The following is a 72,089-nucleotide window of genomic DNA, read 5'->3' on the forward strand; positions in this document are numbered from 1 at the left end:
ATGTAAATTTTATAAATATGTAAAAACAAATATTAAAAAATATAATAATTAATTTAAATATTTATATTAATATTAAATAAATATGATTATATTAATATTAAATAAAATAAAAATCCTCTCTCCCACTACTATCCTCGTCCCCCACCCTCACCCCCACCATCTTCCCTTCCCAAACAGGGTAGGATGTTTCTTCTACTTTAATTGCTATTGCTGATCCCTCAAAAATGTCAAATTCATTTTTTCCAAGGGTGTCATATATGATCTTTTTTAGAAGAGTTCAATAAGGGGAAAAAATCTAAATCAACACAATTATGAAAGAATTTATGTATATCCTTAACAGTAGAGGAGTTATAGTATATATAACCTACAACACATGAAGCTTTACAAGGAAAGAGTTGAAGAATCCCTATAATCAAAGATTGACTCAATCCTAAAGAAAGAAAGAAATAAAATCTCATCAAATTTGTCTCAATCAACACCTTGATTTCTATCACTCCCCCTCAAGTTGGTGCATGGATATCACACATGCCTAACTTGCATAAAGCTTTATCAAAAGTTTTGCTAGAAACAACCTTGGTAAGTATGTCAACGAGTTTATCTTCAGACTTTACAAAAGACAATGAAATGGTTCCAGCTTCAAGTTTTTCTTTTATAAAGTATCTATCAACTTCTAAGTGCATTGTAAGATCATACTGAACTAGGTTGCGAGTAATCTCAATCACTGAAGTATTATCACAATATAGGTTCATTGAACGTTGAGGATCAATGTATAATTCTTCAAGCAATTTCTTCAACGAAAACAATTCACATACTTCAAAAACATACCTTTATATTCTGCGTCTGCACTTAACCTTGCAACGACTGGTTGTTTCTTACTTCTCCAAGTTACAAGTTTTCCTCCAACGAAAGTGAAATAACCTAAAGTTGACCTTCTATCATCAGTTGATCCTGTCCAATCTGCATCACTATAACCCTCTATTCTCAATTGATCACATTTTTTAAAAAATTAACCCTTTCCTAAAGCATCTTTTAAATAATTCAATATGCGTTAAACAAACTCCATATGTGACTTTAAAGGATCATGCATAAATTGACTCACCACACTTACTGCATAAGCAATATCAAGTCTAATGTGAGACAAATAAATCAATTTTCCTACAAGATTTTGATATCTTGCTTTGTCAGTTAGAGATTCACCTAAACAGTAATATAACTTATGATTTTGTTCAATGGGAGTAGTCACAAGTTTACAACTAAGCATTCTTGTCTCAACTAACAAATCAAGAATATATTTTCGTTGAGTAAGTAACATACCATTTTTTTTCTAGCTACTTTAATAACAATGAAGTACTTTAGATTACCCAGCCTTTTCATTTCAAACTTAGAGGTTAAATAGTTTTGGAAATTTTCTATGTCATCGGAATCAACACCTATTAGCACCATATCATCCACGTAGATAATCAATGCGGTCACCTTTCCGTGTTGAAGTTTCAAAAAAAATGTGTGATCAGTATTATTTTACTTGTACCCTAAAAAATTCATGGATTTTGTAAATGTACCAAACCATGTCCTTGGAGATTGCTTCAATCTATACAATGCCTTTTCTTAGTTTGCACACCATTGTAGTCTCTGAGTACTTTTCAATCCCAAGAGGAGGATCTATATAAACTTCTTCAACAAGATTTCTGTGAAGGAATGCATTTTTGACATCAAATTGAAGGAGAGGCCAATCTTGAATAGCAACCAAGGATAGTAATACTCTTACTATATCAAGCTTGGTAACAAGCACAAAAGTTTCTTGATAATCGACTCTATAAGACTATGTATATCCTTTTGCAACTAACTGTGCTTTGATCTATTCAACCGCTCCATCTACTTTATGTTTAACAGTAAATATCCATCTACATCACACTGTTCTTTTTCCATCGAGAAGAGGCACCAGGTCCCAAGCAACATTTTTTTCAAGTGATGCCATTTCTTTTACCATAGCTTGGGTCCACCTTGTGTCTCCTAAGGCTTCCTGTAATTTACTAGGAATAGAGATGGATGATAATTGCAACACATAAGATACATATGGCTTTGATAAATGATTATAAGACACATGATTAGTAATGGGATATTTTTTTTTAGCTTTAATATCATGCTCATATCTAGCAGGAGGTATACCATAGTTAGCACGAGTTAGAATATGGTATTCAGAAGTTACCTCAAGTGGAGATTGACATGGTCGATTTGGTGGTGTAGGAGGATCAATATGATCTAGGAGAAGATCATCTTGTAATTCATCACATCTAACCAGCTCGGTGTTTTCATTTTCATCACCTCTCTTTTCAGTTTCTAGATCAGTATTTTCATCACCTCTTTCTGCAATTTATGGAATATGTGGTTGCGCTTTCAGTGCAATATTTTTATTAGTACATTTTTCATGTAATGAGAGAAATTCCTACACTACATCATCAAGATTAATGACTTCATTATGTCTCTCCCCCTAAAGTGAAGAATCTGCAGAGTAAAAAAACTCATTTTCATGGAAGACAACATCCATAGTGACATGAAGCCTCTTAGGGGAAGGATCATAGCAGTTATACCCTTTTTGATAATTGTATATCCCAAAAAAATGTATTTTACAATTCGAGATACAAACTTATTTATCTGATGGAGATACAAATGAACATAAACAATACATCTAAAAATTTTGAGAGGTAGATGAACAACAAGTGGAAGACTGTAATGGTCAGACAACACATCTAGTGGTCATTGATAATCAATAGTACTTGAAGGAGTACAATTAAATACATAAATTATAGAACTTCAGGCTTCACCTTATAAGTAAGATGGAACATGCCCTTCAATTAAAAAGGATTGAGTGACCTCCAAGATCTATCTATTTTTCTGTTCTACAATGCTGTTTTGCTGCGGTGAGTAAGGGCATGTCATTTGATGAATCATGCCAACAGAGCCCATGAATTCTTTTAGTTCTTGGTTCAAATATTCCCCTCTATTATCTAATTTAGAAATCTTTATTGATATACCAAATTAAGTTAAAATCATCTAATGTAAAAGATGAAAAATAGAACTTACATCACTTTTCTTTTTCATTAGATAAATCTAAGTCATCTTAATGGAATCATCAATAAAGGAAATATACCATTTCATTCCTTTAAGAGTTGAAATGGGTGACTGCCTACAAACATCAGAGTGAACCAAGGAAAATGGCATGCTTGTTTTATTTTCATTAAAGGAAAGTGAGCACGATGACCTTTTGCAAGGGCACAAGTTTTACAAGCAAAATCTGAAATACTAAAATCAACAAATAATGAAGGAAATAATCTTTTCAAATAAAAGAAAGATGGATGTCCCGAACATTTATGCCAAAACCAAATCTGCTCTTTTTTCTTGTCAATTGAACTCTACTGTACCACATAAGCTTACCTTTTGTAAAATATTGAAAACCATCTTCCAAATAATACAATCCTCCTATTTCTCTACCACTGCCAATCTTCACCTTGGTGTGTAGGTCTTAAAAAATACACTGAGTGGGAAAAAAAAAACAAGAAAGATTATAAGATTTGGTTAATTTTTGTACTAAAAGAAGGTTACAATTTAATGATGGCACAAATAAAACAATTTTTATATCAAAAGAATGAGATAATTAGACAGTACCAATACCAACAATTGGAGAATAAACTTCATTAGCATTAGTGACAATAGTCATAGAATAATTAGATAATTGACTAAATTTTTGTTTATCACAAGTCATATGATCTGTTGTACTTGAATCAATTATCCAATCACTATTACTAGTAAGGGGTATACTTGATTGAGCAATAAAAACAGAACTTGTGGTTAGATTAACCTTTGGATTGATGTTCTCCTCTTGGTTATTAGAGGATGCTTGAGGTGCCTTCTTGCTTTTAGGGTGCAAATTCAGATATCCATGTAACCAAAAACATTTATCCGTTGTGTGACCTATGCCATTACAATGGGTACATTTACGATGCCTTTTTGAAGATGCATTTTTGGTGATCATTGCAACTCCTCCAATTGTCCTTCCAAGCATGGCTCTGTAATACCCCGAAAATTACTACTGTAATACCCCAAAAATTACTACAGTAAGAAGGTAGGTATCCTTGATAGTAAAATAAGGAAATAAAGTGACAAAAAGGGAAATTTTGAGTTATGGCAACATTGGGAATTATATTATGACATATTAATTCAAGAAAAGATTAAATCGTAAAAGTGAGAAAAGTTTTGTTGCCCAAGAGTAAATACTCGAAATCTGAAGGATTAAAGTGTAAATACGAAAAATTTAAAGGACCACTAGTGTAAATATTTTAAGGGTGGAATAATCTAGAAACTAAGGAAAATAGATGAATTAGGACCAAATTGAAAAGGTGAAGAATTTTAATGGACTAAATCACAATATTACCAAATTAAGTGATGACTCAAGGATGGAATTTTTAAAGATTATAACGGGTAAAATGATCAATTAGAAAAGAGAGAAATCTAGAAGGCAATGATGATGTTGGTGATATTTTAGATTAATTAATGAAATAAATATTAGTTTATTAATATTTTAATTTTATTTTTAAATGATATTTTATTATTTTATTATTATTCTATTTAGTATATATATGAAAGGAAAGATGAAGAATCTTCATCTTCTTCCCATGCATCCAACGTATGAAGAGAAAAGAAAGAAAGAAACTTTTTTTTCTTTACAATTTGGTCCTTTCACCAAAAATTCACCATTTTCACTTAGAAATCAAAAGAATTTTCATATCCATGAAGAGAGAAAGATAACAAGGAGACAATGGGGAGCTTGAATATCAAGTTAGATTCAAGAAATAGAAGCTGGAGGAGAGAGAAAATCAAGTTAAAGATTGAAATCAATAGAAAAGGTAAGAACATTAAGATTTCAATATATTTTTAAGTTTGTTATTATTCAAAAGCATGGAAATGATGTTATAGTAGAGTTTTCTTAAATAAATTCTTATGTTCTTGATATATTAGTGAAGGAAAATAAGAGAAAGTGATGGAAAATATTATAGAGAAAATGAATAAGGAAGTTATAAACTTAGTAATCAACATTTGCACTAAAACGGTTTTGGACAGCAAGAGAGGTTAACTTCAAAAATCACCATAAATTATAGAAACTGAATTAGATGATGAAAAAATATGGAATTAAATATTATTAAGTCTAGTTTATCATAGAAGAAATGGTGTACATAATGAAATTGTAAATCATGAGATATAATAAATTATGTGACACAATGGCAGAATGAATTCAGGTTCCCCTGTTTTGACTTTCGAAAATTACCAAAAACTGGAGAAAAATAATTATGGGCTTAAATTTATATGTTTAAAATCCTGAATGAGCCTATTTTCAAGAGAAACAAATGGGAAATCATCCAAATCCTGTACGAGGAGATAATTAATTTTTAGTGAAGAAATGTCAGAACTGTCAGAAAACAGAACAGAGATGATTTTAAAGAATAAATTGTACCTATTGGTTAAACCAAAAATTTTGAAAATTTTATAGTAAGAATATATGTGAGTATAGTTTCAGATTAAATTAACGGATCTCAATTCGGAGTTACATAGCTCAAGATATAAATAATTTTGAGACAATGACTCAAGTGGACAGCTTTGAATGAACAAAAAAATAAATAGTGAAATTATAGATAATGTTACATATAAGCATGTTATATACACTAAGGATGTGGAATGGAGAGGAGGAGGAGGAAAATATATGATTATTCAACTAGCATGAGTTTTCATTAAAAATGGCTAATTTGCATGTTTTAGGTTCGTGGACTAAATTGAATAAATGTAATATTTTAAGGGTAAATTTGTAAAATGTCAAAAAGTGACCAAATTGCATGAAATGAATTGTTTTATTATTTAAATTAATAAATTGAATGAAATATTAGGTTATATCAAGATTGGGTGGAAATTTGAGAAAATTATAAAATTACCAAAATGTCCCTGAATTTTGGTATTTCTGCAATTTAGCCTGGTAAGTTCGTGTAACTTAAATTATATTATTAGATGATTGAAATATATATATTGGATTGAGAAATTGATTTGAATTGTGAACATGAGAAATTTTGAATTGAATGAAATGGAGATGGAGCTTTGAATTACATGAGTAAATATTGGGTCTCGTAGGCCCTATTTGTTATGAATATAATATTTCAAGGATATGTTGTAAAGAGTTATAAAAGCACGTTAATAATTTGAAAGTTTTAATTTGGATGAAATTTTGTAACTCGGTTTAATATGTATGCAAATGTATGTCTTCTAGTAATGCCTCGTACCCTATTCCGGCATCGAATACAGGTAAGGGGTGTTACAATGTGACTTCGTCAGATTCGGTCATAACGTTTAGGTTGGGTTTGGGGTGTTACATTTAGTGGTATCAGAACTATGGTTTAGTCGGTTCTCAAACTAACATAACGTGTGTGAGTTTAGCTATACATGCAATATTATTACTCGTGATAATGTAATATCTTCCGACTCCAATGAAATTGTTTTGTAAGACAGAGATGACTTCTAACCGAGTTGTTTCCAATAATGCTAAAAAAAATTTATGTTGAGGTGATTGAAATGTGTTTATGATGAAACGAAATTTAGAAAGGTATGAATAGAAAATTCATGATAAATATGTGTTAACGTATAAAGTAAGACAACCATGAGTTGAGAAATGTAGAAACATAGAATAAAATGAAAGTTTATATGGTGATATGCTCATCTGCGTTTGCTTGGTGCGCATATGATGTTATGTACTCAACATATTTGATTAAGTAATTATGGTAAGTAAATATACACAAATAGATGGAATGTATGTTTATGTACACTTGCTTGAATAAGTGTAATCAGTATGTTTTATATGATAGAATCTTATGTTTAATTGTTAAATTAGAAATAATATGATGTTTGTTTTATGTCTTTGCTATTGAACCATGAATATTATAATAGTATGAAAATTTAATTGAAAGATCAAATTGAGTAGAACACAGGAATGAGTACTTTCGTTCAATGATATGTGATGAATTGACGGAAAAGACCATGGTTGGACCACAACAACTTGTGATATGTGATTTCCATATAAGACCATATCTGAGATATGACATCGGCGTGCGATCCCGTATAAGACCATGTCTGGGACATGGCATTGGCATCATTGAGATTATGAGAGGTCCCATGTAAGACCATGTCTGGGACATGGCGTTGGCACCGAGATGAGAGGTCCCATGTAAGACCATGTCTGGGACATGGCGTTGGCACCGAGATGAGAGGTGTAAGACCATGTCTAGGACATGGCGTTGGCACCGAGATGAGAGGTCCTATGTAAGACCATGTCTGCGACATGATGTTGGCACTGAGATGAGAGGTCCCCCATAAGATCATGTCTAGGACATGGCATGGGCACCGATATAAGAAATCTCATGTAAGACCATATCTAGGATATGACATTGGTAGTACAGAAAACATCCCATCTAAGACTATGTCTGGGACATAGCTTTAGCATGTTATTATCAGATAGGAGACCCGAGTATCCTTAGTATTCCAAGTGATTCAACGAGCTAGTAAGGAAATTATGTTCATGAATGCTCAGGTAAAAGTACAATAAACAGATTCAGGTAAGTACAAGGATTAAGAATATTTAAGTTATCAGTTGAGAAAATAATTTCAGCAAGGAAGGAGTAAGTTATAATCATGAGTTGTTTAAGCAAGCAAGTAAGTAAACAATTAAGAGAGTAAATAAAGAAGAAGTTAAATTTGATGAGACAAAATATTCAGGTATGATACCTAAAAGAATGTATGTATTAACTGGAAGTTTTTTTTTTACTGAGTGGAATAAAGTGAGGTTTGTGATAACAAAATTAGTTAGAGAAAAGATAATTAAGTGGTAAAGATGTTTGTGTGTGAAGGTTACAGTCGAAATGAACATGATGATCTTTTCTGGATATTATATATATTCTTTTATCCTGAGAGATATGTATGTGTAATTGTTCAGTTCTGATAGAGTTCTTATGTTGTGAGAATGTTAGCTAATTATAATGTTAGACGAAATCCCTATTGGTCTGGTCGGTTTATGACTGGTTATTGTTCTGTTTTGCATGCATATTTAGAAAGTGTATTGTTTTGCTAAAAGAAATATTGTGCTGATAACTAAATTGCAAAACATGTAAACGTGATATGTGAAGTACATGATATGGATTATTAGTAAATTACGGATGAATAATGAATTTTGAAATATAATACATGTATTAAAGATAGAGAAGATATAAATATACGGATTATTGGTACAAGGATTAAATTGTACAGGATGTAAAAGCATTATGCGAAAAGTGTAGAAGTGATATGCATGCATGATATAATTTGCCCAAGTAGATGAGAATAGAACTACTAGGATATTAGTGGTATATCATTAAAGGACCCTAGCACACTCTTTGATTAATAGCACGCTAGTGCTTTCCAATTATTAGCACATTTATGTTCTCTATATAACACTTTAGTGCTTTCTGTTTAATAATGCACCTCCGTATCAATTTCGTATATCCTAAGTGTTCTATCTAATATACTGGGCCTCTTCTAAAAAAATATAAATAATTTTCGCTACAAGGTAAAGGTTTACCTCTGATTCATGTTTGAAATATTGAATTAAAAATAAATTGTGAAATGAAAGGATAGAGAATGAATACAAATACTAAGCTCAGTAAATATGTGCAGACGACACCTATAGAATTATAGAGATGATTTTAAGAAAATTAAATGAAGAAAGGACTTCTGGTTAAGTGGAAAGAGAGGAAATAAGAGCTCGATTAAGTAAAAAGAAGAATATTATTGAAAAGGAAGTACAAAATGATATAAAAACTAGAAATGTTAGTGATAAGAATGGATAGAAAAGGATAATTGAAAGAATATAGAAATGATGAAGTTCATGATCAAAACAAAACAAGGAAATTTCGAGGACGAAATTTATTTTAAGGGGGGAGAAATGTAATATCCCGAAAATTACTACTGTAATACCCCGAAAATTACTACAGTAAGAAAGTAGGTATCCTTGATAGTAAAATAAGGAAATAAAGTGACAAAAAGGGAAATTTTGAGTTATGGCAATATTGGGAATTATATTATGACATATTAATTCAAGAAAGGATTAAATCGCAAACGTGAGAAAAGTTTTGTTGCCCAAGAGTAAATACTCAAAATTTGAGGGATTAAAGTGTAAATACAAAAAAATTGAAGGACCAATAGTGTAAATATTTTAAGGGTGGAATAATCTAGAAACTAAGGAAAATGGATGAATTAGAACCAAATTGAAAAGGTGAATAATTTTGAGGGACTAAACCACAATTTCACCAAATTAAGTGATGACTCAAGGATGAAATTTTTAAAGATTATAAAGGGCAAAATGGTCAATTAGAAGAGAGAGAAATCTAGAAGATAATGATGATGTTGGTGATATTTTAGATTAATTAATGAAATAAATATTAGTTTATTAATATTTTAATTTTATTTTTAAATGATATTTTATTATTTTATTATTATTCTATTTAGTATATATATGGAAGGAAAGATGAAGAATCTTCATCTTCTTCCCATGCATCCAACGTATAAAGAGAAAAGAAAGAAAGAAACTTTCTTTTCTTTACAATTTGGTCCTTTCACCAAAAATTCACCATTTTCACTTAGAAATCAAAAGAATTTTCATATCCATCAAGAAAGAAAGATAACAAGGAGACAATGGGGAGCTTGAATATCAAGTTAGGTTCAAGAAATAGAAGTTGGAGGAGAGAGACAATCAAGTTAAAGATTGAAATCAATAGAAAAGGTAAGAACATTAAGATTTCAATATATTTTTAAGTTTGTTATTATTCAAAAAGCATGGAAATGATGTTATAGTAGAGTTTTCTTAAATAAAGTCTTATGTTCTTGATATATTAGTGAAGGGAAATAAGAGAAAGTGATGGAAAATATTATAGAGAAAATGAATAAGGATGTTATAAACTTAGTAATCAACATTTGCACTAAAACGGTTTTGGACAACAGCAGAGGCTAACTTCAAAAATCACCATAAATTATATAAATTTAATTAGATGATGAAAAAATATGGAATTAAATATTATTAAGTCTAGTTTACCATAGAAGAAATGATGTACATAATGGAATTGTAAATCATGAGATATAATAAATTATGTGAGACAAGGTCAGAATGAATTCGGGTTCCCCTGTTCTGACTTTGGAAAATTACCAAAAATTGGAGAAAAATAATTATGGTCTTAAATTTATATGTTTAAAATCTTGAATGAGATTATTTTAAATAGAAACAAATGAGAATATCATCCGAATCCTGTCTGAGGAGATAATTAATTTTTAGTGAAGAAGGGTCAGAACTGTTAGATAACAGAATAGGGATGATTTTAAATAATAAACTGTACTTATTGGCTAAACCAAAATTTTTTAAATTTTGTAGTAAGAATATATGTGAGTCTAATATCATATAAAATTAACAGATCTCAATTGAGTTGTATAGTTCAAGATATAAATAATTTTGTGACAATGACTCAAGTGGACAACTTTGAATGAACAAAAATTAAATAGTGAAATTATAGATAATGTTACATTTAAGCATGTTATATACATTAAGGATGTGGAATGGAGAGGAGGACGAGGAAAATATATGATTATTCAACTAGCATGAGCTTTCATTAAAATGGCTAATTTGCATGTTTTAGGTTCAGGGACTAAATTGAATAAAAGTAATATTTTAAGGGTAAATTTGTGAAAATGTCAAAAGTGACCAAATTGCATGAAATGAATTGTTTTATTATTTAAATTAATAAATTGAATGAAATATTAGTTTATATCAAGATTGGGTGGAAATTCAAGAAAAATAAAAATTACTAAAATGTCCTCAATTTTGGTATTTCTACAATTTAGCTCGGTAAGTTTGTGTAACTTGAATTATATTCTTAGATGATTGAAATATATATATTGGGTTGAGAAATTGATTTGAATTGTGAACATGAGAAATTGTGAATTGAATGAAATGGAAATGAAGCTTTGAATTACATGAGTAAATATCAGGTCTCGTAGGTCTTATTTGTTATGAATATATATTTCGAGGATATGTTGTAAAGAATTATAAAAGTACGTTAATAATTTGAAAGTGTTAATTTAGATGAAATTTTGTAACTCGGTTTAATATGTATGCAAATGTATGTCTTCTAGTAATGCCTCGTACCCTATTCCAGCGTCGAATACAGGTAAGGGGTGTTACAATGTGACATCGTCAGATTCGGTTATAACATTTAGACCGGGTTTGGGGTGTTACAGGCTCCCTGTCAATTAGCTTCTGCATAGACGACAACATACACACTTGGATATTTGGGAGTGGTTTAGTAGTAAGTACTCGACCTTTTACCCCATCCAATTACGAATCCAATCCAACCAAAAAAAATATACACACGTTGTGTTTTAACCTTTGCAGTTGCACACTCCATAGTACAATAATCAATATCATCAAGTTGTTTCCAAATCTTTTGTAGTTTTCCAAAATAAGAAATAATGGACTCACCATTTTGCTGAATAGACATCACCTCACATTGAAGTTGATATGCTTTTGAAGCACTTGCTTAATAGAATATGTTTGTTTTACGGCATCCCATATTTCTTTTTTCATACCCAAGAGAAGGAATAATAATTTGACTTCCTTTTTCATTGTATCAAGAAGCCATGATTTGACTAAGAAATTTTCTTCTTGCTAGGTTTCGTACCAATCTAAAAGTTCATCTTTCGATGGAACTTTTGTACCTGAAATAAAACCCCAACGCTTTCTTCAACGAATCTTATTTTGGGTATTTAGGGACCACTCAATATAATTGGTTCCATCAAGGCGTTGTGGGGTGATTAGAGAGTTTTCCTGTATTGGGAAAATAGTTGTAGGGTTCTTGTTTTTTCATGAGAACCACAATCACCCTTTTTAGAATCAGACATAAGGACCGTGGTACAAGGAAGAATCTTACAACGAAAGCGTTAAACAAAAATAATAATTATGTCTGTTTCAATTCCAAAAGAAATTGAAGGAGGCTTTGGCACCATCTAAATAACAATTATGAAAGAATTTATGTATATCTTCAACAATAAAAGAGTTACAGTATATATAACGTACAACACATGAAGCCTTACAGGGAAAGAGCTGAAGAATCCCTATAATCAAGGATTGATTCAATCCTAAAGAAAGAAAGAAATAAGATCTCATCAAATTTGTCTCAATCAACTCCTTGATTTTTATCAAAAACTCTAATTAGATTAGATGAGTAGAGTTAGATGAGAATCTGAAGGATTTGTTAACGCATACTGTTTTAAATTTAACTTTAGAATATGATATAAGATCAGATCCTCAACTTTTGGGATGTAAAGGGGTTGTAGCATCAACAGGGAGGGAAAGGGAGAGGGACAGTGGTGGGAGGTTCAATGAGGGTGAGGATCTTTTATTTAATATTGATATAATTATATTTATTTAATGTTTATATAAATATTAATATAAAATTTAAATTTATCATTATATTTTTTGAAAATATTTATTTTATATTTTTGAATATTTTAGAATTAGGATCAAATTGAGAACATTTGTAAATTTTGAGAGTTAATTTTTCAAAATTTTGACTAAATCGATATAATAGGTAAAAGTTGAAGGCTAAATTTCTTATTATACCCATTTTTTAATTGCCACGTCACTACCATTTATGATTTTAAGGAGTACCCAAAATGATCAAACTATGTAACTTGAGTACGTAAATTACAAAATTTTTACTTTGAACGCTTAAATAAAAATTTTTAATAATTGGGTGACTATAGGTAGAGTTTACTTTTATAAAAATATTTTTTTACATTTACATATTTATGACTTGTCTTGTATTTATACCTTATCTTGACTTTCTAATTAACCAATTATGACATATAAAATTTATTTTTATTTAATATATAAATACACCTAATAGAAAATGAATTTTAAAAATCATTGAGGAAAGTTCATATATTTAATAACTAAATAAGTAAAAATATTAGTCCTAAAAATAGTATTTAAAATTGTAGTTAGTATCTATCCTTTTAATGGGTTTACAAAATGTGAAAGACTAATTATTGGACTCACTCTGATAAAAACTCTAAGAAATAAAAAAAATCCGAAAGAGAGGTTGGGCACAGTTAATCTACCTTGAAGTAATCCAACACAAGTTCAAATAAGATATTAAAAGTTTTTTTGCGATTGTCCATGTTTGATCATGCTTCAAACATGAACTTAGTCTATATAAAATAAGAGCAAGGAAAAATTGATTTAGAGAAATAAAATTATAAAATTTTGTTGACATAGTTAACATTTTTATCTTAAAAAGTTAAAAAGCTGTTAAATTGAATGTTTTAATTTTTGAAGGGTTGAAAAGCAAAATTCCCGTTTAGTTAATGAGGCCAAGGCCCTTGAGTGCTCCTTAGCTATAACCTTATATTTTGGTATTTCAAATGAAACTAGTAGTGAGACATGAACTTTGGTACTTAACACTAATTAATGAGTACTCAATCAACTAAATCAACCCACTTCAAATATTTTTTTGGTAGTAAATCCTTCAAATATTTATATGTTATTTTACTAATCATTTTTATTATATTAGTTTTTGAATTTCTTTCATGTCAAGGTTAAGATAACAAATTTCTAAAGGGCATTTCGTTAATCGCCTTGATTTTTTTTCACATGATTATGATATGACAGGTTTTGGTGGAGGAGCAAGTAGCTTGTTGATCACTTGGATTATCATCATCACAATATATTTCAAAAGAACGATGCCATGCATTAGAATAACAAGTTTTCATTGAAAGTCCACAAAAAGTAACAAATATAGAGGCTTTCACAAGAAATAATGGAACCTTAAGTCCCAAAAGATACGGTTACTTAGACGTCAAGAAAATAACAAATTCATTTAAAGAAAAACTAGGTGAAGGGGGTTATAGAAGTGCGTAAAAAGGAAAGCTACTAGATGGCCATCTTGTTGCTGTGAAAGTGCTCAATACAACCAAAGGAAATGGTTAAGAATTTATCAATGAGGTTGTAAGTATTAGTCGAACTTCCCATGTTAACATTGTTGCTCTCATAGGATTTTGTTTAGAGGGTCAGAAAAGAGCTCTAATTTATGAGTTCATGCCTAATGGATCTTTAGAAAGGTTCATTTACAAAGAGGTTACCATGAAGGATCGTCAACACTTGTCATTGGAAAAATTATTCGAAATTGCAATTGGGATAGCCCGAGGGCTTGAATACTTCCACCTTGGTTGCAACACACAAATTTTGCATTTTGACATAAAGCCTCATAAAATTCTTCTAGATGATAAATTTCTCCCAAAAATTGCTGATTTTGGGCTTGCAAAACTATGCACCATGAAAGAGAGTATTGTATCAATGTTGGAAGCTAGAGGGACAATTGGCTACATAGCTCCAGAATTATTTTGCAGAAACATTGGAGGTGTTTCGCATAAATCTGACGTTTATAGTTATGGAATGATGATTCTAGAGATGGTTGGAGGAAGAAAAACATAAATGTTAGGGTAAGTCAAACTAACAAGATATATTATCCTCATTGGATCTATGGGTATGTTGTGCAAAGCAATACGGAACCTCAATTGTTAGGCTTCAAGAATATAGAAGAAACTGAAATTGCGAGGGAGATGATATTGGTGGGATTGAGGTGCATGTAAACAAATCCACTAGAGAAGCCTTCAATGAGTGAGGTGATAGAGATGTTGGAAGGAAGCATAGAAATATTGCAAATTCCTCCTAAGCAAAAAGTAAAAAATAACTAAAAACACAATAAAAACACTTAAATTGCTCGAGAATAAGCTCGCCAAGTGTATTAGAGACCTAATTTGACATATCAAATCACAGTATATCATATATTGAGCCAACGTATGAGAATATGTTCAAAGAACAGTATACTAGATCGACCTGTCATGAGAATGCTCTTGGATTATTATGTACAAATCACATCAATTATCATAGTGATATTGTTGTATGTGATCCTTATACTTGAGGTTCCCACATTTCTCAACATTGAGAGTCATGTGTTATGATGAAATTAAACATATTTTGTAATTGGATATACTATAAGGATTGTTGTTGTATATACCACAAACTATGTAGTGAGATGTGAGTGGTTAACATATGATTTTCTCATCCTACATAATGGGAGAGATATATTGGGCCTCTAATAAAAGAGATTAGAAATACATAGTATTGCTCAAATAATTTGATATGAGATATCAAACTCATTTGTATATTTAAGCTATTCAGAAATCATGAAATAAAATATTAGACTATACAGTGTCAATTTAATAACTTGTGCTCAATCTAGATATTATGGACAAAGGGATAGGCTACATAGTACTATTATCATGGAAATCTTTTATTAGAGACAACTTTTCTGTCACACCCCGAATATGACGGATCCAATATTTGGACGTGTTCTAGTAAAATAAACTGTTTTGGTGTAGTGCTATATGTTCAAATGTTTCTTTTGGGGGATAGGATGGATGTATACCAAGTAAATAAAGATCTTATGTCAAATTACTCTGTTAGTTGGAGTGAAATAACTACTAAGTAAAAAGGTAATTATGATATGAGTTTATGCGAAAGGTATAATACGCTCGATTGTCTAAGTATTGTGCTAGTTGGGCTATAAAGTGATCTAGTTAAGAACCAATTGGATAAGCTGGTATGATATTTACTATACTAGATTCTCATTTATATTCCTATCAGAATGTGTAGGCCATAAAGAAAGACAAGTTTTGAAAGAGTGTGACACTTGTCAAGTTCTACTATGAAGACATAGGTCATATATATGTGTGGAAATAGTTCTATTGGGGGGAATACTTCTTCCTTAACTTTTTGTTCTTTGATTCTTCTTTGTAATCCAAAAGTATTTCTTTCTCATTTTAGCTGAAAGCTATAATTCTGGATCTCATTAGTAGTTATACCACTTCTAGGTAAGTAATATGATTTTGCATGTTAAAATATGAGAGAGTAGGTCTGTAAGGAATGCATAAATAGTAAATGTAAGAATAAGGCTTTGCATAGGGGTTGTTAGTGTTGAGATGATAGTAAATGGTATACAAATGGGTTTTAATGGTGTCTATATGGTCTGTAAGCAATGATTGATACTGTTTCATTATGGATGTCTGAGTTAGGAGTTCCAAGCCACTGTAGATGAATATCAGGTGAGTCTTTACACTGACTCTTTTATGTAAATTATCCAATTAAAAGTATACATATATATAGAGAGAGAATGATGATATCTATCGTAATTGGTAAGTGCATAAGTATAGTAAAGATGAGATAAGTGATAGGATGTTGTGTTTAAAGTTCTGTTGAAAAAAATGTTGATCAATGAACATGCAGGTAAAGCCTGATATACAAGGAATATGAATCAATTAGAAATGTAAACGAATCTCAGTAAATGATGTTGTAAAAATGTTCTTCTGTGAAACCTCTAATAGGCAGCTACATTGCTAACCAGACTGGTAAGTCACGATATGAAAGTTTATGTAAGACCATGTAGTTAAGACCCATGGCAACTTATGAGAAGAAACCTTTCATGATGCAGCCTCTAGTAAGAGGAATACTGAAATGACAGACTGAATACATGAAGTGTGTAAGTCTATATGGTTGAGACCCATGGCACGATATGATATGATATGATATGATATGATATTATATGATATGATATAAATGTTCATGGTGTAGCCTTTGGTATATTTGTATCGAAATGACAGATCACGAAACATGAATATACATGTAAGACCATGAGGTTGTGACCCATGGTAAGATATAAAAAGATTTTATGAGTATTCATGGTGTAGCCTTCGATAGTATGAATATTGAATTGGCAGAGCACGATACATGCATATATGTATAAGTCCATGACGAAGAAACCCATGACACCTCCTGTGAAGTCTGCCAAGATAGTAAACATGTGATCCTATATGAAGCCTTATGGCATACTCTATATGATGCCTTATGGTGTATTATGTATGATGTCTTATGGCGTATTCTAATTAATTATCTAGCGTGTTCAGTTAAGACAGTAAGGTATACGATGTTTGACCGTTGTGTGCCAAGTTCGGTATGAGCTGAGTTTATAAAACGATAAGGTTAGGATATAATTGAAGTAATGGCTTGAAGTAAGACTGGAACTGTAATTGAATGAGACTGAAGAATATATTCTTGAATAAAGGTGTAAATCTGTATGTACAAAAAAGGTATCCGCCAATTCGGATTGTACTCTGACTTACTCTGATATATCGAAGAGTGTGATTGATTTTGACTTTGAGTGTAAAGGTATGCCATTGAAAGGTTTATATAAAGCTCTGTTAGTATGATCTGATATTAAGGTTGAACTCGATACGGATTAGTTTGGTAAACTGATGGTATTTGAGAGCGAATGGAAATTTTCCAGTTGCATATGTATTCGCCACAGACTAATAATTGTGAACAATCCTTCTGGGTTAAGAATGTGTATAGAATGAAAGCCTGTACATATTAGTCTTCAAAGTCACTTGTATGGAAATATGATCAGGAAAAGTTCAAAGAGTGCCCGGGAAAGTTTGAAATCAGTAATTAGAAAGAGAGAAATGGGTACGACTATGGGTGTGTTAGTTGGTGTATACGAATAAGTCTAAGACTGGTATGGTACTTGCCCAAAAACAGAAGTGTAACGACCAAAAAGTCAGTAGAGTTGAAAATAGTGGTTTCAGAATTTTTTTTCCGATGATAGAAATTGTGAATATTATTTTTTAATATTTACTATGGTATTATAGTATTATATTGAGGTTTAGTCTAACACTTTTGGTTATGTGAAAAGTTAGACAAGGTATGAGTATATTGGATCTAAAGTCAGTGGTTTTGGGAATTGACGTATTGGGACCTCGTTTCCATGAACTGGACTCGTAAATATTTTTATTAAATATTTACGAGGTTAATTTAGTAGTAATTAGATTTTGGTTAAGTAATTTTCTTGAAATTAGGAGTTGTTCAAATATAGGGACTAAATCGCATTAAAGTTACAAGTTGAATTATAGATTGAGATTAATTAATGAGATTAAATAAGTAAATATACCATTGTTTCCTTTTAATGGATGGTCATAATGGAACATTTATGATATGTATATATATAATATATTATGCTAACTTAAATGTTATATGTTATAATTAATAAATAGTTTATAATATAAAAGTAATAATATAATAAAGATGGTTAGTGGGAAATGAAATGAAAACCATTTCATTTGTTTCTTCATGCAGCCGAATAGGGAAATAGAGAAATAGCAAGAAAAAAATCAACGGCAACTAAGGGGTTTGGAGTTCAAAACCAAAATTGAATAGTGAATTTAGTCATTTTCTTATAATTTTTATGTTTTTAGAATCTAGGTATCTAGGGCTAGCCGACCCATGTTGCAATTTTTAATATTGTTCAAGATTGATAATGTTACCATTGTTGATTAGTTGGAGTTGTAGAGATTAAATTGATAGATTTTTAAGTTAGAAGTGGAAAAGGATTAAATTGTGGAGTTAATCGTTGATTTTGAGTAATAAGAAATAAATTATAAAAAATCCAAAATTAAGGGTGGAATTGAAAAAAGGGAGCTAAATTTAGCTTAGAGTGAAATTAGTATAAAAATTTGAGTTTAAGTATGAAGATTAAAATTAGTCTCGGTTTAGAGAATAAATTGAAGAATAAAAAAAATATGATAGAAAAATTGAAATTTTTGTAATTAAGTTGTGTATTATTAATTAAATTGTAATTATTTTATTCCGTAACAAACGTCGTTTCAGAATCCTCGAGTAAAAAGGGGAAATATAAGGTTGACGTCGAGTAGCTCGGAATATACTGTTTATATTTCTATAACTCGAATCTTTTCAATCGTTGCATTCACAAATTGAGCTGCATGGTAATAACATACGGTAAGTTGAAAATGTTATAACGAGCTGAATTGAACTAATTCGAATTACTTATTTGTGATAAGGGCTAAATCGAATAGGTTTGAAAATATGCTATATTGTTATAATTATGCAATTGAATTCAATTAGTGATGAATTATGCTGTTACATATGTGATTTAATGATTGGTTGATGAAATTATATTGTAGAACTGAGAAATTGAGTACAATGAAATTGAAACAATGGTAGATAATGAATATTAATTTATAAGCTCGATTTAAGATATGTAAATAGATTGAATAATTAGGTGATGTAATAGGACTTGTATATTAACATGATAAAATGCATTATAACCTTTATACTATGTTTTATTGTTCGATTAAAGAAATACCACTGAGTTTTACTTAGCGTGTAATTTTGTTTTTCATGCGCAGGTTAGGTACTTTTCGGTTTGCCGCAGATTCAACATCCAACAACGAATCCCAGACTCAAGTGTGGTGATGTTATATTTTATAATGGCATGCACCTAGGGGGTTCTTTGTTGATATGTTTATGATGTGATGATATTTTGGTTTCTTAGTGAAATGATGGATAATTGTATATATATGTGGTTATAGTTGAGGCAATGTTGGTATGATAGCTTAGCTTAATGTTTTGGTATGTGTTTTTTACTTAAAGCTTGATAGCCTAAGTATCTAAGTGTTAGTTCAATATTGGTAAGATTAGTATGGATGAAAGCTTTGAATGGTTGATGCCTTGCTGGTATGTTTGATGTTATAAAATGTGGTACCAATGATGGTACATTGGTTAGGTATAATAGATGATTGTTTAGGCATATTTTGAGTATGTTTAATTGTGTTTTGGATAGGTTAAATGGTTAGTAATTGAGTTTCTTAATGCTCAAGCAATTAGGAAATTGTAAGCTTGTGTTTTAAGGTACTTTTAGGTGCACATGGCCTGAGATACGGTCTGTCACAGGGTCGTGTGTCACAAACAGGCAACACACACGGGCATGTGCCCTGAATGTGTTAAAAAATACTATAGGTGTAAAGTCCATACAGGCTGACACACGGCCTGCGACACAGTCGTGTGACCCAAGTTAGTGAGTTATATGGGCTGAGACACAGGCTGGGACACGACCGTGTGTCTCAAGTCAGTGAGTTACATGGGCTGCGACACGGCCGCGTGCCCCCTATTTCTAGGTATTTTTGAAATTGACTTAAAAATTTTAGAATTATTCCAAATTAGTCCCTGTTTGTTCATATGCTATATTTAGGGATATATGACTCGAATTAAGGCATGTAAGTATATTTATACTCTGATTTGGAGTGAATAGCAAACCTAGATTAAGTGAAATAGGTCATTCTACTAACATCATTGAAGGTAGAAGTAGTAGTAGTCGGAGTATGGTTCAATACTCTGATGCTAATAATTGGAATAGTCTTGTTATGTATCAAATTCCTAGCTTTCAGAAGGGAATAAATAGTGATAAGAATGTAGACAGTGGAAGATCAAGTTTAGTATTGCATAACATGATTTGTTATTTGATTGTATAAGACTCTATTATGAATGTATTAGATTGACGTGACCTGCCCCTATATAATATGATGTTAATGGTTAGCTTACATTTTAATTATGATTGATTATCTGTTTTGATTTGTTAGTAATGCCCGTGACCCTAATCCGACGATGGGGAGGGGTTAGGGGTGTTACAAGAAGCTTGAAATAAAGAATGAATAGATGGAAATAATAGTTCATTAGTTTCTGTATATAAGCATCCTCTAGGTAATTTGAATTTGCTTTCACTATGTTCCCATAAACTTATCTGTGTGTATTTATGTTTCAGGTTTGAGTGCTATAAGAATGCACTAGGAGGAACGATGCTAGGATTGCGCCAATGAAGTGGCAAAATGAGCAATTATGCATACAGTGGAAATGTGTTATAGCTAGAACCATGTCCTATGAGTCTGTCTACCAATAACTTCAATACTGTTAAACGTTATATTAAGTCTGATGTAATAATTTTGTAATAATATATTTAGTTGTTCTTAAACAATAAGAGTAACCATTTTAGAATAATAATGAAAGATTTTTAACATAATATGTGTCTATCAACTGTTTAGATATTTTGTTAAAGAATCGCGTATAGTAAAACTCGAGATCCAGACCCGACGAATTAAGTTAGGTTGAGAGCGTTACATTTTTGCAACTTGGGTAGCAATGATGCATCTATGTGTCACTCACCGTTTATAAAATTAAAACTGTGTTAATATTATTGCCAATGCTATACAATCTTATAAGGTCGCATTTATGATCGAATAGATTAGAATGTGAAGAAAATTGAGATTATTATTGAATGTGGTTTTGAAACTTATTGCATATGTTAAATTAATTATATTGAAATGTTTGTGTAATTAATTTAATATACTTATATATGATATTCGCCAAGTTAAATTAAGACACATTTTATGCTCGACACATAGATTGAATAATTTAATTGAAATCATGTGAAATCTATTTCACTAATTTCAATTGGAGTAAAATAGAGTATTTTAATAATTTAATAAGGCAAGTTTTGGAAGTGGCTGATGGAAGTGCTAACTTCGATCAACATTACGCCAGACAAATAACTTGCATTATTTGTTGGCATGTTTGACCAAAATATTTTGCCAATTTGCTTGCATATTTTTGAGGATTTTGTGCATCAAGTCTCGTGTTTATTTTTGGAGAATAGATTTAATCAAACAATATTAATTTTCAAGGATTCTTGTGTGATCTATATTAAGATATGCAGTCCAAGAAGATATGGGCTGACTTTATGATCTTTTGTATCCTTATATTAAGTATGATTGATTTGATGAGATTTGAGCATATCAAGATGGATTAAAGCTTACTTTGTGAAGATGGATTTGTTCTCTAATGTGGAAGGCATGATCAACCTTGATAAAGAGTTTTTTAGGCAAGGGTTTTTTGAAGTGGTTGTCGAAGTGCCAACGGAAGTGGCCACTTCAGCCTTGCACTTTGACAAGGAACATAATTTGCCTTATTTAGAGTTGGAAATATTTTCAACCAAATCACTTGGGTAATGACTTAAATGATTTTGTGGACGTTTGCTAACCCATATTTGAATATTCATCTTATGGAGCAACAAACCTTTGAAGATTAGATTAGATCGAATCAAACAATCGAATCCCTTTAAATAAGGAGATTGGATCAAGATTGCATTGAAGGCTTATCTCCAAAGATCCTACTTTATCTTGGACTTTATTAGTATATTGTATCTTGCTATTTATTAGCTTCTATTTAATAGGGATTTTAGTTGTAATTGATCTTTAGTATGTTAGCAAGTCTTGAACTTCTATATATTTGAGATACTTGTATAAGTTTATGTACGAAGTTATTGATATCACTTATCAATTCATAGAGGAACGTTTTTGTAAGAGTGCAATTGAGAGAGTAAAACTTTTTTTTTGTTTGGTTTCACAATCTAAGTTCTTAGGGGGAGAATTTAGAGGTAAGAGGTCTAGTTTTTGGATACAAAAGTGAGGTTCTTCTACTGGGGTGTGATAGAACTAAGGTCACTTATTTTGTGGTTCAAAAATAAAATTCATCTTATTAAGTTAAGCTTTACAGACGCAAGGAAATCAAATTGTATAAACAATTCTTGGAGCTTATTAATTATTTTATTTTTTAAGTTTGTTTATTATAGTGACACTCTGAAGTGGCACTACTGACAAGCACATCTATCCAAGCAAATTGTTTTTAAACAATTATTGATTGTAGGTTGCAACAAAATTAATAAGTTTTTTTTTAAATATCATGTTAAAATATCTTAATTTTTATCTTCTGCGTAGGGAAAACTAAAATAGGTGTTTGAGTAACAAAACAATTTAATCCCAGATTAGCTGAATTTCTCATTAGTTAGCACCAGAAAGAATTTTCTTAGAAAGTCTGAAATACAGAGAGTATTTCGATCGCTCAACCAGGTGAGTTACGTAGAGGCGAAAGTGGTTGAGATTTGCATTGTGTTGTAAACGTATAGTCAAAATCAGATTCATCTACTCAAATTTACCAGAAGTATATTTCATTCTTTTTCCCATATTAGTCATAAAAAAATAAAAACTATAAAATATATTAAAGATTTAGATAAAATTATAAAAAAATTCATAGAAACTTATTAATATTATAAAAACTTATAAAATTATAATCAATCTAATAAATTATTAAAAATTAAAAATCCATAAAATTGTAAATATTATAATAACTTATAAAAGTTATAATAAATTATTAAAAATATATAAAATTATAAAAAAGTCATTTATTTATTCCTCATTTAGGAGATCAAACGGCTAAAATTAGAATAAACACGTTGCATTAAACCAACTCTTGAATAATAAGAATAATCGTTAGAATATTTCATGTTGATATATGCTAATATTTGCAATCATTGGATAATGAAATTTTGGTTTTATATTAATTAGTTGTACCAAAAATATTTTATAGTATGCAATACTTAGCAAATAATTTTCAACTTTTTAGGTCCAAACTACTGTACTGTATTGTATTTATAAAACTAGAGATAAAAAATTAAAAAAATTTAAAAAATGATAAACTATCAATAAAAGAAGAGAGTCCAACAATTGTCATTTTATTTGTTTTCTGGTTGATAACATCTGATTTAACATGAAAATGACCCCAATGATTTGATAACTATTCCCTCATCTAATGATTTGTTTGGTACCATATGTTTATTCTGACTTTTTAAAAGCAATAAATGACTTATAATTTTATAATATTTATAAACATTTTATAAAATTTCTTTATAAGCTTCTATGATTTTATGATTTTTATTAAAAAAGTGAAAGATTAATTCTGCGATTTGATTGGCTAATCAGTTGATTTTAATAGTCAACAAAATGAAAGACAGAACTGCTATTGGGGAGCTTAACTGATTTTTTTGTTAGCAACAAAAGTTGAATTGAATTTTGTGTTTTCCCAACTTTTTATATCTATAAATCAAATAAAAATATATTAGTAGTAGTGATATGAAGGACTGGATCCAAATTCGTAGTTCATACTTGCATGTATTACATATAAAATTTATAATTTAAGTTTCAATCTGATTTCAACTTACTTCTTCAAAATAATGATATTTTGAAGTGTTGATTTTCATGAATTAATTTTAAAGAAGATAGCGGAGAATCCAAAGATAACTTTTGTTTCTACCAAAAGATACGTAACTCACATTGAAATTATAGTAAAACTAATAATCCAACCATTGGAACAACAAATCTGACTTTTTCGTGGACATCCAATAGAAGATCATTTGGAATATAAGGGCACCAACTTCATAATTATTCCCACATCAGATTTAATTGGGGAATTGTTTTTATATTAAGGTTTGATTTTTTTTCTTTTAAGTTAATACCTGAACTTCTTAAACTTTAGGAGATTCAATAAAATATAAAGAATTATTTTGTACAAAAACTTTAAAGCCTAGCTTAAAAAGAAGAAGTTCAAACTAAAAATTTTCTTAGTCTCAAAAATGATTTAACCTAAAACACATAACTTCATTTTAAATTTCTCAAGAAAATTCCAGAATTATTCATACTTAGTGCAACAATGCGCATTTGTCAGTTTCTTGGATTTCTTTAGGATTCATCGTGCTAGTGTTCATCATCATATAAATACATATTATAATATGAAAGGGTATTAAATATGTAAGTGATGGAGCATTCCTATAATTTCTTGTGGAAAGTAAATTTTTTTAAATTAAATTAAATTATGGTAATTAAAAATTACAATTAAATCACTAAATTATTCAAAATATTCCATTTAAGTCATTAGGCTATTAAAATAAATGTTATATGGCTTTTTTTGTTCATACTGCTTGCACTAATCGAAAGCTATATTTTCCAGTCTCTTCTACAATTCAGTATTTTTTTTCATGAAATAACTTTAGACGTCATAAATTCGCGAAACTAAATTGAAACAATTTTTTTCTTTTATCTCCGACACTGACCTTCAAAACAACTTGAATATAAAATATGTTATTCTACTTGTCGATAGATATTGATCCACCGTACCGATCATCAAATTGTCGCTTGGAGCTCGCCGACAGAATTTTTAAAAAAAAAAAATACTCAACGACCCAATGATTTAAATAAAAACTTTTGAATCGTTTAGTAACTTTAATGAAAACTTTCGAATAATTCAATGATCAAATTATAACTATTTTAATTAAATGACTAAAATAAAATTTTATTATAATTTAATGAAAATTAATATAATTTATCAGTGCTACTATGGTTTTATTTTATCCCGTTTTCCCAATAACAAAAGGAAACAAATATATTTTATATAATTTACCATTCTGTCAATTTCCATTACAGAATGAATCTCTCTTTCCTATTATTCATTTGTTTGAATCAAAATTTTCTATCTGAAATTGAACAAGAGAATGACACCTGAAAACTCTCCACCATCTCTCATACAACTTCCCACTTTCATCTTCTTCTTCTGCACAGTTCTTCCACGAACTCATTCCAGGGATCACTCACTACCTTACGGTGATTGCAGATCTTCATTTGAATGTGGAATAATGAAAGAATTAAGTTACCCATTTTGGCGAAACCAACAATCTCATTGCGGCCGACAAGGGTTCGAGCTTCAATGCCAACCACATGAATACCCAGTTATAAACATGGAAAACCAAACTTTCATTGTCCTGGAAATCGAACAAAACAGCCAGTGGATGAAGCTTGCACGATCAGATGTTTGGAATGGCACCTGCCCACTACTTGAAACCCAACTGAATCACCCTCCTTTTAGTTTTTCCGCTACTGGGATACGCAACCTCAGTATCTTCCATGGCTGTCAGGTAGGAAGCACTATTTCAGAACAAGCATATAACTTTTCTTGCACTACCAAGAATGGTAGCATTGGTTACGATTATGTTCTATGGAAAGCATTTACCGGTCCTGCAAAGCTATGTTATTTGCAATTTACGGTTCCAGTTCTCATCACGGCTTATGATCAGCTGGTTCATAGAAGCCTGACACTCAAAGAAGCTTTGAATGAAGGTTTTATTGCTGTTTATCACTTTGAAGAAGAGGAGTTTTGCAGAAAGTGTAGGACATCAAGGGGAACATGTGTACGAAGCATGAATGCCACACAGGTTCTTTGCTTTTGTGATAACGGCGGTCTACAGAAGACGCCATGCTTAAAACATGGCAAATCTCTGCCTTTTTGTTTATCAGCTGTGAGATCTTAATTTCTCTTCAATTATTATGTACTGTGTGTTTGGTTGAGTGAAAAAGTAAGAGGTTTGGGAGTGTTTGGTAGTAGATTTATTTATAGATTTATTCTTAGATTGAGTTATTTGTCTTTACTTAAAATTTAGGAAGGTTTCAAAAAAAATTTTAAATCGAAAGGGAAAAACACAATTCTCCTATAGTATAATAATATTAACTTTTTATCACATGAAATTCAAATTATCTATATAAGGGTATATATATATTGTCAATTTAATCAACACAATTTAAATATGTTTTAAATTTAAAGTGACATTTAAGTTTTAAATTGATGACTGGACTGGATTAATACAAAGATAATACTTTAAAAACTCAATTTAATTGTTTGAAGTTCATTCAGCAATTTTAAATGTGGTGGTACTTATAGTTTAAACCTCACTCATTTTACTAGTTTAATTTTCTATATTGCTTTTCTACAACAGATTCTGGTTGTATTTATTCAAATGTATTGCTTATATTTGTGATTGTATTAATAACCTTTTCAAGAAAAAAAATCAATCTATGCCTATTTTAATTATTACAGTCATTCATTCTATGTCAATTTTAATTGTTTTAGTTATAAAATAATTATTTTATGGTTTAAGGTCTCTTAAGTAGATTTTTTAAGTATTAACTTTTCTTATATATTTCCTAATCAAATTTATAATAAATAAACAGTTTTATTAGTGTGTATTATATATTTCCTCCCCTTAAAAATGCTAAATATTCTTGGTTTTTACTCCTAAATATGACTAGGATTAGCTACAACATATACAAAGACTTTGAGCCTAACGTTTGTGGAACAAAACAGTGGGTCTTTCGACCAAAACCAAGAATACCTAAGTTAGAGTGTAAGTCTCCACATTTATGATTTCCCAAAGTTCTAATTATGCTACTTTTTGTACAGACCACGCCTACTTAAAATTGAAGGGGTCTAGGTTTTTGGGTAAGTTTTAATTATTTTGATTTTTTACTTCTTTTTTCACGTTATATTTCTCACCCTTTTATACTCTGCCACTGTTGTTTGATTAGGATATGGGTTTGCAAGTGGAGTAGTATTTGCATGTCTCACCATTGTTGTGTACAAAACTACTCGAATGATGAAATCGAAAACTATGAAAGATCCCAACGTCGAAACTTACATAAAGAAATATGGGTCACTAGCTCCAAAGAGATATCAATGTTCAGATATCAAGAAAATAACCAATTCATTTAGGGAGAAATTGGGTGAAGGAGGGTTTTGCAGCGTCTACAAAGGAAAGCTCGATGACGGTCGTCCCGTGGCTGTGAAGGTTCTCAAAACAGACATAAGAAAAGGAAATGGAGAAGAGTTCATAAATGAAGTCATCAGTATTAGCAGAACATCACATGTTAATATTGTTTCCCTTCTTGGATATTGTTATACCACAAACAAGAAAGCCTTGATGTTTGAATTTATGCCCAAAGGTTCTCTAGAAAAGTTCATTCACAACAAAAATATTGCCACTGAAGGGCGCCTTACATGGGGAAAATTGCATGAAATTGCAGTAGGAATAGCTCGAGGACTCGAGTACCTCCACCGGGGTTGCAACACAAGGATTTTGCATCTCGACGTAAAACCTCATAATGTACTTTTAGATGAAAACTTTTGCCCCAAGATCTTTGATTTTGGACTTGCAAAACTATGTCCAAAAGAGAGCATTATATCTGTGTTGGATGCTAGAGGGACAATTGGATATATTGCCCCAGAACTATTTAGTAGGAACTTTGGGGGAGTTTTACACAAGGTCGATGTGTATAGTTTCGGAATGATGGTTTTAGAGATGGTAGGAGGAAGAAAGAATATTGATGAATCTACAAAGGATAGTAGTAAGCTATATTATCCACATTGGGTTTATGACCGTTTACAGAAAGACAATAACCTAGGAGTGCATGGGGTAATGTCGAGCCAAGATAATGAAATAGCAAAAAATATGATAATAATAGGGTTTTGGTGCATACAGACTTACCCAGTACAAAGGCCATCAATGAATGAAGTTCTGGTTATGCTAGAAGGAAGTTTAGATACCCTCAAAATCCCACCTAAGCCTTTCATATATACCCCTTGAAGAACTCCTTTAAATGTTTATACTAGTCCAATAGCATGATTCTTTTTTTCGTTCCATGAACGACCTAATGGGCATCTAAAAAAGAAATTTTGTCAATGATTGTAGTTGAATTTGGTTAAAATATTTGTTTAGAAGTCTTTCTGCTATTTAATCATTCTTAGCTTATGTCATGGGGTAACACCCCTCGCCTACTTCAATCGTCAGATCCAAGCTAAAGGAAGCTACAATAGTCAACGGAACAGTTACATTCAAAATTTAATTAATTTTTTATTAAACATGTAATTATTTTATACATACTCATAGGTAATGTTTATAAAAAACGAGTCTAAATTGAGCTTACAAAAGCTCTTAAGTTGACCCAAGTAATAATAAGGACCATTCTGAAATATTTTACAAAAATAAAGACATTTATGAAAAATAAGGGACACAGTTGTGTGCCCAGGCAGTGTAACTCTTTGTGAACGTGTGGTTTAAAAGTAACCATTTCCACCACACGGCAGTGTGGCTGGACCATGTAACTTTCGGGAACCATGTGCCTCAAAAAACTCCTTTTTTACTAGGTTACCATAATGTCATTATGGTAACCATTTCCACCTTATCTCACACTATCCACCAAATCTTATGACCTCGTTGTATAATGGTGCCAATGTGGCACATCAAAACGTGCTTACCATAATGGTTGAATGTGAAAACGTGCTTATCATATATCAACATCCAAAAACATATAACTAATATGCCACATCAAAACCTATACATATCCATATAACCGAGTCTGTAATGATTTAAAAGTCTACCGGCACTAAAGCTAGATAGTGTGAGTTCTAGGCGATTCGATTATCGAGTTCCACAAAATGATAACTATAGAGACAGAAAATGAAACAGACTAAGTGGTGGGAGTCAAAACCACCAAATATAATTTCCTACACTCTAATTGAATTAAATAGTAGTATAGAGTAGGAGGGTCAATCCCACAGGGACTAGGATTTCTAATTTTCCTGTTTACATGACTCAATTCTTGAGTCTAGGCAGTTGTCGTGCCCAGGACTTGTACGTGCAGAATTGAAAAATAAATAAGGGGGAGTTTAGTTGATAAAGAAAAACAAGTATAAAATAAAATAAAATAATAACAAAATGATAGTTGTGAAAATAAAATTAAGTAATTTAAATTAAATCAGTAAATCAATGTGTGAGTGCCTAACCTTAGCCTCAGTACACTTTGAACTCTAACCGATCCTTGAAAATAAATTTCCTTTTTCTTAACGATAAATTGGTTATAGCAATCAATGACTCCCCAACCGCCAACTCTTCTTTGTGTAGTTGGTTCCGGTACGGCATGCAAATCAACTAGAATGATGGAAATGTGCAAGTGTACACAATCGTAATAAGTAATAAAGTGACAAGTAAATGTCGAGTTATCGTACCCATAAGGATTGTGTAAGAAAATATTTATGAAATGCAACTAAAAATAGTTTGGTGATGGGAAAATCTTTTGTTTTGAAAAAGTGATGTAAAACTAAAATTAACTAAGTAATAAAAATAAAAGTACAAATTCCTATGCACGATTTATAAAAACAAGTTTAATCAATATGACATAATTGTGTTAGATTAGTTACATTTCTTAACTTAATAGTACTAAACAATGTTCATGTTGTTACGAATAAATTCACAACTTGGTAATTTGTTAACTATAGCACATCTTGACTTACAAAATTAACTAATCTCTTGAACATCTATGCCAATTCAAACAATTAATCAATTTTAATAAGAAAGTAAAAGATTAAGTGAGGTAACAATATACTCTTACATTGAAATAGTTTAATCACAATAATCTTACAAGTTATGCAAGGCTAATGTATCGTTTAATATCGTCGCTAATTTAACCCTCACTACCTTATAAGATTAAACATGCATCGATTAAGTATTGTGTCAATTAATTACAATTTCAATACGATTAATAATTAATTCATTAGTTACCTTACAATTGTAATGCAAGAATAACATAATCATGATTTTACTTAATGAAACAATTTACCAAGACTTATAACAACACGAACATAATTTTAATTAGTTAAGTGGACGAAATGAAGTCAACCTAACACGAATCAAATTTAAGCCATGTTAATTAAATTAATAATAAAAATATAACAAGTATCTATAGACATGTTCATAACAACAACAACAATAAAAGCTAAAGGATAGGAAATTAGAATCAAATCTGGTGTTTCTCCGAAACCTGACTAGTTTGCTCCGCTCCTCCTTCTCCACTCATTCTTGTTGAGCCGAGGCTTTTACAAGCACTTAAATGCTACTACCCAAGGTGGTTTAAGGGTTCTTATCCAAGAGCGAAATTGGCAAGGAAGGGACAAGAAAGAAAAATGGGAAATAAGAGAGAAAGTGAGTGAAAGAGAGAGATGTGAGGAATGAGAGGTGTGCTTGAAATGAATATGTGAAGAGGGTATTTATAGATGGGATTTGATTCTAAAAATAGAAAAAAAATTAGCAGCCATTTTCCCTCCTTTGGCCGGCCACACATGTGGCAAGTTTGAATGTTTCAAACTTGCTAAATTTAGCTTGGGGTGAATCTTTAAAAGCACAGAAAGTGGAGGGGTTTGAATGAAATTTCAAGGAAACTTCAAGGGCTGTTTTGCAAGTCAAATAATCAACTAATTTGAGCTGATTGGGTCATCATGTTGGACGGTTTTACACAACCCATTTGCTTGGTTGGATTAATCTTTTAGTTTAGCACAACTAGGCATCATTTCATAATATAATTAATAATAATTTTTTTTATCCAAAATAAAATGGATATAATTAAAATTAATCATATTATGTATTATTATTCATCATTTTTACCGTCTTAGGCTAAAAAATTAATTCGCCTCAATGCTTCAGAAATCGCTTCACGATTTTGTGCTCCTAGCAGTGTTTATCGAGCCAGTTTTCACTATTTGTACAAATCTGTTGAAAATAAATCAAAATTTATGAAAATTTATTATAAAATTAATTAAAATTCAATATGTTAATAATTTAAGTGCAATTTAATTATTTTATAATTATTATATATTTTTCGACAAGAATTACTACGAAACTGCATGAATTTGAGTTAAAAAGGGCATGAAAATGTCTACATATTTTCTTATTTTCACTCCCTTAAACTTAATTCATTGCTCGTCCCGAGTAATGCACAAATTGAAAAGAACTTTTTGGAAACACCTTTGAAAAATTCCTTTAGAAAACATTTTTTCTCAAAGTTATGAATTTAGTATACTTATGCTCAAGAACAAAAAAAATGAGATTTATTCTACTTAAGTATACAATCATTCAAATTAATCTCAATTATTATTATGATAGCAAAATAGACTAAATTCTTTCTTAACAAAGACATGTTAAATCTTTACCAATTTGATTTTATTCCCTTATTTAAGATTAAGCTACAATTGTCAAGTTTAATTTATGTCTTCATATGTTGAACATAACAATTTCTCTCCACTAATGTAGGTAGTAGAGAAACTTGAATCAATAGGTCTTTTAAATAGGTTGTTACGTGGCTAGGCTAGGGGTAGGTAAAAGATAGATAAGTTTAGGCTAAAATACCCTAGACTCAGCTTGCATCGGACCTTCGAAATAATTACCTTCAATACACCAACTTATTTTGCTTTTACATGCTCTTTTGTACATCTATTTCTTCTGAGTACATATGCTTTTTTTTTTCGAGCATTTTGATACTTCTTTTCAACTCCTCCCAACTTATTTTCAAAGAATATTCTAAATAGTACTGAGTCTAGTGTTTGAGACAGTTTAAAGATAATTATGAGAGAAGTGATAGCTAAATATTGCAAAGGTTTAAATAAAATTAGGCCATATAGTCTCAAAGTTAGGTTTCAAAGGATAAAAATTCATCAAGGTTGGCTTGTAAGGCTCAGACGTTCCAAACAAAAGTTGCCTAAATCATTTTCAACATTCCAAGCTTCTTAGGATTTTGCCTCAAGAAATTACTAAGTCAATTCTAGAGACTTAAACTTTCATGCATGCTTAGCTTTTCTATGGAACTAAAAATTTTATTATATGATTTACATACTTTATTAAAAATACATTTATAATTCAGCTAACATAACAATTATTGAAATAATAGAACTTTATTTATACTGAAGTTTAGCATACTTAACAAAATTGAAATTTTTTTAACAAAATATAACCTAATCCATAATTTAAAGAAAGATTTATTTTGAGAGAAAATAATTTCAATTTTTCAGTCCCTCATACTTAAGATGAACAATGTCCTCATTGTTAGAAGTGAATAGATACTATACACTAGGTAGGATTCTAGAAAAGAGGAGGTGAGTCAATTTGACTGCTTAAGTATCAAGCTCTCTCTAGATCCAATCCTAAACATGTACATATCTATTGTCACACTTCTTATTTTAAAACTTGTTCATTTTTATTTATGATTTCCACCTCTTGTTTTATTATGCGATAAATTAAAAATCCTAATAGAACCTAATTCTAAAACATTAAATAACCTAGGAAAGAAAATAAAATAAAGTAAAGATCCCCCCGTCTTATTTATTTGTAGTTCTCTCATAATCTGACTCATCTTTTGCTCCATCGTCTTTGTTTTTACATGAATCGCTTCATTCTCTCTTCGATATTGGACTACATGGTTCAAATATAAAATAAATGGGTCATTGAATATTTTTGTAAGATTGCTTCTTATTGAGTCATCCAGTATTTTTGAATATCTCCGGTAAGCTTGTTGCTGCCACTGCATATGTTGCATTATGCCCATCAACTTTGATAGCTCATCTCAAAGATCTGGGTGAGGTGATTGAGTTCTGAATGTTGACATTGTCATGTCAGGTTCAATTATTGGTTCCATTGGTTCTACCTTATCAGGGATTTCAACTGACTTCATTGGTTCAATCTCTGTGGGATCTTCTTTTTATTCTTCAGGATCCTCGCTCTCTTCAACTCAATGATGTATAACACAATCTTTGGTTATTCGGTAGAGGTCTCAATATGTGATTGTGCCCTAGTTATAACCTGTCTTCTTTATGTTTGCAAGAATTTTAGCTTTTAAGCACAAAATTGTTAGTGTAAAGGGAAAGTAAGTTGGGCCAGAATGACTAGCGGCACAATTCTGCATTTCTCTCAAAATGATTTTTCCCACATCAATGATCTTTGCTGTTAAGATCGAGTATAACAAAACCATTCGCTTTAATGAAATTGTAGTCCCATGTGAAATAGGCATAAGGCTGAATCGAATGAAATAGAACCATACCTTTGCTAATGGTGTCAAATATTCTCTATGACATGTGTAAGTTCCATGCTTTGACACAGTCCATTTAGAACCCAGAATTGTAAGTTCATAGAGAATTTCTTACAGTTTTTCAGCCTTAATATTTCTCATCGAAGAAGAATATTCGTCATCTTCAAAATCAAGTAATTCAAAAAATTCATTAATAGCGTTTAAGCTTATTAGTACATTGATTCCTCGGACAGAAACTTCTGTTAATTCATTTGAGGTCAAATTCGCATAAAATTCACAAACTAATTCCTCATCTGCACTAGGCAATTTCTTAAAAAATAATTCCCGATTGAGAGCTTCGTCAATTTGTCTAATGCGCGCCATGAAAATGACATAGTTGTTTTCTTTTAGTTTAAAGCCTTTTTCAGGGTGCATGTGTTGATTCTTGAAAATACTATCGTATCTCGCTTTGGCTTCTTCACAGTGAATTTTTTTTTATGATTCTTCAATTTTGATAGAGGCCCAAGTTCTTTTGTGAGGCATGATTAACCTAAACATAAGATGGGAACAAATTTTCTCAAAAAAATAAAATTGCATAAAATATTAATAATTCAATAAATTAAATAATTAAATAATCAAATAAAATTGAAATTTAGGGGAAAATTTTTCTTACAACCTTTGTATAAAAATTAAGTACTCAATAAATAAAATTAGGAGCAAAATATTTTAATTGAAGGTTGGTTGGAAGGGTGATTGGTTGGTGGCTAAATGAGATGGAAGTGTGGTGCACAGGTAACAAGGGCGTGCAAGTTGTGCAAAGGTGTGCATGGGCTTGAAGCAAAGAACCGTAGCAGTGCGTAGGGCTGGTGTACAAGAAAGGCATGAGTAGGGATGATGGGTGCAGGGGCAGCAGGACTGGTGCGCGAGTAGGTGTGCGGGCAGCAGGCAAGTGCATCAAGCGAGGCTTTGTGTGAGCAGCAACAGCAACGTGCAGGAACTGGTGCAGGAGATGTTGGGTAGGTGAGCCAAGTACGTGTGCAGCTACTGGCCTAATGGGAGCTATTGGGTAGTGGTGGTGGTGGTGGTTAGGAGCTGCGACACTTGGTGGATTTTGGATATTAGGGTCGATGGTGGAACGGGTGAATGAAGGTTGGTTTGATGGATGGTGAATCATGGAGAAGGTTGGTAGAATTTATAGTGAAGGGAGGAAGGAATTCAATTTTCTAAGTCCTAATTCCACATAAAGTTAATAACAATTAATAATGTTTATGATGTATATTAAAATATTTTTTGCTATTACTTTATTTATTAAAATAAATTTTACTAAAATATGATAAAGTTTAAACTAATCTTAATTCTATATAAAGTTGATAATAATTAATATATATTAGAATCAATATAATTATATATTAATTATTTTCACCTTATTTATTAAAAATTAAATTAAAAATTTTATTTTGGTGCTTCAAAAGATATTTACAAAAGGAGACAACTAATTTCAATATTTACAAAAAGAGCAACTAAATTTTGCAAATAATTTAATTAAGTACCTAGACTTAAAGAAAATTTTAAAATTGAGTTGCAATTAAAGCTTGGATCAAAATTGACCCTTTTATTTGAAAAACTAAAAATTTATTTTGCCATTTAGGGAATAATTTCTCGGAAGGTTATGTTCAAATCAATTCTGAGGAAAGATTGGATAGGTCACAAGCGATCCCGCTTAAGTTCCAATCTCCTAGACAAAATTTATTTAAACATACTAATCCCGAAAATATACCCTAAATCATTTATTTAAAAATAAAATGAGAAAATTTAAATATCTAATAAAATGATCGAGACTTTATCCCACTCAATTTTATTCTCCCAGTAATGTTTTAAGCGGTGAGCATTGACTCGAAAATTACCTCCCTTACCTTGAAGTTCGACAACTCCATAGGGAAAAACTTGGTGAATCGTCAATGGCCTAAACCAACGTAATTTTAACTTACCTTGAAGGAACTTTAATCTAGAATTGAATAACAAGACTTGATGACCTGCTTCAAATTCTCGAACTCAAATGTGCTTGTCATGCCATCTTTTAAGTCTTTCCTTAAATAGTTTGCATTCTCGTATGAGAACATTCAGAACTCTTCTAACTCGTTGAGTTGAAGCATCCATTTCTCTTTAGCAAGCTTAAGATCCAAGTTGAGTTGTTGGAGAGCCCAATAAGTTTTGTGTTCTAACTTCAAGGGTAGATTACAGGCTTTCCCAAAAACTAACCCATAAGGTGACATCCCTAAAGGTGTATTTTATGCTGTCTTGTAGGCCCATAAAGCACCGTCTAGTCTTTTGGACCAATCTCGTCGGTTCGGACAAGCTACCTTCTCGAGTATGCCTTTTATCTTTTGTTTTCCAGTTCAGCTTGCCCATTTGTCTGCGAATGGTAAGCTGTGGCAACCTTGTGCTTCACTCCATGTTTGTCGACTAACCATTTCAACCATTTGTTCACAAAATAGGACCCCTCATCTCTGATGATGGCCCTAGGAGTTCAAAACCTTGTGAACACATGTTTTTGCAAAAACTTCATGACAACCTTGACATCGTTCATCAGATGCCTTGGCCTCAACCTACTTAGACACGTAGCCTACTGCTACCAATATATACTTGTGACCAAAAGACGGAGGGAAAGCGCCAAGGAAGTCAATACCCCAAACATTGAATAATTCTACCTCAATGATGTTTGTTTAGGGCATCTCATTTCTGTTGGTGACGTTTCCAACCCTTTGGCATTGTTCACAACTCTTTACATAAGCATATGTATCTTTGAATAGTGTTGGCTAAAAGAATCCGACTTGTAATACTTTGGCTACAGTACGTATACCTCTGAAGTGTCCTTCATTCGGAGCTGTGTGGCAATGATATAAAATCTTATGTACTTCATCTTCTTCCATGCATCTCCTGATTATTTGATCTGCACACTTTCTGAACAAGTATGGTTCTTCCTAGAAATAGTACTTCATATCGTGAAAAAACTTTTTCTTTTTTTTTGATATGACTTATCAAAAGACATCAAACCATAAGCTAGATAGTTAGCAAAATCAGCAAACCAAGGGGTATTATGGATATGATTTACCTTAAATATGTGCTCATCTAGGAATGTCTCCCGAATGGGTGCAAATGGAGAAGTCCCTTCTTGCGGCTCTAATCTAGACAAGTGGTCTGCTACTTGGTTTTTCTACTTCCTTTCGATCTTAAATTTCTAGATCAAATTCTTGGAGTAAAAGTATCCATCAGATTAATCTCGGCTTAGCGTCTTTCTTGGCAAGTAAATACTTAATTGTCAAATGATCCGTATAGATCGTCATTTTGGTACCTACAAGATAATATCAAAACTTGTCAAAAGAAAACACAATAGCAAGTAACTCTTTCTCTGTTACCTATAATTCAATTGAGCTCCCGTCAGAGTCTAACTTGCATAGTAGATGGGATGAAAAACTTTGTTCCTCCACTGGCCTATTACAGCTCCTATTGCAAAGTCACTTGTGTCACACATCAATTCAAATGGCAATTCCCAATCTAGTGTGATGATGATAGGTGCTGAAACTCACCGACTCTTCAAATCATTGAAAGCTTTTAAACACTCCTCATTAAATTTGAACATCGTATCCTTCTCCAATAATTTACATAAGGGTTTAGCAATTTTGGAAAAGTTCTTGATAAATCTCTGATAGAGACCGTCGTGACCCAAAAAGCTCCTAACAGCCTTTACAAATGTTGGAGGTGGGAGTTTCTGAATAAGATCTACCTTTGCTTTATCTACCTTGATTCCATGTCTCATTATTTGATGCTCTAGAACAATACCTTCCCTTACCATGAAATGACACTTTTCTTAGTTAAGTACGAGGTTTGTTTCTTCTTATCGCCTTAGTACCTTGGCTAGATTGGCTAGTCAATCATCATTTGTATCTCTGAATACTGAAAAATCATCCATAAAAACTTCCAAATACTTTTCAACCATGTCAGTAAAAATAGACATCATACATATTTGAAATGTAGCAGGTGTATTACATAAACCAAATTTCATGCATCTAAATGCAAATATACCGTACGAGCATGTGAATATTGTTTTGTGTTGATCTTCTGGTGCTACAATCATATCCCGAGTATTTATCGAGAAAATAGTAATAGTCTTACCTAACAAGTCTATCCAGCATCTGGTCCAAGAACGGAAAAGGAAAATGATCTTTCCTTGTCGCCTTGTTAAACTTTCTGTAATCTATGCAAATTTTTCATCCCGTAACCATTCTGGTCGGTATTAGCTCATTATTCTTGTTCTCAATGATCGTAATACCTCATTTCTTTGGCACGCACTGGACCAGACTTACCCACGAACTATCTGAGATGGGATAAATTATACTCGCATCTAACCATTTTGTGATCTCTTTCTTTACCACGTCCTTCATGATGGGGTTCAGTCTTCGTTGTTCATCAATCGTCCCTTTCTTGCCATCTTTTAAGATGATCTTGTGCATGCATACAGACGAACTAATGCCACGAATGTCAACTATAGTCCATTCGGAAGCCTTCTTGAATTGTTTCAATACTAGGATAAGTTTCTCTTTTTGCTCTTTGGTGAACTCCTCTGAAACAATCACAGGCAAAGTAGAAGCGTTACCTAAATAAACATATTTTAAATGTGAGGGAAGTACCTTCAGTTCTAATTTTGGTGGCTCCTCAATTGATAGTTTTGGCTGGACATAATCTCTACTTTCTAACTCCTAAGATTCAAAGCAAGATTACAGATTGAATCCCCTTTGATTAGCTTCTAGCAAAGCTAAGTATTCCTTCCCCTCTTCGTCACTTAGAGAGTCTGATGTTAAAACTTGTTCCAATGGGTCCTCAACATAGTTGAATTCCCTTTCCATGAGTAACTCCTCTAACTCGAATACTGTAGAACAATCATCAACTACGTCAGGAAATCGCATAAACTTAGAAACATTAAATGTTACTTGATCGTCCTGAACACGCATAGTAAGCTCACCCTTCTGCACATCAATAAGGGTCCTTCTGGTTTCTAGGAAAGACCTTTCGACGATGATTGTCACCTCTTTATATGCTTCAAAGTCTAGAATAACAAAGTCAATAGGAAAAATAAATTTGTCTACACGTACCAATACATCCTCAATTTTTCCTTCTGGATGTGCTAAAGATCGATCTGCTAATTGAAGTGTAACCATAGTAGGTCTAACTTCAGCTATCCCCAATTTCCTAAATATGGACATGTGCATCAAGTTGATGCTCGCACCCAAATTGCATAGTGCCTTACCACAATATGTTGCTCCAATGTTGCAAGGTATGGTAAAACATCTAGAATCCTTCAACTTTGGGGGTAGTTTATCTCTTTGGTCCTTCTTTGAGCTACTTGTCTTCTTCTTTGTCTAAAAGTTATTTCAATCTCAAGGTCTACTGGGAGTAAATCAGTAATTTGATCAATACTTATAAACACTTGAAACAAACACAGAAAAATTAAATAAGTTAAAATTGAACATTAAAATTAACCAAAAGGTAAAATTAAAAATTTCACAAATAATGACTTCTAAAACAGTCCCCCGGAAATGACGCCAAAAACTTGGAATGATGGAAATGTGCAAGTGTACACAATCATAACAAGTAATAAAGTGACAGGTAAATGTTGAGTTATCGTACCTACAGGGACTGTGTTGAAAAGTTTTTGTGCGGGTTCATATCTCATGATTTTCAATCGAAATGATAACTAACCTAAAGCTAAATGGGGTTTAATTGAGCGTGAAATTAATCATACCCGATGGGTGTCTAAAAGTGGATTTGAACATAATGATGATAGGTGAAAAGGAGAAAGGTCGTAAATAGTAATTTAACAAAAAAATAAGAAAATGAAATGAAATGGCAGAATGGTTTGCCAAACTACAGACCTGTGAAAAAAAGAAAATAAAAATTGCTTTTTAATTCAGTTCAAGCCTATCTTTTCCAAGCCACCATTATAAGGTATTTATAAATTTTTCATATGCCAAATTTAACATGATTCCTCCTAAGATTATGACAAATTCACAATATGATTTTTAATCAACCACCGATTATGCAAATTTTCCAATTTGGCCCATTTCCTTGCTTATTGTTCCAATTTAGTCCAATTTGCTTATTTATTTGAACTTTGATATTCCAATTGTGTCCCGACAAAATTAAAACAAGAAGTCACAAGCTTAGTAGTATTTTATTCAAAATTTGACCATAAATAAGTACATTAAACACACAAACTTAGCTTGTTATCAAATCCCATTACTTAGCCGATGCTTGTCCTTAAGCATGTTGTGTATTTCCATACTAGAAATCATTCAATAATTTTTCCAAAATCAAGTCTCCTTCTACAACCAAGCGTAATGCAAACAACTTAGATGAAACAGGAATAAGAAAATTGCTAGGTTTAACCGACAAGCATTTTATAAAAATTCTAACATTATGCAAAATTCAACTACTTCACTAAATTAAAGCTTAATCAAAATTGTGAGGCAATTGTTCTCAATCAAAATTTTCCACAAGTTTGGGGCGTAATTGAAGCTTTTTACGCAAAATGAGATGACAACCCAAGCACCTCACTTCGGTTACTCAATTTGACACGTCTCCAATTAGTTTATTACTCATTACTTATGATAGCTCGGTCAGCGAAGTGTTACCAGTTTTAGTTCGTCACTTGAATCTTTTGATGCGAAAAGAGATGACAATCCAAGCACCTCATCCCGGTTACTCAATTTGGCCACATTTCTGAAATATTCACTCATAACTAAGCCATTTAAATGAGACTCGAGTACTTTAGGCAGGTTTAAAGAGCCAGCAATGAAAATGTTGACTTAGCCATAATATTTTCAAATTCTACAAAATACTTGTCGATCAAAGGAAGCAATAAGTAGTTATTTATAAATTACCCAGTTATTTAAATTAACTAAGCATAGGAATTCGAGGTTCAATTTTGAAACAGATTAAGGAATAATCTTAGTATACAAATTAACAAAGAAGAAATAACATTGCATGTCCCCCCTACTTAGCCTACATTGCCCTCAATGTGCAATTTCAAAGGATAACAAAGAGAAGGGTAAAGTGTATTCTCCGTATATGTTTAATTTGGTGGAGGGTGTTGGAAATGTCCACTTTGTAGTATGACAAGGATGTTTGAGATTTGATCTCCCATTGTGTCTCGGCGAGTCTAGATGCGATTTAGTCGTGCATCCACAACAAAATGGGTTGCTCCTCTTACTCCCTAGGAGCTGGAGTGTGTCGTCAATGAAAAACTCTAGTTTTGCGAGCAGTTCGTATACTTGGGGGGAAAAATGAAACATAGTAGGGGTGTTAACAAGGAAACCTATAGAATCCAAATAATATTCATCTAAATGATCTATAGTAAATGCATATGTAAGAGATGAAAAATCAATTCTATATGGAAAAATGTTTGTGGCTAAATGTGTGATATATGAGCCAAGTATGAGTGTTCTGTGAACCTATATAATGGCATGAAAAATTTGTGCAAACCAATATCCTAAATTGACTCTATAACTAAAGTGCATACACCACAAGAAAATTAATTCTGCTTTAGTTAGGATAGATGAAGAATCGTTGCGACTCGAATAATTAAATGTTAGAAATCTATGAATGTATCTTAGGGGCAGTTCATGAACTAATAAGGCTTTAGAGGTCTTAGAATTGTAAGTTTGGGATGTAGAGTTAGTCAAAGCTGAGTAAGGAGCATCGACATTGAAATCACTTAGTATGTCAAGTAAAGCAATATGGTATGCATTGGATTGAACATTTCTAGGGTCAGCGAAACCCATAGCCATGTCAAAATCCAAAATTGACATTCTAAATGTTTTACCAAGCAATCGTAAGCAGATGATGTTGAAGATGACATTTATATTGAACCTAAATGTTGCATAAAATTCATATATGAGTTTGCAGTATGTAGCATAGTTAATATTCGCATAAGATATCCAACCAACAACATCGAAATAAATAGAAAAGCATCTCGTAAATTAAGTGTGTTGAGGGTAAAAAGAATAATGCTCTTACAAACTGGATAGGGCAATGTCAAACTTTGTCATATCTCGTGCGGTGTTTTGGGGATGTAAATTTCAAAAATTCCTGGAGTTTTGCCTCCGACAGTATCGTGTAGGTACACCCTCGCTGGCCTCACCTATTATTTTAGGTGGTTGGAATTCTTCTTTGGCCAGACTATTTGGTGAAATCGGCATATAAATAGCCTCAGCACTATTGTTTTGAGATGTTACCGGCATGCCACTTGGCTGGTGTGATAGTTGTTGTCGAGCACGTGTGATGGCTAACCTTGTTTGGTACATAGGCAATTGCTTGTTTCAATTTGAAGGTTTCGCGCCATGGTAATCAAAGGTGATGGTTCTATGTGAACGACCCATGAGATACGTATGTAATGGAAGAATTGGCTAGAAGTTTGGAACGTTATACCTTACTACGTTATAAGCGTCCGAACGAACTGTGGGTCTTCTTCCTTGTTCAGTGTTGAACTCCTTTGATAACGGTTTTGACTTCTTCCAGCAACTTGTATCAGTCTTGATGTAGACTGACTTAAATTTTCATCATCAATAATGATGACGGGTGGTGTCGAAAATCAATTTCGATCTCGATTACGTGAAGCCGAGAAACCATCAACCACTTGATTTCTAGTTCGAACCATGGCTGACATTTTAGTTGAAAAGTAAGTGATGGCATTTGTTGCGACGGTTTACAGCGGTGGTTCACAGTGGTGGTTTTTGGTGTTTGGGTAGTCTCGGCGTTTAGCTTTTGGGGTGACGTGGCAGTGTTCTAAAATTTAGCTGTGTGACAGTGGGTGGTGCGGGTTTTGGTATTTCGAGATTGGTGGTTGTTGTTGTATGAAGGTGTGACAATGGTAGGGAGAAGATGTGAACGATGACGTTTTAAGGTTGGAGAAATGTTGCGGTATTTGGGGAGGCAAACAACAACGTTTGGGGAATAGATGGAGAAGTGTGCCTTGGTTGATGGTAGAGGGGGAAGGGAAATAATCGACGGTGACACAGTTGATGGTGGAGTTGGGGAAAGGTAAATTGGTTGACAAATTCAATCATGGTGGTGGCGGCGTATGGCGAAAACAAAGTTTTGAAAAAGGTGAGGTTTTTTTTGGGTAATTTACCAATAAAAGCCCTTTTTTTCAAAAATTACCGAAATGGGCCCATTTTTTAATTATTTACCGAAATGGTCCTTTTTCCGGGAAATCGCGTCCATGTCAGCGCAATGTCAGGGTACGCGTCAGGAAATCGCGTCCACGTCAGCGCGAGATGCTGATGTGGAAGGAAATCGCGCTTTCAAGGATGCAATTTCCTTCCATGTTCTGCATCTCGCACTAATGTGGACGTGATTTCGGCCCGCACGTGAACAGTACCCAACGGTCAAAAAAATAAAATACCGGGCCCATTTCGATAAATTTTAAAAATATAGGGCTTTTTCGGTATTTTGAAAAAATAAATTTTGAATCTTTTTGTACTTGTATTTATTTTTTTAATCAATTAACTCTTCAATATTACATCAATAGCAACAAGAACAAAAAAGATTCAAATTTGTTACCAACAAGATTTGAACCAAGATACTAAGGGAAAAGAGCAAGCATCTTAACCAACTAAGCTAAACTAATTAATTGACATATTATAGAAATACTGTTATTATCTTAATTATATTACTTACGTTCTAATGATTTATCGGACCTATTCCATACACGTGTCAAATCAAAAATAATAATACAACAATTCAGTAAAAAAAATCTGGTGTTTACTTCAAATAAATAAGGAAAATAATGATTTGAATGTTTCAAAATTCAATTTTAAACTGAAAAATTGAAATTTAGGGGCAAAAAAGGATTTTTTCGATGAAAACTTCAGCAAACCGCCTTTGGCTGTTTGTCAGCGCGTAGATCTCGAAACGTTATTCCAAATAAAAAAAATCGTCTCAATCGGACAACCGAGCGAAAAGTTATGGCCTTTCAAAGTTTTCCAAGCTAAAAAACATAAATTGTTCATCCACGTCAGCAAATCGCGTCCTCGTAAGCGCGATTTGTGTCCACGTAAGCAAAGCGCGCTTACGTGGACGCGATGTTCTGACACATCCCCTGACATTGCGCTGATGTGGACGCGATTTCGGGGAAAATGACCCATTTCGGTAAATTTTAAAAAATAGGGCTTTTTTTGGTAATTTGCCCTTTTTTTTAGGGTTCATTTTTTGAAAAGAAGAGAAGAAAAGGGGAAAAAAAGAAGGAAAATGGGAAGGGGTGTTTTCGTGGATCAGTTCTTTTTTTTTATTCTTTCTTTGGGCCAAATTCGACCAATTGGTTTTATTTGGGTAAGGTTTGGGTTGTGGGATTTTTTTATTAGGGTAGATTATGAGTTCGGGTTCGTTTTGGGTTTTTTTATTTGGGTAGGTGATGGGATTTAGTTGGTTTTGGGGTTTGTTTTTAACTCATTTTGGGTTGATTTTGGGTTTGAGTGTTGGGTTGGTTATATGAAGAAAAACGGCAGCACTGAATGTGGCATGCCAAAGTTCCTAGGAAACAACACGTTTAAATGGGTTAAATAAAAATCTTATTATTTTTCTTTTTATTTTTCAACATCAATTTAATTAAATTAAAAATTAAATAAAATTAAATAAATAATTTTGGTTCCTCCCAACAAGTGCTTTTGTTTAACGTCGTTAGCTCGACGACTTGAAAGTTTATTCGTATGGCTCATTGAGAATTAATTCTTCCACCACGTGTACTTGGAAATTCTAGTAAAAAGGTTTTAACCTTTGCCCATCGACCTTAAAACATTTTCCTGACTCGTCGCTCTTAATTTCAACTGTACCATGAGGAAACATTTGAGTAATAACAAAAGGACAAAGCCATTTGGTTCGAAGTTCACCTGCAAAATCCTTAGTGTGGGATCGTAAAATAACACCTTTTATCCAACTAAAAATTGTTTATGAGATAACTTCTAGTCATGAAACGCCTTAGTTTTTCCTTGTAAACTTAGGCATTTTCATACGCATCACGCCAGATTTTGTAGAGCTCTTGAGTGTGTAATTTTTTATATTCATCTACGGAATCTAACTTCATGTTGTATTGTTTGGCATCCCAATATGCCTTGTGTTCCAATGCTACCGAAAGGTGACATGGTTACCAAATATGAGTTGATACTGTGACATGCCTATAGCTTCTTTATATGTCGTGCGGTCTGCCCACAATGCATCATTTAGTCATAGGCTCCAGTCTTTCCTATCAGGTTTCACTATTTTTCCAAAATTGACTTAATTTCATGGTTTGAGACTTCTGCTTTATAACACCCCTAACCCGTATTCGTTATCAGAATAGGGTTACGAAGCATTATCTGAGTTTTCATTTCAAAAAAATAAAACATTTTAAACATTTTAATTCATATCATTAATCATAGCAAAACCAGTCAATAACATACATACCGTCCCTTATACGAGCCCTCGGAACTCTAAAAACACATTAGAAACAAGTCGGGACTAAATCAGAAACATATAGTATTTTTCAGAAAAAGATGAAAATTTTCAAACTGCAAGGGTCACACGGCCGTGTGACTAACTCGGCCAAGAGACACGCCCGTGTCTCAAGTTGTGTGGACATTCGAAGTAGGGACACATAGCTGTGTCCTAGCCAGTGTCTGTGCCTATATAACTCACAGACTTGGGTCACACCCGTGTACTAGGCCGTGTAACAGCCTCACTTGTAACCTTTTGTAAGCTACAGGGGACACACGAGTGTGTCGCCTGGCCATGTGTCACACACACTGAAACACACGCCCGTGTCTCTGCCATAGTGGACAGAAAATAGGCCATTTCAAATCCATTTTTCTTCAGGGGATACACGGCTAAAGCACATACCTACTATCAAATTTCCACATATGAACAAGCCTTCAAATTACACTAAAAACATGCATAATCAAGCTATTCAAATAAGGTACAAAGCGTTCAACCAATATGCCCAAAGGCACCTCAATCACAACATTTAAACATGTATAACCATATGCATAATCCAACCACACTTGGCCAAAGCCTAAGCATTTACACCAAACATGTTAGCCATATAAGCATATAACATAAACTATTTAATCATGGATGAGCACAAGATTTAATCATGTATCATATGCATATATCATCTATCTCAACTTTCATTATACCATGTATGACTAATTCAATGAAATTCACATGTGTTCATGTCTTACTTCGTACTGAACTCTTACCAATCTCTTTCAAATCATGCCCGTTGAACAATTTAGAATAGCGTTGGATACCCGGGATAGCTCAACATAGTGTGCTAACTTATATAACTGTAATCCATCAATTCCTATACATGTATGCTCACACAAGCTGTGAATCAGAAACCTCACACGAGTTGTGAATCAGAATGCTCACATGAGCTGTGGACATTCAAGACCAGCACCCGAATCATGTAAACCCTAATGACATGTCATTTGTTCCTACTAATTTCTAAGGTTCAAACGGGGCTCGGTAGTCGACGTAACATCGTTGGATATGCAATCGGTATATATATATTGCAGTCAACAATACATGTATAATTAAATTAAAAACACATAAATACAATATAATTACACTAACTTACCTCGTGGATTAAACATAGATACGGAGGCGATTGTTCCAAAACTTTATCTTTGCCTGATCTAAAGCCATACGAGGTTTGTCTTGCCCTGATAATTTTAATTTCATTTCAATTTAGTCCCTAGCTCATAAAAATGAAAATTCATGCAATTCATCCTTAACCCACTATAGTCGAATTTCATATAGGTCCCTAGGAAGGCCTATATTTTATTTATTTCACAATTCCACCATGAATATTTTCTATTTTTTAGTTTAATCCCCATTTGACAATTTCATCAAAAATCACTTAACTGAAGTTGTTTATCTATAAAAAACTAACCACTTTCTTCCATAAAACATCAAAAATCATACACATTCATTCATGGAAAAACCCTAACCTTTTAACAGTTTTACAAATTAGTCCCCGGGCTAGCTAGATTAATCTACAATGATCCCGAAAACATAGAAATCATTAAAAACTGGACTAAAATACATACCATGCACTTAGAAATGAACTAGCCGAATGTTGAAGCTTCTCCAATGGCTTCCTAACCTTATTTTCAGTTAAGTAAGAATAAAAGAGATGATAACTTGATTTTGTTTTATTTTATTTATCATTATTTACCAAATTACATTAATAACCTTTTAAAACATTAAAAATTTCACTAATACCAAGCCATGTACATCCACTATCTTCATTAATGGTCCAATTACCACATAAGGACTCATACTTCAAGGTACTATAGCCCTTTAATACATTTAGCTACGAGAACTCTACTTTTGCACTTTATGTGATTTAGTCCTGTTTATTAAATTAAGCATGCAAACGGTAAAATTTCTTAACGAAATTTTTATACGGTAATACTAACATGTTGTACAAATTAAAATAATAATAAAATAAATATTTATACGTCATATTAATGGTCCCAAAACCACTGTTCCAATTTCACTAAAAACGGGCTATTAAAACTTTGCCTCCTAAAGAAATTTTCGTTCCCAAAAATCTTACCAAAAAAGAGGTTCGAATATTGTTATCTCACAGCCTCCTCGGGTTCCCAGGTTGCTTCCTCTATCCCGTGATGTTGCCAAAGAACATTTACTAAAGCTATGCTCTTGTTTCTTAATTCTTTAACCTCTCGAGCCAAAATTCTGATCGGTTCTTCACTATACGACATATCAAGCTAAATTTCGACATCCGTCTGTAAGATAACATGTGAAAGGTCAGATCGGTACCATTGTAACATAGATACGTGAAACACGTTATGAATGTAATATTTTACGGCCCGATTCTTTCAATAATATTTTACGGCCCGATAAATCGAGAATTTAGCTTTCCTTTGTGACCGAAATGAAAAACTTTCTTCAAGGGCGACACTTTTAGGAATACTTTATCGTCGACTTGAAATTCAATGTCTTTACATTTCAAATCCGCATACGATTTCTGTCGATCCAGAGCAGCTTTTAAACTATCTCGAATCACTTTTACTTTTTCTTCCATCTCTCGAATCAAATCAACACCTTGAATCTTATTCTCACTAAGCTCAGTCCAATACAACAGAGTTCGACATTTACGACCATAAAAAGTTTCATACAGTGCCATTTTTATGCTCGACTGATAACTGTTATTGTATGCGAACTCAACCAAGGGTAAATATTTCTCCTAATTACCTTCGAATTCTAACACACAATAACAAAGCATATCCTCGAGGATTTGAATTACTCGTTCGGACTGCCCACCGGTCTGAGGATGAAATGCAGTGCTAGAAACTGGTACCTCGTGCAATCTGATAATCTCAGAAACGTATAATCAGCTAATCTTACAAGGGAGTGGTCTGTATGTACCAGAAGAAAATGTGCAAATTTCGTTATATGATCAATGACAACCCAAATTGTATCTTTCCTTATCAAGACAGGGGTAAACCCGAAGTGAAATCTATCGTAACTCGCTCCTATTTCCATTCTGGTATCATCACTAGTTGTAATAACCAGAAGGTACCTGATGTTCAGTTTTAACTTGTTGACAAACTAAGCATCTTGATACGAAATCAAAAATCTCTCGTTTCATTCCCAACCACCAGTACATCTATTTCAAATCGCTGTACATCTTATTACTTCTCGGATGAACAGACAAGCCACCTCTATGAGCTTCTTGTAAAATCTTCCAAATGAGCTCTAGATTCTTCGGTACACAAATCCTGCCCCTGAAAAATAAACAATCATCTGATCCAATATGGAATTCTAAACCAGAGGTTGACTCATTCTGTTTTTGTTTAGCTAACAACATGTCATCACACTTCTGAGCCTCGTAGATCTATTGTAAACATCGGTCTAGCTTTCAACTATGCTAAAATTGAGCCATCATCAAATAACATCAGTTGCGTATTCATTGCTCGCAAAGCAAATAAAGACTTTCTACTCTGAGCATCCGTAACTACATTCACTTTACCCGGATAATAATCAATAATTAAATCATAGTCTTTCAATAGCTCGAGCCACCTGCGCTACCTTAGATTCAAATTTGTCTATGACATTAGATGCTTCAAACTCTTATGATCAGTAAAGATATGACTATTTTCGCGGTACAAATGGTGTCACCAAATTTTTATCGCAAACACTATAGCTGCCAGTTCTAAATCATGTGTCAGATAATTCTTTTCGTGCGGCTTTAACTGTCTAGAAGCATTAGCTATCTCTTTACCTTCCTATATCAAAACACAGCCTAAACCATTCAAAGATACATCACTGAAAATCACAAATTCTTTACCTGATTTAGGCTGAACTAGTACTGATGCCTCAGTCAACAGTGCTTTCAATTGATTGAAACTTCGCTGACATTTCTTAGACCATTCAAATGTCAAATCTTTCTATAATAGTCTCATCATCAGTGTAGCTATCATAAAGAATCCCTTGACGAATCTTCTATAATAACTGGCTAATCCTAGAAAACTTCTGACTTCAGACACACTCCACAGTGGTTTCCAGTCAATAACAGTTGAAATTTTGCTCGGATCAAATCTAATACCATCGGCCGATACAATATGTCTCAAAGAACTGACTTTCCGGAGCCAAAAATCACATTTGCTAAATTTAGCAAACAATTGCTTATCACGCAGGGTTTGCAATACAATTCTTAAATTCTCGGCATGCTTAGACTCATCTAGTGAATAAATCAGAATGTCGTCAATGAATACCACAACAAATCTGTCTAAATACGATATGGAGATTCTATTCATCAAATCTATAAATAAGGCAGGTGCATTAGTTAAACCAAATGACATCACAAGAAATTCATAATGTTCATACCTGGTCCTGAACGCGGTTTTCGACACATTCGAATATTTAATTCCTAGCTGATAATAGCCAAAACAAAGATCAATCTTCGAAAATACTGTTGCACCTTTCAACTGGTCAAACATATCAATATGGATATTTATTCTTGATCGCAACATTGTTTAGCTGATGGTAGTCAATACACAATCTTTTTGATTTGTCATTTTTCTTAACGAACAGAATAAGTGCACCCCAAGGTGAGAAACTAGGTCAAGCAAAACCCCTATCTGTCAATTCTTGCAACTGTGCTTTCAACTCTTTCAACTCAGTAGGAGCCATTCTAGACGGTGCTATTGATATTAGTGATGTTCCTAGTACTAACTCAATAGCAAACTCAACCTCTCTGATCGACGGTAATTCGGGTAACTCCTCTGGAAACACATCAGGATACTCACAAACCACTGGCACCGATTCAAGTTTCAATTCAAATACTTTAGAATCTAGTACGTATGCAAGATAAGCATCACAACCTTGTCTCACATATCTTTGCGCTGGCATAGCTGAAATAAGAATAGGTAACCCACTCAAACTGTCTAATTCAATCGAAGTTTCTCACCGTTCTGACATTTCAAAACAGTAAGCTTTCGTCTATAGTTCACGATAGCATCGTGCAGTGTCAACCAATCTATGCCCAAAACCACATCAAACTCATCGAATGACAATAGCATCAAATTAGCCAAAAAACTGTAACCCCGAGTCATCAAAGGATAGTTCTTGGAACCCCTATCAACTAACACATACTGACCTAGGGAGTTCGACATTTTAACTACGAATTCAATGGACTCAAGAGGTAAATTCTTACTTGACACTCAATTTGTGCATACATACAAATGAGTTGATCCAGATGAATTAAAGCAGTAACATCAGTATCAAAAATAGAAAAAGTACTAGTAATAACATCGGGCATAGAATGTTCCTCTCATGCACGAATGACATAAGCCCTAGCAGGTACTCGTGCTTTGGATATCACAACAGAATCTTTTTTTCCACCATGGTTACTACTCACATTTCTGGGATTGCGAGGCGGTCTACCTCTTGCAGCATTATTGATTGACCTCATATTCTGAACTTTCTCTTTCTCGGACTTCTCTATGCAATCTTTATGATAATGATCGAAGGAACTAAACTGAAACATGCCCCATTCTTCAATCTACATTCATCGATATGTGGTCTTTTACAACACTTACTTTTGAGTCTGTTATCTCTGACACTACCCATACTTGCTACAGATGTATCCTAAGGCTTTGGGCTCGAACATCGATTACCTCTGTCTCTACTAGACTGCCCCACTAAAGCTGTAGAACGGTTTTGATATTCCTTTAGTCTCTTTGACGATGACTGATATGACTGCCCAATTGATCTCTTTCTCGAGTCTCTAACTTTAAACTCAACTTTTCTCTTCTCTTTGCTAAGCTCCTCGGCTTTATGTGCCAGATCCACTAAAACAACCAATTCTTTCAGCTTAAGAATTCTGAATAGAAGCTTTACATCTTCATTTAACGCTTCCTCGAATTGTTTACACATGGTGTTCTCGATTGGAGTTCATTCGTGGACATATTTACTCAGTCTGACAAACTTTCGTTCATACTCTGACACAAACATACGACCCTATTTGAGCTTAAGAAATTATTTGCGTTTCTAATGAAGAAATCTCTGACTACTGTATTTCTTTCGGAACTTGGTTTGGAGGAATTCCCAGCTTATACGTTCTCTTAGCACAACTGAAATCAACGTGTTCCACCACTAGGAGGTTGAGTCTTTCAACAAATATACTGCAAACTTAACACATTCGGCCGGTGAACAAGATAGTTTGTCGAAAACCCTGATCACGTTTTTTAACAAGAATTCTACTCTCTCAAGATCATTTTCAACAGTAGCTCTAAATTCTTCAGCCTCGTACTTACGAATCTTATCAACAGACAGCTTATTAACTTGTAAAGGTTCCAAACCTTGAGGAATAACAGGGACCAGTTGGGGAACAGATGGGGGTGGAGGTTGTTGAGTAGTCGGGTTTGTACGTACAAACTCTATGAACCATTTACTCGTTATCATGAATAAGCCTTCCTTAGCCTCTCCTCCCTGACCCTCAGATAATGGCTTGTACCGCTCGACGTTACTCCGTGAATAGAGACTTGAGAGTTACTCTCAACTTCATCGAAGTTGGTTCGATTAGATGTCTTTGCTATAAGAAAATATGTTTCAAAATGGGTCAGGAGTTATCACACTATCACAGGTTATATAATGGCATGTATATCTAGACTCACACATGCTAAGTTTAGCCCGAGAATTGACTAAATCGTAGCTCTGATACCAAATAAATGTAACACCCCTAACCCATATCCGTCGCCGAAATAGAGCTACATAGCATTACAGGAGTTTTCATTTCAAAAAAATTAAAAATTTTAAACATTTTAATTCATAGCAACACCAATCAATAACATACATATTGTCCCTTATACGAGCCCTCAAGGCTCTAAAAACACATTAGAAACAAGTACCCAATTTACTATTTAACATTTAGCATCATAAGTACATAAATTTAACATTTAGCATCATAAGTACCCAAAACTTACCACTTTGTTCACATATCAAAATCACATCCACAAGTACCCAATTTACTATTTAACATTTAGCATCATAAGCCATATGTGCCGACTACATTTTTTATACACATACCTACAATGAAATTTACATATAAGAACAAGCCTTCAAATTGCACTAAAAACATGCATAATTAAGCTATTTAAATAAGGTACATAAGCATTCAACTAATATGCCCAAAAGCACCTCAATCACAACATTTAAACATGTATAACCATATGCATAATTTAACCAAAACTTACCACTTTGTTCACATATCAAAATCAAATCCACAAGTACCCAATTTACTATTTAACATTTAGCATCATAAGCCATATGTGCCGACTACATTTTTCATACCAAAATGACCATGTTCAACTTCCATCATATAAGCTTCATAAGGACTATAAAATCAACCATCATAAGGCCACATACATATATCAACATAACAACCATTACAAGGCCAAATATATACATTCCAACTTAATAACACTTCATCATCCATAATGCCATCAAACACAAGCCAAAACAAATGGCTACATCATTAAACAAAATACCTATACATGCCATTATAACCAAAACTTAGAAACACCAAAATCTATCGATTTAGCTGGTGGATAGTGTGACATAACTCTGACAAGCTTCCGACCCGAACGAGCTTCTGATTCACTAGAAAACACGGAAAATAACACTGAGTAAGTATAATTGCTTAGTAAGTTCGTATAATGTAAAACCCAACTTACCATTTCATCACATATTAAGTAAGTTAAACATGACATAATCCAACCGCACTTGGCCAAAGCCTAAGCATTTACACAAAACATGTTAGCAATATAAGCATATAACATAAACAATTTAATCTTGGATGATCACAAGATTTAATCATGTATCATATGCATATATCATCTATCTTAAATTTCATTATACCATGTATCACCAATTCAATGAAATTCGTATGTGTTCATGTCTTAGTTCGTATTGAACTCTTACCAATCTCTTTCAAATCATGCCCATTGAACCACTTCGAATACCGTTGGATACCCGGAATAGCTTACACATAGTGTGTTAACTCATATAATTGTAATCCATAAATTCCTGTACATGTATGCTCACACGATCTGTGAATCAGAATCCTCACACGAGCTGTGAAAATAGGTCTGCTCACACGAGTTGTGAATCAGAATCCTCACATGAGCTGTGACAATGGGTCTGGTCACACGAGCTGTTGGTCGAAACTTATCTACACGATGCTGCTCACATGAGCTATGGAGTATCTGCAACACATGCTGGACCTTAGCCATCGGTACAACATTCAAGATTAGCACCTGAATCATGTAAACCTTAATGACATGTCATTTGTATTCTACGAATTCCTAAGGTTCAAACGAGGCTTGGTAGTCAATGTAACATCGTCGTATGTGCAATCGGTATATATATATGGTAGTCCATAATAAATGTATAATTCAATTAAAAACATATAAATGCAATATGATTACACAAACTTACCTCAAGGATTAAACGTAGATACGGAGGCGATTATTCCAAAACTTTATCTTTGCCCCAATCTAAAGCCGTATGAGGTTTATCTTGATCTAAATGAATAAATTCAGCTAAATTCAATACTTATTTTATTCAATTTAACCCAAACTCATAATTTAGCAAAATTACATTTTTGACCCTATAATTTTGATTCCATTTCAATTTAGTCCTTATCTCATAAAAATGAAAATTCATGCAATTCATCCTTAACCCACTATAGTCAGATTTCATATAGGTCCCTAGCAAGCCCTATATTTCATTTATTTCACAATTTCACCCTGAATATTTTCAATTTTTCAACCTAATCTCCATTTGACAATTTCATCAAAAATCACTTAATTAAAGTTGTTTATCTATCAACAACTAATCATTTTCTTCCATAAAACATCAAAACTCATACACATTCATTCATGGCCCCCTAACCTTTTAATGGTTTTACAAATTAGTCCCCAGGCTAGCTCGATTAAGCTACAACGGTTTCGAAAAGATAGAAATCATTAAAAACGGGACTAAAATACATACCATGCACTAGCCAAATTTTGAAGCTTCTCCAATGGCTTCCTAAACCTTATTTTCAGTTAAGTAAGAATAAAAGAGATGATAACTTGATTTTGTTTTATTTTATTTATCATTATGTACCAAATTACATTAATAACCTTTTAAAACATTAAAAATTTCACTAATACCAAGCCACGTACATCCACTATCTTCATTAATGGTCTAATTACCATATAAGGACTCATATTTCAAGGTTCTATAGCCATTTAATACCTTTAGCCACTAGAACTCTACTTTTGCACTTTATGCGATTTAGTACTTTTTATTAAATTAAGCATGCAAACGGTAAAATATTTTAACAAAATTTTTATACAGTAATACAAACATATTTTAGCCTTTATAATAATAATAAAATAAATATTATGTCAAATTTGTGGTCCCGAAATCACTGTTCCAATTTCACTAAAAACGAACTGTTACATGCTTAACTGTTTGTTTGTGGGTGATAAGTTGTAGCCACTCGTTGTTTTACCCCATACTTTTTCATAAGCGCATTCATCATCTTATTATAGAAATGTGTTCCTCGGTCGCTGATCAATGCTTTAGGTGTTGCAAACTTGGAAAAAATAGTTTCTTTTAGAAATTATACTCCAGTTCTAGTGTCATCACGATGGGTAGCTTTGGCTTCTACCTACTTAGATACGTAATCTACAGTGAGTACAATATTAATATTACCATACGATAAAACAAATGGGCTCATGAAATCGATGCGCCAAACATAGAAATGTGTGAGTGGCATGTCATTCCTTCGGCTCAGATTTCCCACCTTTTGACATCTCTCGCAGGTTTTATAAAATAAGTAAACATCACGAAAAATGTGTGAAGAAAATAATCCACACTTAAGTACCTTATGTACAGTATGTTTAGGGTCGAAATGCCCTCCACAGGCATAAAAATGACAAAAATTTAGGATAAATTATACCTCAAATTTTGTGACACATCGTGAAAATACTTTCTCAAAATAGTGTTTCTATAGGTAGGGATCGTCCCAAATATAGTACTGTGATTCTCATTTGATTTTGTCCTTTTAAGAACGTGATAAGTCAAGAGAGATAATACCTGTAGCAAGGTAATTTACCATGCCTGCATACCATGGGTAAATTGTTTGTGCTGTAAATAGATTCTCGTCCAAAAAATCATCCTTCAGAGGCATATCGTTTTGAGAGCGGCAACCGACTTAAAGTGGTCTGCTACTAAGTTCCCCTTTCTTTCTTTTATCTTGAGGTCAAACTTTTGTAAAAATAGAATCCATCTAATCAAACTCGGTTTCGCCTCCTTTTGTCCAATCAAGTATTTCAAAGTGGCATGGTCAAAAAAAAAATATTGATTTTAGTGCCTAACAAATATGACCTAAATTGTTCCAAAGCAAATACATTAGCTAATAATTCTTTTTTAGTGGTTGAATAGTTGTTTTAGGCGACATTTAATGTTTTAGAGGCATAAGAGATGGCTTGGGGTTCTTTCTCGATTGTTTTCCTAAGAACGACTCTTACACTGTGATCAATTGCATCACACATGATCTACAAGGAATAATCCCATTTTTGTGGTTACACTATGGAAGCTGAAATAAGCTTATGTTTAAGAGTATCGAGCGCATTCTTGCACGTTTGATCGAATTCAAATTATTTGTCTTTTTGCAAAAGGTTACAGAGTGGTCATTAAATATCAAAAAATCTTTAATAAAAAGCCTATAAAAACCTGCAATGCCAAGAAAAGAATGAAATCCCCTCACTATCGTGGGGTATGGTAGTGGGTTATTAACGTCAGTTTTGGCTTTATCAACCGCAATTCCTCCAGTAGAGACAATATGTCCTTGAATTAATCCCTTATCAACCATAAAATCACATTTTTCATAATTTAGGATGATATTAAATTCTATATATCTTTTCAATATTTTATTGAGATTTGATAGACATTCATTGAAAGAATTACTGTACACCATGAACTCATCCATAAATATATCTATTATTTTCTCGACTTAGACAAAAAGTATGTTTACCATACACCTCTAGAATGTGGTTGGCACATTGCAAAGTCCACGACATCCATCTATAGGCGAACGTGCCAAAAAGACATGTAAACATCATCTTTTCTTAGTCCTCTGGTGCCAATAGAATCTAGAAAAAACCTGAATAACCATCAAGACAACAATAGTGAAATTTACCAGCTAAGCGTTCAAGCATTTGGTCAATAAAACGAAGTGGAAAGTGATCTTTTCGAGTTAAAGAATTCAACTCCCTGTAATCTATGCAGACTCTCCACCCATTTTGAACCCGAGTGGGAACCAATTCACCTGCTAAATTTTTAATTACAATCATATCGATTTTCTTAGGTACTACATGAACTAGGATAGCACATTTGCTATTGAAAATTGGGCATACCATTCCAGTGTCTAGCAATTTCTGAATTTCCTTTTTCACGACCTCCATCATTGGTGGAATGAGGTGTCTTTGAGTTTCTCTTCTTGGATTTGCATTCTCTTCAATCAAAATACTGTGCATATAGGTCGAAGGACTTAAACCTTTTATATAGGCAATCATCCATCCGATTGGCCCTTTATAGTCTCTCAAGACCCGAACCGAGTTCTCTTCTTCCAGTCTCGAATGTTTATTTGAAACTATTACCAGGAAAGTGTTTCCATCGCCCAAAAGGACATACTTTAAATGTTTCAGTAATAGTTTGAGTTCCACTTCCATGGCCTGAAAAATGTAAGGCAAAAGTTTAGTTTAAGGAGACAATTCAAAATTTTTATCTTGACTTCTAGAAAACTGTGCTTCCTTCATGAAAAAAATAACTTTATGAATTGGTTCCTCGACTGTAACCTATTTGTCTAGTTTTTCCATAGCATCGAGATCCAAACTCATGCAAAGTATAATTTTTAATTCGTCTTCTTCATTATATTCAAAATGTAACCTTGTCAAAGGTTTAATAATATCGATACTAGAGACATTTTTCATTGCGCTGGGGTGGCCCATCTCTTTATAAACATTGAACTTGACCACATCACCATCAAATTCTATAGTTAGTGTTCCGCTTCGAACATCAATTTTTGTACATGTGGTGCTTAAAAATGGTCTTTCGAGTAGAATATCAGAGGAATTTTTCAAGTTTTCATCCTCCATGTCAATAATGTAGAAATCTACAAGAAAAATTAGTTCATTTACCTTGACGAGGACATCTTCCAACACCCCTTCTGAATGCACGACTGATCTATCAGCTAGCTGAATGGTCACCCCTGTTTCTTTCAAAGGACTTGTGTTTAGAAATTTATAAATAGATAGTGGCATTACGTTAATAGATGCACCTAAATCACACATGGCTTTTCTAATGCCAACATTACCTAATTTGCAAGATATATAAAACATACATTTGTCTTTAAACTTAGGTAGGATTTTCTTTTGTAAAATCGCAGAGTCATTTTCTCCTACATTGACCCTCTCGTTGCCTAAGAGCTTCTTTTTGCTAGTGCACAATTCTTTCAATAATTTTGAATAATGTGGAACATGTTCGATCGTATCGAGTAAGGAAATATTAAGTTCTACCTTTTGAAATATCTCTAGGAGCTCTTTCTATTCTTGCTCCCTTTTACATTGGGCAAGCCTTTCAAGGAATAGGGGTGGTACTATGTACGGTTTCAGCGATGCTAACTCTGTGGAAGCTGTTGGTTCTATTATTCTCATTCAGTGTCATGATCAGGACTCGTGCCAGGTACTGACTCCAAAATTGTTGCATCTTTTATAGTCATAGCACTCGTATTTTGCCATGCATTTGACTCTGTTTGATATGGCAATTCCCTCGATATTCCAATCAACTGACCGAAGCACAAGCTTACTCATTTTCTTATCTATTTCTTGTATATGTGTTTCCGTCTTTTGTTAGAATTTTTCAATGCTAATGGCTAACCTCTCCACTATGGTTTCAAAAGATAACTTTGGGGGTTTAAACTATTAAGGCAGGGGTGGCCTTGGCTGATTGTATTGAGGGTTCGATCCATAACTCAGGTTTGGGTGATCCCTCCACCCTGCATTGTAAATGTTCAAATGTGGATTATAATGCCTTTGAGGTGGCCCTGGGAAATTCTCAACGAAGTCTATGTATACTGTTGTATCTTCGTGTAAACTTGGACACAAATCTGTTGGATGTTCAGCCATTGCACAAATCTCGCACAATCGAGTTGGGTTCATTTTTCCTGCAAGTAAATTTTAAACTACATTAGTGAGTTTATCAATTTTATCTTCTAAGGATGGAGTACTTAACCCATGAATCCATCTTGTATGTTCTGTAGTTGGTCGAAATTGTTGAGAATTCGCAGCCATGGTTGAAATTAATTCTCCTGCTTTTTCAGGAGTCATGTTAATAAGTGCCCCTCCACTGGCGACATCAATCATCTTCATTTCCATAGGGAGTAACCCCTCATAGAAATATTGAAGAAGTGATTATTCAATTAGGCCAAGTTGTGGGCCGCTTGCACACAACTTGTTGTATTGCTCCCAATAGTCTTTAAAGTGATTTAATCTCCTTTTTTCATATTGTGAAAATATCTCTCTTTAACTTGGTTGCTCGAGCTACTGGAAAGAACCTATTAAGAAACAAATGAGACATATGAGACCATGTATTAATGATAATGGAGGTAAAAAAAATAATCATTCTCTAGCAGAGTTGGCTAATGAAAAAGGAAAAGCTCAAAGTTTAATTTCATCCTCGGTTACTCCCTGTTGTTTCATGCTTAAGCAAACCATGTGGAACTCTTTAAGATGAGTGTGGGGGTTTTCATTTTGTTAACCTTAGAAAGTGGGAAATCAATGAATTAAGCTTAACTTTAATTCAAATGGTGTTCCTCCTATCAGATAAGTTATGCACAGCGGCTATTGCTCATTCAGTGTTGCAGCGAGCTGTCGAATGGTTTGATTCACCATTCTTCTAGTTCATTGAGTGTATTGTCTATTGCTTCTGTGTAAGATAGTTTTTCATGTTCGACCTCTCTAACTCGGTATTTTTTTCTATATTGACTTGCTTCTCTTCGTAGAGTTTGAGCTAATTTCTCGATTTCCAATTCAAACTCTAAGGTCCTCGGTTCTGACCTGTTCATAAGTAAAATAAATGAAAATTATAATTATTTTCCAATCCTTAGAAATGATGTCAATATTTGATGGGCCTCGAAACCACCAAATATAATTTCCTACACTCTAATTGAATTAAATAGTTGTATAGAGTAGTAAGGTCGATTTCACAAGGATTGGGATTCCTAATTTTCTTGTTTACATGACCTAATTCCTAAGTCTAGACAACTATCATGCCCACGACCTGTACGTGTAAAGCTAAAAAATAAATAATAGGGAGTTTAGTTGATAAAGAAAAACAAGTATAAAATAAAATGAAATAATAACAAAATGATAGTTGTGAAAATAAAATTAAGTAATTTAAATTAAATAGGTAAATCAATGTGTGAATGCTTAACCTTAGCCTTGGTACACTTCGAACTCGAACAGATCCTTGAAAATAGATTTCCTTTCTCTTAACAATAAGTTGGTTATGGCAATCAAGGACACCCCAACCACTAACTCTTCCTTGTGTTGTTAGTTCCTGTACGACCTGCAAATTAACCTTTACCGATTATCTAACCATGTAACACGTGTTCGCGATTTAAGATCTCAGTATTCTTGCGATCTAGAAAAACCTAACTCAAATTAACGGCCTCAACTGCATGGGTCGATTAAACCTGATCACTATCTCCCTTGATGGAACCCAACTAGCTTTCTCCAATTGGGCACACCAATTTGCTTGCGGGAAATCGAATACGGCATACAACCAACTCGCATTCTTAACTGTACGCCAAAACAACTCCCTCCCAATGTGAACTTTGAGATGGAATTGGATAAAATTTAAGGGACAAACGTGACTATCCCATATATCAGAAAGATAACGAATAACATGCTAAAAATTTTTAGTGTGGGTTCATATCTCACGATTTTTTATAAGAATGATAACCAGCCTAAGGCTAAATGGGATTTCGTTTAGCATGAAATTAATCATACTCGATGGGTGTTTAAAAGTGGATTTAGACGTAATTGTGATAGATGAAAAGGAGAAATGGCTTAAAGAGAAATTTAACCAAAAATAAGAAAATGAAATGAAATGGTATAATGGTTGGCCAAGCTATAGATGTGTGAAAAAAAATTACTTTTTAATTCAATTCATTATCTTTTCCAAGCCACTATTACAAGGTATTTATACGCTTTTCATATGCCAAATTTAGCACGATTCCTCCTAAGATTATGCCTAATAACCAACTAAAATTAGTTTTTTTTTTCTATTCATAGAGTTTGACAAATTCATAATCTGATTTTTAATCAACCATTGATTCTGTAATTTTTCCAATTTGGCCCCTTTCCTTGCATCTTGTTCCAATTTAGTCCAATTTGCTTGTTTATTTGAACTTCGATATTCGAATTGTGTTTTGACAAAATTAAAAGAAGAAGTCACAAGCTTAGTAGAATTCTATTCAAAAATTGACCATCAATAAGTGCATTAAACACACAAAATTAGCTTGTTATTAGTAAGCATTTATATTATTAGTAAATTCATAGATTAAAATATTAACTCACTTCTATATATAATTTTAAAACGAATTAGCTAAGTATGTAACATTCATGTTTTCACAGTTCTCAGATATACAGTGAGGAAAACACGTATAATTCACATAACATCTCAATTAGGTTTATCAACGTATGCACAGTTTATAACAATTCAATCCATTATAGCCATTTCTGGTCACAACACATATACCATCATTCACATATTCTTTCATTTTTATCATTAAGCTCAATGAACTAAAACAACAGATTCAGATTGGAATTCTAAACATTTTTCTCGTGCTAAAATATTTATCAATTCTTATTAATACAATAAATCAGACTGGAATTCTATCTCATCGAGAGTAATTACATGCGAAAGGTCTAACATGTATCGTCATAACATGTTTTCTAAAATTTGAATCACTCACTTTGACTGGTCATTTGTTTGCGGATGAAAAATTCTACTAAAATTTTATCTAGTACCTAAAGCCTTATGTAATTTACTCCAAAACTTGAAAGCAAAATCTTGGATCACGATTTGAAATAATGGATAATGGTATGCCGTGTAATCTAACAATCTCAACTACGTATATCTAGGCTAGTTTCTCAAGCGGATAATCTGACTTGGTTGTCATAAAGTGAGTTGATTTCGTTAATCTGTCATTGATAACCCAGACCCCATCTTTTTTCATCGATGATATAGGCAACCCTAACACAAAATCCATCGTCACACGTTCCCATTTTCACTCAGGAATTATAATAGTTTGTAGTAATCCTGAAGGTACCTGGTGTTCAGCCTTGACATGTTGGCATATTAGTAAGACCCCTAACCCGTATCCGTCGCCAGAGCAGGGTTACGGAGCATTACCAGAGTTTAAATTTCAAACATTTCATATCATATCAAAAACATATAAATTCCAGTTCAAAACATACATGTGATCCCTTAAACGAGCCTTTGAGGCCCTAAATACGTGCTAGAAACAAGTCGGGACTAAATCAGAAACTCAAAGAATTTTTCAAAAAATAGTAAAAATTTTCAACACAACCAGGGTCACATGGCTGTGTGGCCAGGCCGTGTGACTCACACAGCCAAGAGACATGCTCGTGTCTTAAGCTGTGTGGGCATTCAAAATAGGGACACACAAAAGTGTCCTAGCTCGTGTCCGTGCCCATGAAACTCACTGACTTGGGTTACACGGCCAAGTGACATGCCCGTGTGCTAGGTCGTGTACCCATCGAAGTAACCCCACACACCTATGTGCCAGGCTGTGTAACAGACTGACTTGCAACCCTATGAAAGCTACAGGGGACACATGGCCATGTCACCTAACCGTGTGTCACATATAACTGAGATACACACCCATGTGAACAAAAATAGGCTATTTTACAAGCCATTTTTCTCACCCAAATTGGCATGTAACTATACACAACATTGCGCATACCTATAAGCTTTAACAAGTCATCCAAATCAAGCATAAACAAGTCATATACATATGATATAATATCATACAACCAATACTCCCATAGGCACCTCAAATGGCAATATATATACATGTATAACCAAGTATTCAATTTGACCAAATAATCAACTAACTAATAGGCATGTTTGCCTTAATGCATAACATGGAACTTAATTGCTTAAATATACCAAATGGTACTAAAAATGCCATTCAAACAAAGTGTCAATTCACAACAATTCCAACAAATTACAAGACTTATACAATATGCACGTTCAAACCATAATTTCATCTTCCATAATTCAAGCATATCAATCCAGACATCAACCATTAGAAAGTTAATATTTACATGCCGTATACTAAACTCATACATCAAAGTGTCAAAACACAAGCCAAACAAATGGCCATTTCAACAACCAAACATATAGGCCAACATTAGCCAAAATAACTATACATGCCATTATAACCAAATTTAAGCATTCAAATGTACCAAAAGAGCCAATGGATAGTGTGATATAGCTCCGATAAGCTTCCAACCTAATCGAGCTTTCGACTCACTATAAAACATAAAAAATAACACACAATAAGCATTTAAGCTTAGTAAGTTCGAATAATATAGAATATAACTTACCATTTAGTCATATAGTTGGTAAGTAAACAAGCATATCCCAAAACAATTTGGTCAAATGCCTAAGCACATATACATCAACCATGTTAGCCATGTAAATACACATATAAGCTAAAAACCATAAATGAACATAACCATTGATAAATTTCCATATACATGTATCATCCATTTCATTTTTCCATATATCGTATAACCATATTTTCATGTAATTCACATGTATACCTATAATAGTTCTTTTCGAACTCTTATCATTTCGTAATAGAACATTTCCCGTTGAACTGTTTAGTATACCGTTGGATACTCGGGATAGCTCACACATAGTTTACTAGCTCAAATTACTGTAATTTGTCAATTCATGTACATGTATGCTCATACGAGCTGTAAATCAGTATACTCTCACGAGCTATAAATCAGTATGCTCTCATGAGCTATAAATCAGTATGCTCTCACGAACTGTGTAGTATTCGCAACACATGCAGGACCTCAACCAAATCATGTAACCCTAATGACATGTCCTTTGTATCCTACGGATTCCTAAGGTTCAAACAGGACTCAAGATTTGTCGAACTTCGTTGGATATGCAACCATGTAAATTATAACAATTTACAATTCATAAATAATTCAATATAAAACATATAAGCACATTTTAATCACACGAACTTACCTCGACAAGTATTTGTAGATACGGACGCGATTAATCTGAAACTCTCTTTGCCCCGATCTAACTCCGTACTAGGTCTGACTTGATCTATACAGAAAAATTTAACTCAATTTCATTTATAACTCATTCAATTTAGCCAAAAGGTATATTTTGGAAAAATTACTATTTTGTCCCTATAGTTGTAATTTCTTTGCAAATTAGTGCCTAGCTCATAAAAATGGAAATTCAAGAAATTAATATCAAACCTTGCTAGCCGAATATTCAATAAGCTCCTAGAAGGCCCTATATTACATTTATTTCACATTTTTACAATGAACATTTTTCTATTTTTCAATTAAATCCCTAAATGACAAATTCCTCAAAAATTCCTTTACATAAGTTGCTTATCTAACAACAACCAACCATTTTCGTCCATAAAACATCAAAACTCATACATAATGATTCATGGAAAAACCCTAACCTTTTAACAGTTTTACAAATTAATCCCCAGGCTAGCTAAATTAAGCTACAACGACTCCAAAAACATAGAAATCATTAAAAACCAAATAAAAATGCACTTACATGCACTCAGAATGGTTGGTCGAATGTTGAACGTTCAATAATGGTGATTTCTTCATTAGAATTTCAGCTACGAGAAGATGGACAAGGTAAATTTGGTTTTGTTTTATTTATTTTGTTTATTTCATTATTAAATTACTTATATAACCTTACTAAATCCCACTAATGTTGTCCAAACTTGTCCACTACAAATTTTAATGGTCTATTTACAACATAAGGGCTCATAGATTTATGTTCTATAGCTATCACATACCTTTAGCTATTAGAACTCAACTTTTGCACTTTACGCAATTTAGTTTTTTTAACCAAATTGAGCATGTAAACGTTAAAATTTCTTAACGAAAATTTTATATGGTAATACTATCAAAGTTGTAGACAATAAAATAATAATAAAATAAATTTTTTGACTTCAGATTTGTGGTCTCAAAACCACTATTCTGATTTCACTGAAAACGAGTTGTTACAACTTTCCCCCTAAAGGGATTTTCGTCCTTGAAAATCTTACTAGAAAAGAGGTTCGAATATTGCTTTCTCGTAGCTTCATCGGGTTCCTAGGGGGCTTCTTCTACACTGTGTAATTGCCAGAGAACTTTACTAAAGCTATTTTTTTCTTTGTTCTTTCACTTTTCGTGCTAGAATTCTTATCGGTACCTCACTGTACAACATGTCAAATTGAATTTCAACATCTATTGGGGAGATAACATGTGAAGGGTCAGATTGATATCGTCGTAACATAGACAATTGAAAGACATTATGTCTCTTTTCTAGTTTTGACGGTAAAGCTAATCGATACGCAACAGGTCCAATTCTTTTAGATAATCTCATACGGTCCGATAAATGGCAGACTTAACTTTCTTTCGCGACCAAACCGAGGAACTTTCTTCCAGGGCGATACTTTCAGAAACACTTTATCACCGACTTGAAATTCAATGTATTTACTTTAAGATTCGCATATGATTTCTGACGACCTGAAGCTACTTTCAAACTGTTTCAGATCACTTTTAATTTTTCTTCAGTCTTCTGAATCAAATCAACCCCATGTATCTCTTTCTCACTGAGCTCGGTCCACTATAATGGAGTTTGACATTTACGACCATAAAGAGCCTCATACGGTTCCATCTTTATGCTCAATTGAAAATTGTTGTTGTACGCAAATTCAACCAACGGTTGATATTTCTCCTAGTTGCTTTCAAACTCTAATACACAACAACGAAGCATATCTTCGAGAATTTGAATTATTCGTTCAGATTAACCATCGGTCTGAGGATGAAATGCAGTGCTAAAATGTAACTGCGTACCAAGAGCTTCCTGTAACTTTCTTCAAAATCACGATGTGAACCGTAGATCTCTATTCGAAATAATGGAGACTGGCACTCCGTGTAATTTGACAATATTAGAAACATATAACTCAGCTAATCTGTCAAGGGAGAAACTTGTACGTACCAGAATAAAATGTGCAAACTTTGTCAAACGATCAACGATAACCCAAATGAAATCTTTCTTTCTCGGAGATAAGGGTAAACCCATTGTGAAGTCTATAGTAACTCGATCCCATTGCCACTCTGATATCATCATTGGCTATAACAACCTAGAAGGTACCTAATGTTTAGCTTTAACTTGCTGGCATACTAAGCATTTAGATACAAAGTCAGATATCTCACGTTTCATTCCCAACCACCAGTACATTTGTTTTAAATCACTGTACATAGAATTACTTCCCAGATGAACTCACAAGCTACCACTATGAGCTTCGTGCAAAATTCTCTGAATGAGCTCATCTTCGGTACACAAACTCTACCTCTAAACAATAAACAATCATCAGGTCCAATCTGATATTCTGAATCAGAAGTCGACTCACACTATGCCCGTTTAGCTAGCAAATTATCATCACATTTCTGAGCTTCACAGATCTGCTGTAAAAACATCGGTCTAGCTTTTAACTTAGCTAAGATTGAACCACCATCAGATAATGTCAGTCGTGTATTCATTGCTCGCAAATCAAATAAAGACTTTCTACTGAGAGCGTCAGCAACTACATTTGCTTTTCCCGGATGATAATCAATAATCAACTCATAATCTTTTAACAGTTTAAGCCACATACGTTGTCTCAAATTCAAATCTTTCTACGACATTAGATATTTCAAACTTTTATGAATGGTAGATATATGTCATTTTTAACTGAAAAAATGGTGTCACCAAATTCTCAGTGCAAACACAATAGCTGCCAATTCTAGGTCATGTGTCGGATAGTTCTTTTCATGCGGCTTTAACTGTCTGGAAGCATAAGCTATTACTTTGCCTTCCTGCATCAATACACAGCCTAAACCATTTAAAGATACATGACTGAAAATCACGAATTCTTTACCCGATTCAGGCTGAACCAAAACTGGTGCCTTAGTCAACAGTGCTTTCAACTAATTAAAACTTTGCTGACATTTCTAGGACCATTCAAATTTCTTATCTTTTTGTAAAAGTTGCATCATCGGTGTAGCTATCATTGATAACCCTTTGGAAAATCTTTGGTAATAACTAGCTAGTCCTAGAAAACTTCTGATCTCGGATATGCTTCTCGATGGTTTCCAGTCAACAATTGTTGAAATTTTACTCGGGTCAACTCTGATGCCTTTAGTTAATACTATATGTCCCAGAAAATTGGCTTCTTGGAGCTAAAACTCACATTTGCTAAATTTGGCAAATAATTATTTATCACATAGAGTTTGCAACACACCTCAAGTTCTTAGCATGGTCGGACTCGTCTCGAGAATATATCAGAATGTCGTCAATAAACACCATAACAAATCTGTCAAAATATGGTCTGAAGATTCTGTTCATCAAATCCATAAATACTGCAGGTGCATTAGTTAAACCAAACGGCATCACAGAAATTCATAGTGTCCGTACCTAGTTCTGAATATAGTTTTTATAGATCCGAATCTTTCACCCGTAGCTGATAGTATCCAGAACGAAGATCAATCTTCGAGAATACTGTGACACCTTTCAACTGATCAAATAGATCGTCAATACGAGGTAGTGGATATTTGTTCTTGATTGTAACCTTGTTTAGTTGACGGTAGTCTATACACAATTCATTGATCCATTATTTTTCTTAACGAACAGAACCGGTGCACCCTAAGGTGAAAAATTGGGTCGAGCAAAACCCCTCTCTATCAACTCTTGCAACTGTACTTTCAAATCTTTCAACTCAGTAGGAGCCATTCTGTAAGATGCTATTGATATCGGTGTTGTCCCTGGTACTAGTTCAATAGCAAACTCAACCCCTCTGATCGACGGTAATCCCAGTAACTCCTCTGGAAATACATTAGGATACTCACAAACCACCGATACTGATTTAAGCTTCGAATCAGATACTTTAGTGTCCAAAACATAAGCAAGATACGCATCGAAACCTTTTTTTGCGCTGACATAGCTGATATAACAACAGGCAACTCATTCAGACTATCTGATTCAATATGAAGCATGTCACCATTCTGACATTTCAATAGAATAAGCTTTCGTCTACAGTTCACAATAGCATCGTGTAGAGTTAACCAATCCATGCCTAAAATAACATGAAATTCATCAAACAGTAATAGCATCAAATCAGCCAAAAAATTGTAACCTCAAGTCATCAAAGGACAATTATTGCAAACTTTATCAACTAGCACATACTGACCTAGGGGGTTTTATACTTTAACCACAAATTCAATAGACTCAATCAAAGCAGTAATATCAATATCAAAAAATAGAGAAAATACCGATAATAACATATGGCGCAGAAGCATCTTCTCGTACGCGAATAACATAAGCCCTAGCTGGTGCTCGTGCCTCAGATCTCACAGTAGAATCTTTTGTAACACCTCGACTACCACTCATATTTCTAGGATTACGAGGTGGTCTACCTCTCATAGTAGTATTGTTCAACCTCGTGATCTGAGTTTTCACTTTCCCAAATTTTTCTAGGCAATCTCTGAGACAGTGATCAAGAGGACCACACTTGAAACATGCTCCATTCTTTAGTTGACACTCACCATAATGTAGTATTTTAAAGTGCTTGCACTCGAGCCAAACATCTTTGACACTACCCATACTTGCTACAGATGTAGCCTGAGGTTTCAGACTCAAATGTTGGGTACCTCTATCTCTACTAGAATAACCCACAGAAGCTATAGAACGGTTGTGATATTCTTTTGATTTCTTTGACACTGACTGATATAACTTCCCAGTCAATCTCTTCCTCGAGCCTCTAGCTTCAAAATCAGCATATCTTTTCTCTTTATTCAGTTCATCAACTTTATGTGCTCGATCAACCAATACAACGAATTCTTTTAGCTTAAGAATTCCAACCAAAAGCTTAATGTCCTCGTTTAAACCTTTTTTGAATCTTTTACACATAGCAGTCTCGGTCAGAATACATTCTCGGGTATATTTGATCAGTCTAAAAAATTTCCGCTCATACTCTGATACAGACATATGGCCCTATTTGAGCTCAAGAAATTCTTTATCTTTCTGATCCAAAAACCTCTAACTAATATATTTCTTTCGGAACTCAGTTTGGAAGAATTCCAAGATAATTTGCTCTCTTAGTACAACAGAAATTAAAGTGTTCCATCATTAGCAAGTCGAATCTTTCAATAACGATACCATGCATTTAACACACTCAGCCTGTTAACAGGATAGTTCATCAAAAACTCTGATTGTATTCTCTAACCAAAATCCATCTCTCTCAGGATCATCTTTAGCAGTAGTTCAGAATTCTTTAGCCCCATACTTACGAATCATCTCGGCAGGCAGCTTACAAATTTGGATTGGTTCCAAAACTTGAGGAATAACGACAACCGATTGAGGATCAGGAGGGGGTGGAGGTTGTTGAGTAGCCAGATTCGCCTAAACAAACTTAGTAAATCATTTGTTCATCATCTGGAAGAAGGCTTCTTTAGCCTCTCCTCCCCAACCCTCAGATACGAGCCTTGTGTTACTCGATGCTACTCCATGACCGAAGGCTTGAGCGTTACTTTCAACTTCATCGGACTCAACTCAGTTGGATGTCATTGCTATATGAAAACATGTTTTAAAACAGTCAGGAGATATCACACTATCATAGGTTATATAATGGCATGTATAGCTAGACTCGTAAACGCTATGTTCAGTCCAAGAATCGACTAAACCGTAGTTCTGATACCAATAAATGTAAAACCCCTAACCTATACTCATTGTCAGAACAGGGTTTCAGAGCATTATCAGAGTTTACAATTCAAACAGACAGAAATTTCAAACATTTCATATCATATCAACAAACATATTAATTCCATTTTAAAACATATATGTGGTCCCTTAAACGAGCCTTCGAGGCCCTAAATAAGTGCTAGAAATAAGTCAGGACTAAATTAGAAATTTAGAGAATTTTTAAAAAACATTAAAAAATTTTAACACTACAGGGGTCACACGGCCGTGTGGCCAGGTCGTGTGACTCACACAGCCAAGAGACCCGCCCCTGTCTCAGGTTGTGTGGGCATTCGAAATAGGGACACACGACCCTGTCCCAGCCCGTTTCCGTACCCGTGTAACTCACAGACTTGGGTCACACAGCCAAGTCACACGCCCATGTGCCAGGCCATGTGCTAGGCGATTTAATAACCTGACTTGTAACCCTATGAAAGCTACAGTGGACACACGGCCGTGTGACCTAACCGTGTGTCACACACGGTTGAGACACATGCCCGTGTCTCTGCTCGTGTGGACGAATATAGGTTATTTTAGAAGCCATTTTCTCACCCAATTTGGCATGTACCTACACACAACGTTGCACATACCTATAAGCCAATTCACAGCAATTCCAACAAAATACACAACTTATATAATATGCACGTTCAAACCATAATTTCATCTCCCATAATTCAAGCATATCAATCCAAACATCAACCATTAGAAAGTTAATATTACATCCCATATACTAAACTCATACTATAGTCAAAGTGTCAAAACACAAGCCAAACAAATGCCCATTTCAACAACCAAACATATAGGCCAACATTAGCCAAATGCCTATACATGCCATTATAACTAAAATTAAACATCCGAATGTAACAAAAGAGCCAATGGATGGTGTGATATATCTCTGACAAACTTCCAACCCAATCGAGCTTCCGACTCACTATAAAACACGAAAAATAACACAGAGTAAGTATTTAAGCTTAGTAAGTTCGTATAATATAAAATATAACTTACCATTTAGTCATCTAATAGGTAAGTAAACAAGCCTATCCCAACACAATTTGGCCAAATGCCTAAGCACATATACATCATCCATGTTAACCATGTAAATACACATATAAGCCAATAATCATAAATGAACATAACCATTGATCAATTTGTATATACATGTATCATCCATTTTATTTTTCCATATATCATATAACCACATTTTCATGTAATTCACATGTATACCTGTAATAGTTCGTATCAAACTCTTATCATTTCGTAATAGAACATTTCTCATTGAACCGATTAGAATGTCGTTGGATACCCGGGATAGCTCACACATAGTGCGCTAGCTTATATAAGTGTAATCTATCAATTAATGTACATGTATGCTTATATGAGCTGTAAATCACTATGCTCTCACAAGCTATAAACCGATATGCTCTCACGAGCTATAAATCGATATGCTCCCAAGAGCTATGGAGTATCCACAACACATGTAGGACCTCAACCAAATCATGTAACCCTAATGACATGTCATTTGTATCCTACGGATTCCTAAGGTTCAAACAGGACTCGAGATTTGTCAAACTTCGTTAGATATGCAACCTTGTAAATTTATAACAATTCACAATTCATAAATAATTCAATATAAAACATATAAACTCAATTTAATCACACAAACTTACCTCGATGAGTATTCAAAGATACGGAGGTGATTAATCTGAGACTTTATCTTTCCTCGATCTAACTCTGTACGAGGTCTAACTTGATCTATACAGACAAATTTAACTCAATTTAATTTCTAACTCATTCAATTTAGTCCAAATTCATATCTTGTAAAAATTACTATTTTGCTCCTATACTTTTAATTTCTTTGCAATTTAGTCCCTAGCTCATAAAATGGACATTCATGCAATTTAGTACCAACCTTTGCTAGCCGAATATCCAAAAAGCCCCTAGCAAACCCTATATTCCATTTATTTCATATTTTTACCATGAACATTTTTCTATTATCAATTAATTCCCTAAATGACAAATTCCTCAAAAATTCCTTTACATAAGTTGCTTATCTAACAACAACCAACCATTTTCTTCCATAAAACCTCAAAACTCGTACATATTAATTCATGGAAAACCTTAACCTTTTAACAGTTTTACAAATTAATCATCGGCGTAGCTAGATTAAGCTACAACGACTCTAAAAACATAGAAGTCATTAAAAACCGAATAAAAATGCACTTACATGCACTAAGAATGGTTGGTCGAATGTTGAAGGTTTAACAATGGTGATTTCTTCGTTAGAATTTCAGCTAGGAGAAGATGGACAAGGTAAATTTGGTTTTGTTTTATTTATTTTGTTTATTTAATTTTTAAATTACTTATATAACCTTACTAAATCCCACTAATGATGTCCAAACTTGTCCACTACACATTTTAAAGGTCTATTTACAACATAAGGGCTCATACATTAATGTTCTATAGCTATTACATACTTTTAGCTATTAGAACTCAACTTTTTCACTTTACGCGATTTAGTCCTTTTCACCAAATTGAGCATGTAAACGATACAATTTTCTGAAGGAAAATTTTATACGATAACACTATCATGCTGTAGACAATAAAATAATAATAAAATAAATTTTTTGACTTCAAACTTGTGGTCCCAAAATCACAATTCTGATTACATTGAAAACGAGTTGTTATAATATCAAGCATTTTGATACGATTTCAAAAATCTTACG

The 72,089-nt window shown here is 33.2% G+C and overlaps 2 protein-coding genes and 1 pseudogene across 2 annotated transcripts; all 3 read left to right on the forward strand.

Moving 5' to 3' along the window:
* Positions 1-13,773: 13,773 nt before the first annotated feature.
* Positions 13,774-16,483, forward strand: LOC105797542 (PR5-like receptor kinase; annotated as a pseudogene).
* An 8,971-nt stretch (positions 16,484-25,454) lies between these two features.
* LOC105797541 (LEAF RUST 10 DISEASE-RESISTANCE LOCUS RECEPTOR-LIKE PROTEIN KINASE-like 1.2) lies at positions 25,455-26,267 on the forward strand. The gene has a single exon (XM_012627500.1). The coding sequence runs from the start codon at positions 25,455-25,457 to the stop codon at positions 26,265-26,267; it is 813 nt and encodes a 270-aa protein (XP_012482954.1).
* Positions 26,268-27,401: 1,134 nt separating this feature from the next.
* LOC105798664 (LEAF RUST 10 DISEASE-RESISTANCE LOCUS RECEPTOR-LIKE PROTEIN KINASE-like 2.4) lies at positions 27,402-28,373 on the forward strand. Its single transcript, XM_012628820.2, has one exon. The coding sequence runs from the start codon at positions 27,402-27,404 to the stop codon at positions 28,371-28,373; it is 972 nt and encodes a 323-aa protein (XP_012484274.2).
* The last annotated feature ends 43,716 nt before the right edge of the window (positions 28,374-72,089 follow it).

The sequence above is a fragment of the Gossypium raimondii genome, chromosome 9 (assembly GCF_025698545.1).
Source record: "Gossypium raimondii isolate GPD5lz chromosome 9, ASM2569854v1, whole genome shotgun sequence".
Classification (NCBI taxonomy): Eukaryota; Viridiplantae; Streptophyta; class Magnoliopsida; order Malvales; family Malvaceae; genus Gossypium; species Gossypium raimondii.

Excerpts from the sequence above, each read along its gene's own strand:
- LOC105797541 (XM_012627500.1), top strand. The coding sequence starts at position 25,455 with ATGACACCTGAAAACTCTCCACCATCTCTCATACAACTTCCCACTTTC.
- LOC105798664 (XM_012628820.2), top strand. The coding sequence starts at position 27,402 with ATGAAAGATCCCAACGTCGAAACTTACATAAAGAAATATGGGTCACTA.